Here is a 70,344-nt window from a genome sequence, read left to right as displayed (position 1 = left end):
TGAAAGTGTGCCATGACCAAACTGGACACATGGATGTAGCAAGAACGAAGGACCAAATACAGAAAAAGTTTTGGTGTCCTCAAATGTCGTCTGAGATCGCAGAATATGTCCGCAGTTGTGACAACTGCAGACGGATAAACCACAGGACAACTACGAGCGAAGGTCTCCTTATTCCAAGAAAAATTCCAGAGGCTCCCAATGCAGTCATCTCTCTCGATCATTTCGGACCCCTGCCTGAGAGAAATGGCAACTCTCACGTTCTGGTGTGTATCGACCATGCCACCAGATATGTAGACGCATCAGCCGTGCCTTCAACTTCATCGAAGTTTTACATAGACTTTCTGTGCAACCGTTGGATACCTAGGTTCGGCGTTCCTCACGTCGTCATCACCGATCAGGCTCGAGGATTTGTCAACAAGCATACAGCAGCCGTGCACCGGAGGCTAGGTGTCACCCACGTAACCACACCGCCCTATTGGCCCCAAGCCAACGGTCTGATCGAACGCACAGTCCAAACCATGAAGACCGTCGTCAGAAAGCTCATAGACTCGCACCGAAACTGGGATAAGACACTGCACGAGGCAACGCTCGCAATCAATGCTTCAAAGCAAAAGGCGACAAAGAAGTGTCCCTTCTTTCTGATGCATGGGTATGAACCGACACTTCCGAACCAACTTAACATTGGAGTCGTCTCAGAGCAGCTCGACGAAGCACAGAGACTCCACGAGCTGGCAAAAAGACGAGTGGAAGCTAAAGAATACCTCGAGAAAGGTCAGACGTATCAGAAGCAAAGGTACGACTCAGCAAGAAAAGAACCCCACTTCAAGACAGGCGATTCAGTGTACTGCACAATTGGTGCCCGATCGTCCTCTCTCGACCCGTTCTACGAGGGTCCATTCTACATAAAATCTTTCAAGAGCTCGAACACAGTGGGTCCCGAGAGTGTGCAGCCCATAAGAGGCAAAACAAAATTTAGAATTGCTAATATAGAACAACTTCGACGCCATTCCACGCAAGGACGACGTCCCGGAGTTTTGCGACAGCATTATTGGGCGTCTTCTGTCTTCAGAACCCTCCAGAGTTGGCATTACCGAGGGGACCGTATCGTTGGACGTTGATGACACTCATGTGTTTCAAGAGCCTCCCGCCAACAACTTCCTCCCAGATGACGACGAACCCATACCAAGTCCCTCGGCAAGCGGCCGACCAGTACGACAGCGTCGTCCACCTCAGCACCTTCAGGACTACGACGTGGAAATGATTTGAGGGCAAATCAAATTTACCCACCCGGCCGTGTCAGCGCCAGCGCAACAGACATCAAAAAGCGGCACAGCCAGCCGCAGTGTCAGAGACATCAAGAACTTCCGGCCCGATCAAAAACAACGGGTGTACGCGCTCCGGCATGAGTCTGTTTTGTCATCGTTTGTAATCTCAGTTCAATAAACCCATCTGTAAAAATGTAACGCTGGTCACCCCAGGGAAACCGCTAACAAGAGTATGGACGAAGGTTGAAATGATGCACTTTTACAATTCTGTGTTGTATGAGGTTTAACCCACTCGAGGTATACGAAACTTTTGCAAGGTGCTAAAGAATGTCCATTGTCAAAACAGTGCTATAAGGGGACCGAGACACCTGAATATATTTGCAACACTGAAGTTCGTTCATGTCGGTCTATTCAGGGGAACGTGACAGTTCGTCGCATGTTCTACAGACTAGATAATACTACGTAGACTTAAAGGAGGCTATTGCTACACAGGATATTGGAAGCTGTAATCCTCGTAGAACTTCTGAAGCCTAATATTGCATAGGTGTTCATTGAGGCAATCTAGGTTATACATTGCCTCCACACCACCGTGGGAGTGATCGTGCACTCAGATGGTTTAGCTATCTCCCAATGTCTTCAATTGCACTCCTTGATCAAACTGTCGCACGCGGTACTCCACACTTGTGTATTACTTAGATTGTACTCTCTTTTAAGTGGCATGTGGTTGGCTGTTCACTGCGTTTGTTTCTGTTGTTGTTGTCTTTTCTGGAGCTGCGTTAGGCATGGTTCACACTACAACCTTTCATTCAGACATGTACAAGATATCTAAAAAGTATTTAAAGTTAGATAGTTACTACTCTAACTTAATCACTTTAGTTTTGAAGTTGTTGATCTATTATGTCGCGCGTGCTTGCACGCAAGTGTCTGCACGCAATTAACACCAGCAGAATGACCCATGCTTCGGGGACACGAAAACATTATTACCGTCCCTATATCCCCGTTCTTTGTAATAATATTTCCGTAACTTTTTGCTGCTGCATACTGAGCACCGATGACGCACAGCGCGAGAGCCAGTATCTTCAGGTACATTGTTGTTCTTCGGGGTACGTCGAAACACAGTCTGACGCACGACATAATTTATACCCCGATTCCAAGTACCACGTGCACAGGAAAAAAGTTCGCGTTGTTTCAGTAAATGTACTTGACCTGCCTTTCTGCGCCATGGGGGTGCAATTGAACGTCAATGTGAACGCTGAGAGAACAATTCATAGAGATTTTATTACAAAAAACTGGTACGGTGAACAGCTTTATTGCTCCACAGCACTACATTGTTCCTCACCAAAGAGAAAATGATGGTATTGGCGTGTTTATACGGTGCACAACGTGTTCGATTGTGAAACGTGAAGCTGGAAACAAAAGAATGTCAAGACAGGCCTGTGTCAGGACAGGATCGGGCTGACTACCCTAGCGCTCTTACATTAGACAGCAATCATAAGAAAATCAGAATAAAAAGCAGAAATTGAAGGAGTCACGACAGGTCTTCCCAGGTTATCGCAGATCAACGTGTAAGACTGTTTCTTGCATCGCTGTAAACCGGCATTGAAAATTTCACAGCAAAGAGGGTAATAGAAGCGGATAGAATGAAACCACATGAAATGACCAATGAAACGGAACCAGAAACAAATTGCGTGTCGTTCCTAGTGGTGTTGAAACTACGACTTGGGCCCTGTGAGCGGGGTCTGGCCTTCTACACATCTAATCGTAAAAAAAAATAATTGATTTTGATATATTTGAACGGGGTCCGGAAGAATGTCCCTGGGATACAACAGAACTTCACCGCATAGCCCACTGTGCACCAACCATTATTACCGCGAATAAAATAGGGAGATCGCTTCTGATTGGAAGACAGAGAGGGGCGTATGACTTTTTTGTGGTACTTATCATATATCCAAATAATAATAACAATAGTAATAACAACAACGACAACAATAATAATAATTATTATATTGCATTTGCCTTCTTGTGTTTGTCAAGTGTGCGAACTATTCTCTTGCGTTGAGTGTGATGCAAGCATACTAACTAAGATTTTTTAACGTTTCGATACCTTCCTTAATTGAATTGTTTAATTATTTGTACTTACAATAGAATGAGATTTGCGTTTACAATAACAAAAGAGCGCAGAAATGAATTGTATTATTTTCCCCTGGATTGGCACTTCGTTATCGAATATTAACACAGCATAGGACAACGCCGTTATGTTGTCTCTTTCCGTTCCACACCTATAGTTGGATGGACGGAGGTCATTACGCAGACATGTTCAATACACCTAAAAATTATTTTAAATGAGGTAGCAAATAGCGACTCAAAACTGTAATTCAGATGGTGTATAAATTCTTCGAAATTAAAGTAATTAATTTAGAGTAGCAAATAGTTCCAAAAGTATTTAGGATACGCTTAAGAAACTTCGGTAGACTTAGCAAAAAACAAAAAAGAAACGAAACAAAACACATTAACATGAGTGTGACCCACGTCTGAGTTCGAAGCACGTGAATTTTATCTCTTGTCGGTCGAGAGCATCAAAAAGTTGAGACGTCTTGTTGTGTCTGTCCCTTCGTGTTCCCTAGTCTTTGGGTTTCTACATTAGCAGAAAAAAGGTATTTTCAGACAGAAGTGGAACAACGCTGCAGTACTAACGCACGAATGATATCAGGACAACAACAATATTTTCTGACACTCAGGTGATTAAGTAGCTTTGTAATGCCATCCATAGAAAGTAGTGTAGTAAGTTGTGGCATTGCCGTGTGATCTTAACCATGAGAACCGACACTCATTTCTCTAAGCAGTGAGACCAGAAGAAAAATTCATCGTCGGCAATGCTTTTATATAGCCAAGATTTAATTCCGACTTCTATGTCAGGTTGGGTAACTTTACAACGAAGTCATTCACTATGGTTCTAATGTTTGGGTAATTTAGTGTAATCAATATAATTTCTTTTCTCATAGGAAACGACTTCATAATAGACAGTGAATTTTTTTCACATGTATTATTGCCGCTTGTCAAAGGTAATTCCGCGTTGGACCTGGCAAATGAGCTAGTTAAAGGCCGGTAGATGCTATCACAGGTACCTAAAGCGTTCAGTTTGAGAGCCTGAACTGCAAGTGTATTATTTTCTCTCAACTAAAGTTTGTTGAAGAGGCGTCCCAAAGTCCTAAAGTGGAGTCGTATATTGCCTTTGTTTATTACAGAGTTAAAGGCAGCTACGGTTGCTGCATTACAGGATTTCTTCGAAGCAGCGGCGGTCTTCAGCATTCGGGTAAGGCCGAAGTCTCGATTTCCTTCGGTGGCTCCTTGCAGTTGATAACGTAAGGTGTGTCCTCTATGGTGGTGTTTGGATTGCACATTGCAAAATACGTCTTTTCGCAGACCGCCATGACATTGAGCTGGTAGGCTGTGTTGTTCGTAGCCCACATTTCGCATTCTTGAAAGAGAGAAAGCATCGTAAGAATTCAAACTTCCCACGTCAAGGTTTTTAGTTCAGTAACGTACAGGGTCGGAAACACATAAAGAGTATCGCGGGAGCGCATGACCTGCAAGCGCGGCAGCGCAGCGCAACGGCTGTTCCTGAGTTTGAGACATCGCGCCTAGTGAACGTTCGCCACCTCTCGGTTGGGTTCCTCATTGCTCTCATGGCGCGGGCGGGTGGGGAAACCCATCTGCTGTTGCTATTCAATCTCTGCTGGCGATGTTTTGATCAGTGCGTGGCGCGACGTAATATTTGTCCTATCGGAATCGAGAATAAAAGTGAAACAGGCGCATGTCGCGGCATACGTTGTGTCGCTACTACGGCGTTAAAACGGTGTTGTTAAATCTTCCGATTTTGTCATGTAGTACCTGTTTATTGTTATCTGTTTATTTTCTTGTTATGACGTTTGCAAAGGATGCATCGTATGTCATTACATGCGCCTGTTTTACTTTCCTTCTCGATCCCGATAAAACGCTGATGTCGTAAAAGATTACGCCGCGCCACGCACCGATCAAAACATCGCCAGCAGAAACTGAATAGCAACAGCAGGTGGGTTTCCCCACCCGCCCGCGCCACGAGTGCAATGACGAACCCAACCGAGAGGTGGCGAACGTTCGCTAGGCACGAGGTCTTAAACTCAGGAGCATCCGTTACGCGGCGCTGGCGTACTTGCAGGTCATGCGCTCCCGCGATACTCTTATGTGTCCGACCCTCTATTATACTCATCTTGTCGAAGGTAAGACTATTCGCTGACGATTGCTCGGTATATAAACAAGTTTACTTTCATGACGACATAGTTGCCTTACAGGAGTATATTAATACGGTGCACCAATGGTCAGTGAGATGAAAGAAATGTTAGTTCTTGTGTGGTTTACTCGTTCCAAGAGACAAATGACAGAGACACAGAGGACAAATGAGACTACACAACAGGCCTCTGCAAAAGTTAGATGAATAGAAATATCTAGCGGCGATCTTTTCTAGTGGCATGAAATGGAACAGTCATATTAGGTTTACAGTTGGCAAAGCCAATCGATCACGCCGGTTGTTAGCTAGACACTTAAAGGACGCTCCCCCAAACGTAAACGAAACACTGTATTTCACACTTGTGTGCCCAGCGCTCGAATATGCCTGCGTACTGTGCGACACCACTTCACTAGTCCTCACACGTAAAACCGAAAAAGTTCAAAACGATGCTGCAAGATTTGTCTGCTGCTGATACAGACATACAGACTCCATGCCACATAAAAGTGTCACGGAGATGAAGGTATGCTGGGTTAAGATGGGCTCTTTGATCCCCGTAGAAATTTCCGATTATTATTTTCTTTATATATCTACCACAACCAGGCTGTCTTAAATCCTTCACGGTATATTTCTCCACCCACGTATGTGTCTTCCAGAGTGGATCGTACTAACAAGGTCGGCGAGTATATCTGCCGAACAGGCGTCCTTAAATACTCATTCTTTCCACGGTCTATATACCACACGGTGGAAAAGCCTTCCTGGAAATGTAGTCTGTGAGCCCAACGTTAATCTGCCATACTAGCATACAGCTCTATTTTTATGATGTGTTAGCGCCGCGAAGCAACTGTGGCTATGAGCGACGTACAGACGTAGACAGATGAAGAGAGGTGCGGGGGACAGGAGGTTATAGTGCGCACCCTAGCACGACGTCAAGGGGAACTGTGCCGGCATTTGTCTAAAAGGTATGCCAGCAGACAGCACAGCCGGTGGTAGGATTCGAATCCACTACCTCCCTGTTTCCATCAGGAACCTTGGCGGACGCCTCAACCCACTCGGCCATGCCGCTGGGATAGCTGTATTAGTGTACAATGATTATTATTATTACTGTGTCTATCATGTACTAGTATTGTGTATTAGTATAGTATCAAGTGGATGTTATGTTCTTGCAGCATATTATCCGTATATGCTTTTTAGTCACCTCTCCCCCTGCTGTAAGCCTTTTGGCGCTGTAGTTATGTCAATAAATACATCAATAAATAAAAATGTCGTAAACAGTTGCGCCAGCCGTATCCCAACGGACAATCCAAGCCCAGTGCACGACACATGATTGTACATTTGTTTGAAAGTAAACCTGGAAAAGAACTGAAGGTAGACCTCATTTCTTTCCTTCCATTCGAAGATGAAGCACGAAACGGTAGTCTTCGCAACACTTACGTCCAACCCATCTTTGCGGGACTTTCTCTTGAGTGATCTTTGTTATCTTCAAGATGCTGCAACCTTCTCCGTCGTCAAATATTGCTTTGTATTCAAATCCTACGTGTTAAGAAAACGTATATAAGACGTTAGTTTCAGAGCGCGTAACAAGAACAGCAATAACTTTCTTTTTAAGATGATTAGTGGAGACTTTCATCGCCAGGGGTGATGCTCTACCCCATTCCTGATGGTAAGGTGTGAAGCGTAACAAGAAGATAATGTTGCCAACAATGAAAAACGCCATTGCATCAGCGATTACTTCATGACGTGCTCAACGTTGAACCCGAAGCTAACAATAGGTGCATCAAAGTTAAACGATGCAAATTTTGACGTTCATACTGATGTCGTGTGTAATTCTCGGCAAACTTACGGGATGGGTGGATACAGAAAAAAAAAGAATATGTGTATATATATGTATACATACAGAAGTCGTGCTCCATGATGCTTGGTAGGCATTAGCACTGGAAACGGAACTCTGGCTTCATGGGCACTCGCATGGGCACACAACGCAGGCTGTCGGTGCTTTTCGCACCAGCTCCCCAGTACCTTCTCGACGCCCGTATAGGCCAGATGCTCTAGTTTAGGGAGGGCGTTCTACAATGTGTGCCGACTGGAGCCGAAGCATCGTCAATTGACCAGTACGCGTTCCGGGGCATTGACTCGTGAGGCGATGAGTTGCGGACTCTAACGGACGTGGCAGATCGTTCGAAGAACGAATGTTGCATGCCATCACACAGCCAGATGGTCTTAGATTGTAGATTTCGTAATGAAGTGAGCAAATATTTTCAGCGTTCGCGTCAGATTTTCTGTGCAGGTCTTTTATGGTTTGCATTTCGAGAAGTCAGTAATAGTCATAATAATCAATAATTGTTATCATAACGCATTCGGTATCACTCGTATACACACATTTTTCAATTACGTCGTATCAGGTGTACTTGCCTGGTCCGTTGTATCTTTCAGTTGAAAGCAGCATGTGATTTCTCTTCCCACCCTTGCCTTTCCTTGTAGTGACATAGATTTTGTGCTTGTTACTGAAATGGTTGTTATGGTTTGGTTACACGCTGCAACAAACAACAATATACTGAGAGTCGAATTGTTAACACTGCTTACTAATCGGTTGTCCCTGTGTTATAATTTCCTGAGAGTGTCAAAAGGGTCTTGTTCCCTTTATCCTTTTCAAGCACCCTTATATAGGAGCATTCGCTGCGATCGGCCGACCAGCGATACGTCCGTCTCACCAAGAAAAAGACATCAGACCTTTTCATTATCTGAAACGACAGAGGTTGATATCGGAAGCCAACAGCATCAGAAATCGTTTATTGTTGCTAGGGCGTTCATGGTAACGTCTCTCAAACCACGTTTTGGAAACTATGGTAGTGTGCAGAGCGTGAACACCCCATTCGCGGGAACTATAACCTTACACCTTGTGTAAGACTATTTGTTCATCGTCACAAGCGTGATGCTAGTGATTGCGCTGGTATTGGTCGAGGGAGAATCGTTCGACCTGTTCCCGCTCCGCGCGAAACTGTGCAGAGATTCGCGTCAGAACGCTTGAGGGAACCCAGGGTGAAAACTCAGACAACCCGGCCGCTAACACATGCGCAAAAAGGACAGCCAATGGGCAGTGAGCTGCGGCTTACAGATTTTCCTATTGTCAGACCAGGAATATAGGCGATGCAAATATTTCTTACCTCCCAGACATCCTTATTTTTTGTGTGATCTCGCTTCTTACACAAGACAAACTGCGCAGCGATGACACAAAACGTCAGGGTGACGAGCTTCAGATGCATGGCTTTCTCTAAGGGCGCATTGAACTGCTAAGCGTACTGACGCAACGCATCGATTATACCCTGCTTCGAAATACCACTGACTAACACGCTAGTTAGGACATTGACATTTCAGTAGTCATTCCTGACTGAACAGTCGTGCACTGTTCCGCTTCATGCTTGCGTCATTAAACGTCATTCGCGGTACAATAGCACAATTAACTTTATATCAACAATGTTCAATATAGTTCATAAATTGTGGATGGCCATGGAAACACGGAGACCGTACAATAACGCAATCAAGTGAAAAGTTCAAGTTAATCCGGCCATCTGTTCGTATTACAAAATCATGTCACGACTCGTGAGGCCTAGAGCTGCTACTCAGAGGTGCTGTTAACTTGGAATTACAGGTCAACCATTCGGAAAGTAATTTAGTTAAAGGAAAAGTTACCAAAACCAAAATGTATAGTTCATTTACAGTTACTCACGAAATGTGACTGAGTTACTCTCGAGTTTGTGTCCGTTGAAAATGACCACGTAAACGTCTCCGAGAACATATTTTAAAATTGTAATAAGAATATCTGGCACGTGCAGTTCATTATTTTCACAGCAAACCAGATAACACAAACGTTAATGTCAAGAACCGAAATGCGTGAGCAGCAAAAAAGAACGCCTGCACAAAATAAGAGGGCACGTCTAACACTGACGTTAAATTGTTCACTCTGTGCCACTAGACGTGGTACATCACGAGAAAACACATATGAAAAATGAGAACAGATGTTAAAAATCACCGTGGTTTGTTTTCTAGGGGCGAATATACGAGAATTTATTTCGGCAGAAAAAGCTAGCCAGACAAGACGGCCTGCGAAACCTCACGAAACCAAACCAAACGAAAAACCTCACCGGCATTAGAAAAGCCTCGGCCCTCCTGTAGTATTGCAGTGGATCCCCGGACATGTCGGTATCAGTGGCAACGAAGAAGCAGACAGAGCCGCATTGAGCGCCCATCAGCACGCAGCTTTTTTCCTCGATAATGATGTCGTCGGGCGACCGAAGACACCTCCTCTCGACACTCACCGGTCCCAAGATGCAGGCTCAGTGGGAACACGACATAGCTCACTCCCTTCTCTCTGATGTAGACCCCATGCTTTCTCTCGTCCTTCCTCCGCGACTACCGCGCCCCTTAACTGCTCTCTTCCACCGCATGAGGCTCAACGTTGCCTTTACACCTGCCTTTCAACACCGTCTCGGCTCCACCTCGTCTTCCCTCTGCCCCACTTGTGGAGTACACGGTGACCTCAGCCACGTCATACTGGCTTGTGGGCAATACCACCACGAGCGTGCCCTAATGGAAGTCTCTATGCAAGTCTCTATGCTAGCGAAGATCCTCGGTCCGTGGTCGATCGCTGCCCACAAGACGCAGGGCCTTCGTCTTCTGGCGGAGTACTTGTGCTCCACCGGTCTGGCGACGGCTCTTTGAAAGCCCCCCCATCATCATTCCTTCATCCTCTCCCAACGCGAAATAGGGCAGTGTACCGCCTCAGCGGCGGTAAATCGCCCAGCCCATCACTATCCAATGTATGTGTGTGTGTGTCGGGCCTCCTGACCTGGCTAACCTTTCCCTTTTGCCTGCCTCTTTTTTGTTTTCATCCTGTTTCTTTCGTAATGAACATATCCCCCCCCTCGGCCCTCAGAAAGAAGCAGTAGTCCAGGAGCAATATTACAACAGAGCCCTTTAAAGGTACTGTAAAGCAGTAGACAAGCATGACATGCCGGTGATGTGACTAGAGACTTTCTTGCTTCTAAATACCCTATGCAGAACCATACGGCCGACAACGCGCTATAAATATTTTTAATTTGCCATGAAAGATGTGGCGTGGTGGAGCGGTGCGACGCCTGGTGTCAAACAACCCCCTGTACAGCGGGCAACACTGAAAATTGGTATTACACACTATGACATCGGAACTTCGTTATTTTAGTAACCATATTATTAGTTTTCCTGTTTACCTATGCATTCTGAAACCCCTGTTAACAGTTTAACCTGTTAACTTCTGTTTTTGCGAAGTAACCCAGTGCTGGCCGCTGTTCGATGGGGGTCTTCCTACTTCTCTGCTGCGCCTGCGCGCTCGCGGCCTCTTTCGAACGAACAAACTCTCTTTGTGAACGTCTGTGAACAAACAAGTCCCGACGCTGTCTGGCTTCTTGAACGTCTGACACATTTTTTTTCAACGGCTCAGCATTTCATTTCAGTTCGCTTATCCGTTTATCCTCAGATGTGGATCGTTGTGTGGATTGCAGGGACGGATTTTATGGTAGATTGTGGTGGATTGTTATGTCGGGCCCAGTGTTATACGCATGCAATGTGGTTGCCGCTGTATGCGTCAGAAGTACGGATTCATTTCGAATACCTAGTACAGTGTTGCCCGTAATCTTTAATTGTAATTTTCTAATTAACTGCACCGTCGATTGGAATGAAACTTGCACAGTTTTTGTCCTGGTGGCTTGAACTATCGAATAGCCACAGTAAATGACATTTGATCGGTGCTGCTTTACAGTACCTTAAAGCCAAAGCAAAATGTATGCCTTTATAGTAGGGGAACGTGAGGCACAGTGAGGCATAGGGCAGAGCGTCACACTGCCGATATCTGCCTCATTCGGGGACCTTAGCAAAGCGAAACTGTAGCAGTCTCCGTCAAACAGTGCGGCATTGTCATCAGTTCACTCAAACCGTCAAGCAATCAGCAATCGCAGGAAAATGGTATTGGCGGGCGAATTTGATGACGAAAAAAATATATTTTGATGACATTCCTTTGTGGTATACAACAATAGTGACTTCAATCCTGCGCGTTATAACTGTAGTAGATGTAAAGCCGAATCACTTATAATTAGAATCGAAAGATGGCAAGCTGTTTACTCGCGCTCAGCCACGTACGCGCTTTGCAATGGCTGTGTTACGGGGCACGTTGATACGGGAGCACATAGGGCACGCTCTACTCCAGGATGGTGAAAAGTACGGCTTCTAGATAAATGCGGGTTTCTGACAGGAGAGAACGTAGCGGAGGAATGTTAAGGTTGGACTAAGCTGTACAATGAGCGCCGGCGACTTCAATACGGCCGGACGGGTGTCATTCGATTACAGCTCGGCTACAACTGTGGAGACCGCTTAAGCGTGAGCATTATGCTGAAGTGTTTTTCCTTGTGCACCATTTAGAAATATTACTTCCACAAGAACCTTTTCTTTTTGATCCGCGTCACACCCGGTTTATGCTAACTTTTACTACCAACTTCTTTCACAACGGCACACGTTCATTCTCGTGTTTTAGATCCTTCACGCCACGGATGTTCTCGAACCAGCTAAGCGCGCCAGAGTAGTACTCATTGCCCACGAAAGCCGGCGAATCTCTTAGTTGAAATGCACAGCTACCGCACAACAGAAACGGGGGGGAGGAGGAGGAGGAGTGTCGTTGGGAGGAACCCGAGAGGTCTGCCTGCCTGATTAGACGGTATGTTTCTCGGGAAGGGAAAGGTGGTGGAGAGGAGGAGAGGAAAGGGTGAAGTGGAAGACCGAGCGGAATCCGCTCGGGGGGAGGATAGCTGCGTTCATGGGCCGACTTCAGGGGAACTGTGCCGGCATACGCCTATTACACATCTGAGGGAAACCCAGGAAAAACCCCAGACGGCACAGACGGCTCGAACCGCGGACCTCCCAGTCTCCAAGCGCACGCGTTACCGCTGCACCACCGGAGCTGGTACAACAGACATGTTGAGAGATTCGCATGCTTTTCGGGGCCACGACTGCTCAGATTGAGTGACTGTCCAGGTACACACTACCAGTGGCGTAGCTACGGGAAGACTATGAGGGGCCCGAGGCCCCCCCACCCCGTATCTGCCACGGACCGACCCACGCAAATCACGTAAACCCGGGGAGAAAATAATATATGGGGCGGGGAGGGGACGACCAGTGTCACAATCGCAAAAGTTCTTGCAGTTCATGACGTCTATCTAAGCAGCACTCTTGAATGGTTTTCAAAGTATGAGCTTTTCACAATACTTCCAATCTCGTGACATCTCCTCATTGGTCATGACAGGTGTTGTGAATTTCAAAGTATTTTTTTTCATCCCTATTTGGCGGTGTGCACAAGTATGTGTGTTGTCGCACCCAGAATCAGAGGGGGATAAGACAAGTGGGGCGAGTTTTCGTATCGAGCCCCCGAGGCTCGTATCGAGGTCTGGGGGCTTAATGACTTCATCGTCGTTACGGTCGTTACAAGCTAACGAGTGGCGGGAAATTCAAAAAGGCAGGCGGGTAATTTAAAATGGTGGGCACGTGATAAAGCATGTGCACGGCACTCTTCACATGATACGTGAAGACTGTGGTACACGTCACGTGCAATGTGTCACGTGCCCACCTTTTTGAATTTCCCGCCACTCGTTAGCTTGTAACGAATGCAACGACGATGAAGCGATTTAGCCCCCTGGTTACGCCACTGTATGTTACAGCAGGGGCGGATTTAAGGGCCTGTCATGGGGGGGGTGGTCTTAAGGAAATTTCGTGCTTTGCGGCGCAGCACCGTCCAGGAGATAGGGTTTTTACATAGGGAACACGACCGTATGGGGGCGATCGCCCCCCCCCCGCCCCCCTTACATCTGCCCCTGCGTTACAGTTACATGTTCCAATGGCATGTGTTAAATAAAATTAAAATCCAGGCGGGTTGGTGTTGCATATTAAAAGCGATAGAAACCCCTGGTGCGAGGGGACAATAAAAAGGATAAAGGACAGACAAATGCAGCCCTGTTCTGCCACCCAAAAGACTTTTACTGGTGAAACATCCCCCCTTTTATAATACAACGACCCTCTCCCCTTACCTCTCCTGTCGAACATTCCACCTAGGACACAAGAAAGTTTATCACCTCATCGGAAAAGAGCACAGAGGGGTTACTGATACAACTGGAACTTGCTTTTCTTGCATAATGTAAAACCCCGAGAGTAGGGATCACCAAGGGACAGACACGACACGAAGTGAGACTTCGTGTTGTGTCTGTTCCTTCATGTTTCCTACTCTCGGGGTTTTACATTATGCGTCATCTTCACCAGTTCTTGCTTCCTAGCCATCTTTTCACTGCTTTTCTTATCTCTACGGCCTTCCTGTACAACAAACAACCTGATTTACTGCTCTTAAAAATAATCTTTGCATCGGTAAATAATGCTTCCCACCCAACACATGTGGCCAAATGTTCCCCCAAGGTACTATACTTGTTAGATACGGTCGAATAACGTTCTTTTAATCTTGTATTTACACAAAGGGAAGTCTCACCTATGTACACCTTCCCACACTTTAATGGAATACTATACACGCACCAAATTTGACAGTCCACAAATCTGTTCCCATCATTAGTCTGACACCCTTTTCTAATATACTTATTGACTTGACTGATCAAAGGATCCAAGCGATAACCTTGTTGAAAAACTACCTGAATACCAAAGGGGCACCAGTTACATACCAGTTGAGCTGATACCAGCTAAACTCTGAAAATGGACCACTCCCGTAGAAGGCCCTGAAACTGGTCCAATCTCAACAATGAAGTTTGCAACCAGTCCAGGTCGAGACTGGGACCGGTTAGGTACCAGTTGGGCCAACTGGTACCAGTTGATGAAACTGGTCCCTGTTCAAAAACACACTTCGCCTAGTCTCAGTTGAGACTGGAGCAGTTGAACTGGGACTGGGTGAACTGCGTTATCGAACAGGAACTAGTTCACTCAAGTGGTACCGGTTGGCCCAACTGCTTTCTGGCCGGTCTCAGTCTCAACTGGTACCAGTTGGCCCAACTGGTTTCTAACCAGTCCCAGGCTCAACTGGGACTGGTTGCAATTAGGACTGGGTAAACTGTGTTATCGAACCGGGACGGGTTGTCCCAACCAGTGCTAGTTGAGCTGGGACTGGTTGAAGTGGTTCCACTTGAACTAGGCCCTGTTGGATAACACAGTTCAACTGGTACCAGTTCAAAAAAATTTTCGCTGGGATGCATCCAAGAAAATCATAGCGAGGCACCATGCTTTGTGGCAAAGATTTATTTTTTCGTACAGATGACGGTGGCTGGATGGATGTAGTCCTTCTGCGAACCTCTCAGTGACAGGGCGCGTCAGCAAGAGAATAAAAGGATTACTGGATCTTTGCAGCCCTTTGTGTACGGCTTATACCCATTACGGGCCTTGCGAGATTTCTTCGTGGTTGCCTTTTTATTACTGCACTTATTCTTGTACACCTTTACACAGGACGAGTGTTTGTTGATGGTGGGCGCCGCTTCCTTCGTGGCCCACAATTCACATTCTGAAAAGAAATTAAACGTTTAGTTAATTTTTATAAATATTCATCTCGTGTACATGGTTTGTCATATACGGCAGCAACAACAACTAATGCATGTATTGACGATGGATAACGATCTTATCATAGCTTTGCAACCCTCATCACAAGTTGAAAAACAGTAATTTCGCTATGAGCTGCTTTTGCCCATCAACTATTATATTTCAATTCCATCATTTTTTATCTGTGCTAGTTCATTCTACGCCTACTGAAGTCCATAACTGCTCACTGCCACACCATCGCTTTTCAATGGATTCCGGGTCATTGCGGAATCTCTGGCAACCACGTTGCCTACGCTGCGGCAGCGGCCACTCACCACCAGGGAAAGTGTGTCCCGATTGTTCTCCCAAGGGGGGACAGACGGTCCCTTCTTCGTGACTGGGATGCCTCCTCATCCGTTGAACAATGGCGTCGAGATGCCCAGTCAGTACCATACTGAGAATTGTGGACCCAACATTCTCATGTCGCTTACAGACATCTTTACCGCGCGTCATTAAGTCCCTCCTACATCGCTTACGGCTGAATATTGCCTTTATGGCGTACTACCGTTACCAGATAGGGTGTGCCAGTAGTCCCTTGTGCACGGAGTGTGGTGTGCCAGCGACCGCGGACCATGTGATCATCGCATGTGCTACTTACAGGAGGAAGCGTCACATGTTGGCAAACGACTTTGCGCGGATTGACAGCCGACCCCTTGACCTCAGTCTCATTTTGGGACCATGGGACACACGAAAGCAGATGTCCGTCTTGCGACCCTTCATCAAATTCCTGCAAACTACCGGCCTGATCGACTCTCTCTAAAACCCTGTCAGCGTCGTCAGCATCATCCTCATCACCATCGTCTCATTTTTCCCCAATAGCAATGGGGTAGCATTCTGCTCAATGAGCGGAAGTCATCCCCATATCATCGTCATCATGTATTCCTCTCTCTCTCTCTCTGTTCTAGTTTTTCCCCCAGCGATATATCTGGCTAATAAAATAATAAGACACGCTAACTAGTCAGTCTGATAACGGATATACTGCATGTACAATGACCAAGTAGCGTAACCTTGTGGATTGTGAGGAAAAAATGAGCTGTGCATCTCAACTGCAACATACTATCACATTTTACCTTGAGCTCGACTTCAGAAAATCCATTGGTACAGAACGTCTGCCCACCAGTGGAAGCAAACTAAAATAATCCCAGTTTGTGGTTTCGAGTTTCCAAAAAGTAGTACCCACCACTTCACAGCTAGCAAAAGCAGGACACAGGCTGGCAAGCGACCATCTACTTACGTAGGCCGCAGGCAGACAAACGCAATATTTGTAGACCATTCAAAAGTTTTTGACGGGCATCTCGTGATATATGGACCTTTTTCACATACGTGTCATATCCTAGCAGCTATGCGGCGAACCACCCTTGGCGCGAGCCAAAACAAATTCATGTGCATAGCACAAAGGACCAAAACCGGTCTTGCGGTAGGACCGACGAGTTCGCGCAGATCGCGCGGTGTCCCCGCTGGCCCTGCTTTCAGCGCCATCTATTGAACACAGAGATAACCTTGTCCGGCGCATCCAAGGTTATCGGCGCCACAGTGCTTGCGCATAACCAGTTGTGAAGAAGGCCCATATTAATCCTCACACGGGAGACCTTACTCAAATAATAAAGTTGCGTGGTTTTGAGATTATCTTTCTGGTAGATAGCAGCTAATACAGAGAGTAGGGCAGGTCGCAGTTTGCCCTGTCGATCCTGGTGTACGTCAAGGGTGAATTTCTCAGAGCACTGCTCCTTTTAATTTATACAGATTATATTACAAGGGGCATCCCGGTGCAAATTCATCTTTTTGCTGATGATTGTACCAGTTTTACCTAAGTGAAAACTATGTCTGATCGAGTGGCTTTGAATAACTGTCGCATTGTAATAAACTGGAAAGTATACAAAATAGCCAAAGCTAATTGTACATCTAAATAACAATAATTAATGGCAAGAGATTGAGGTTACCTGACTTCAAAGGTTATCTGGCTTAAAACACTGCGTTGCAATAAGAACAAAAAAAGATGAAGAGGTGGCAGAGGAGCGTGCTTTATACACCCATCGTCAGTAGATAACGCTGCACCCCACAAGAATTCTTGTTGTGGGGAATATAGTGTCCAGGTGTCCAGCTGAATGTTTTATCGAATCTATCCGTAACGAAGACAGGAAGCTGCAACGAGTTTCTTTCTACCGTGACATAAAAACGATGTTCCCAGGTTCAATGCATTTATAAAATCTCCTGGTAAGAAACGTAGTCCTCAATCCCGGTCCTCTATAGTCCTCTATGATGCGGACCTGTGTGAATATTACAGTTCTTCACCTGTGACTTACCTCCATCCAGCTTTTTATCGACGTCTCGATTATCCTTTGTTACTTCCAGGAGACTGCAGCCGTTTCCATCATTAAATAAGAGCCTGTATATAATGCCTACATATTGGAAGATATAAATATTCGTGAACTTTGGCAGAACAGTGCACTAAACTGTTCTACTGTACCTCTGTTTCACACGACGACAAGGATTTATGTAACTATGGGGGCCAGGCCAACAAAATCATTCGACCACAAAAATCATGCAAAGGAAATTACTCAACTAATTATGCACTTATCTTTATATCTTATGTAAACTAATACTGTCTCGTTGTGAAACTACAATGCTTGGTCGTCCGCGTATGACTGCATAGATAGTTCATGTACGAACATTATCTTATTACCCGCTGCGTACCTACGCTTTGATACCACTCCCCACTCCCTCCCCCCCCCCCCCCCCCCCAGTGGTTTTGTCACGTGTGTACTTACTTGGCTTGACGTGGTATCCGAAGAATGAAACTCCCATGTGATTCCTCTCATTATTTTTTCCTAATCTCGTAGTGACATATACTTCGGCTTTGGTGCTGTGATTCGGATAAGTTAGTCAGAGCAGTACAACATATAAATCAGAAGTGGAGAGCGAAGCCCTTACTTACTATTTTCCCTCCGTTTTATTATAACTCCCCATGAGCTGTAAGAGGCTGTGATTGCCTTCGTTTCTCTCAAGTACACTCGCGTACCGGCAACTACCTGATCCTGGAACTTGATATGTGCGTCTCAGTAAGAAGTATACGTTAGACTTCCGATACGTCTGGAATGAGACAGCGTCAACTATACAGTAAAGTAATCTTTCTTATCTAACTTCCAACTATCTCAATGAAGCTGGACTTCACATCGTGCACCCTGAAGGGCTGCATGTTACAAGGCGCGCAGGACACAAAAAAATTCATCTCAGTATTTATTTGCCCATAGCGAAAGTCGATGCTGAACAGGCAATATATCGGAGTACCGGACGCCCTACTAGTGCATGAGGCTGAAGCAAATCGAGCCAACGAACAAGTTCAAAAACACCACATTCCTCTGTATTTTTCAATATTTTATATAAAAAATGAAACTTAACGAAAAAAGGAAAGTCGCTTATCAACGACAACAACAACTTTATTTTGACTTTGGATAGTGGGGAGGTTCATCGCCAGAGGCGATACTCTACCCCATTGCTGGTGGGGATGTGGGGAATAAAATAAGGAGCCCCTTCACAATAACGAATGACGTCCGATGATGTCCAGTAATAAAATCCATTCTTGCAATCAATCAATCTTATCAATTCCATTGAGAATGTGGCAAAACTGAAGCAACACATGACAAGTATGGTGCACCCTGGCCAAGCACATCAACATGAAAACGGGACAGCGGCGTCCACAACCCGCTCCTGTAATATCCGTACCCTTTTCCGCAAATCAACTGCGCATAAAACGAGTGCCAACTTTTTTCTGGTTCATTTCTTGACTGTGAAGTTGCTCAAGCCAGTTGGTAGCGTATTTTGTAAACTTTCGTCGGCCTAATGAGTAGAAGAGAATGATGTCTTTTTTTTTTTTTTTTTTTCAAACGTTTTCAGGCAAGACATTTGCACTATGCAAACTGAATACGAGTCAGTCACGATAAGCGAGCATGAACCCTTTTGATGTAACTTCACGCAACTGTTCACGCAACTTCCCTTCACTAGATGAACATCGAACGGTATTACGATTGCCCCACGAGCGAGCCGTGTCGGCCCACTTACTGCCTCCGATATCATGCAGTTGTCTGCATCTGGCGAACGAAAAAGTAACATTGGGAATACAGAGGTTGCTTACCTCCCATACATCCTTGCTACTTGTTTCCAATTCTGCTGCAGGTATGGCATCTTTTGCATGACCAGCGATGACGCAAAATGCTAGGACCAATAACTTGAAGTACATTGCTGTCGTTGCGACCGCGTTACTATCCCGGCCGGTGAGCGGCTTCATTTATATCGCACCTCGAGATGGCACGTGCCAAACATAACAGTGCAGTACCACGGTGTTTCGCTGGAAACGGTCAATCAATTTCCAGTGATCGTTTCAACTCCGTAAGTATACAATCTGGTGTTGATCATGAGTGATGTCTATATTACGAAACAGTTCAATTGAATAGAAGTATTGATTGGAATCTGGCTGATGCACGCAAGCAAGGTATCTTCGCCCTCTGCGTTATTTCAAACCAATTTTCGCTTACAAATTGAAAGTTGGGACATAGCACTACCATTTGTGTTTCTGAAATGAAAGGATGTCAAGAAAAGGGCAACAGCCCGAGGCTCCGTTCGATTATTCAACACACATTGCAACTGGGATTACTGGGACAAAGGAAAACTACAGCTGTTTGGTATTTTGGCATGACCCTAAATGTATTTCATGATCACGCTTCGCACGCGCAGGAGTTGGTGTCCTGAGTAAGCGAAATACTGATAGCGCCTTCCAATACAGATTCACTACTCTGCGGTTGTAGGTGTCGTAGGTCGGAGATGGTTCGTCTTCGGAGATGGTTGAGCTTTTGAGCCATTTAACAAGAGGTCTCGTAACGGCCTGCGACATGCACGGGGAAAGGCTTCGGCGATCATTTAATGACTCGGTAGGAACCATCGTAAGGATCTTGCTAGTCTTACCAAAGTTGAACGTGCTTCTATTCGGGCAGCTGCCTGATAATATAGAGTTTCTCAGCATCTTCGAACAAGGTAGGTCGAGAAAGGTGGATGCGTAGGTCCTGCATTGATTGCACGTAGGCGTTCGGCGTAAGAGGAGCAGTAAGGCGGTTTACTGGCAAAGACAGTGATGAAGAACTCGAGGGAGTCGAAGCGTGGTTCCACAAACCATTCCAGCTCGCGTACAACCGATCCGATGTCCTTCTGAACAGTAGCGCGCAAGGAGAGCAGCACAAGAGGCAGCACTTCAGTCCACGGGGAGCTGGAGTGAGCCTTGAGTGCGGATATTCATAACGAAACCGAGACTAGGGAAGAAATACACAAACACGAGTCGCAGATATCACTAGCTGGTCTGCTTTTTAGCTGCTCTTTAAAGGGACAGTCTGGACCCCAGATGTGAAGTAAGTAGGCATTATCAGATGATTCCTTATATCTTTAGGAGCCACCATGCAAAATATTTCGTCTGTATTCGGCTCCGAGAATTTGCAATGCAATTTTCAAATTGCATCTTTTGCTTCCGACTGAAAGCCGCGCTTCGAGAAGTCGCGGCGCCAGGAGCGTTCTCTTCCGGCCCTTGTGGCATCTGCTCCACTCCTCTCGGCAGGCTGTGTGCAGTGCATCACCGTTCCTGGTTCCCATACTTTAAATACGCATGACATTCCTGCTTTTTATTCACAGTGACAGGTTAGTGCATATGTGACGATGTTGTTGAGCGATGGTGCATGGTAGTGGATCGTGAGAACAAGAAGGAAAACACAACGCCCGTGTCGATTTTCGGGCTTGCGGAGACCGAACCCCTAAAACATTTACGGATAGCCACTATTCACCATCCTGGATAAACGCTCAGTGCAGTACCAATGCCTTCTGAAGAGACAAGTAAGTGTTATTAAGTGTCGACCTCGTTCTCATGACAGATTTGACCTACGCAGCATAAAGATTTGCTAGGCGCGTCTCTCTGAGTTACAGCACTAACACCTACATAACAAATATCACACGCTACATATTTCGGAATCACATAAGTTATTAAACAAATCGCCCATACCAACTGGGTCAGGTCTCACCTTAAAATCTCCCTTTGTGCCTCAACCAAGTGGCGATTGTTGTCTAGCACTATTGTGACGTCACGGAGAAACTGAAACCGGATACGGGTTAAGCCTAGAACTTAATTCATTTTCTCTAAAACGAGGAAGCTCTCGCCCTTTCTACTTTATGTGGATGATATACTGTACGTGTGGAGCACAATCGACTGCAGTCACAATCCTAATACCCTCCCGAGGTCCGGACTGTCGCTTTAAATAGAGTGCAGTTTTGAGACTCTGTAACTGCTCGAACGAGTAAGCTGCCTGTGGATGATATGCGGCTGTGCAACTGCGGCGAGACTGAAGCATTAGCCGTGCGTCACTCTGACCAAATTGTTAAAACTACGAACGATTGCGTTTGTATTCGCAGCTGAGAGGTTTACAATACGAGAAGCTTCGGAATGGGAGCCATAATTAGTTTTCACTAATCACCTCCACTAAGTAATGAAAATAGACACGTGCTGTGATATCAATTCTCTGAGACAGGCACATTCACGTTAACAGTCACATTTTTGCTCACTTTTGTTTTTGTTTTTTGAGTTCCTCTTATGCACGCTGTCACTTTGATGCTCTTGATGATCTAGAGCACATTCTTCTACATTGTTCACACTACCAACCTTCCCGAACTGCACTCTATGGGTATCTTAATGAGCTGGACTCTCGCCCCCTCTCTTACTCTCAAAATTGCTTGGTCCCTATAGTCAAATCCAGTCCACCAACGCTCTGCCCTCAAAGCTCATTTGACCGTTTTTGACACTCTAGGACTTCGATCTTTATTGTGAAGGGGCTCATTAGTATCTGATCATGTCGCCTCTTAATCTGTAATCATTCTGCCTCCAACGCATTTGTTAATCTGAGATTAACTGGTCTTGCATCGCTTCCGCGATTTTTATCACTTCTGAGTTTGGTCCCTTTATTGTTGTATACCGCTGATCTTACCTTCGTAACTCAAATCTTGATGACGATCACCCTCTCTTGGTTGTCCAATATAAGTGTGGTGTCGACAAGCTGGATGCTCCCAGCCTTTGAAACTTCATTTTGACTACCTCTTTCATGAGTCTCACGGCGTACTATACAGGGTGTCTTTTTTTTTTTTTTCGATATAGATTTCTTATAAAGAAAACTATAAGGGCTTTAGACATCCTGTTTTCACTACAATCATCTCTGGGCCGGCGGACGTTCTTGGCCGTCTGTTGCTCAACCGTCGAATGACTAGTTACCTAAAAATCTTTGAATAACTTTTATTAAAGCTACGAAGTTTTCACAATGAGAATATCTGTTCCTTTCGGTCACCTGATATCGTATCTGTTCACAGAACAAAAATACGTTCGGTAGCTCGTCCGCAAAAAATTCGTGAAGGAGCACTTTTTTTCTCTCTTCATTTTCTTCATTGCGCATCTTCGGAGACGCGTCTCTCCTTCACCCCCAATGTGAGAGGGTGAAGGACCACGGTGCGGCCTCATGCGTCGAAGATGAGCTTTAACTTGCGGAGAACAAAACAAAAACACATGTATCGGGTGACGCTATCGGAACTGCCCTTATCTTGGGTTGCGTTTTCTGGTTTCTTTTGATCTTTTTCCAGGACGCAAGAGGCGACAGTGTGCTCTCTCACCCTCTCACATTGGGGGTGAAGGAAAGACGGGTCTCCGAAGATGCGCAATGAACAAGATAAAGAAAAAAAATGTGTTCCTGTATTCCTTCACGAATTTTTTGCGGACGATCTACCGAACGGATTTTTGTTCTGAAAAACGCGGGCGAGTAGATGTACCGCCGTCCAGATACTTCTATTCATTGGTACGCCATCTGAAGAACTGTGGCATCTAATCAGACGCCAACACGGAGGTACACATAACGTTCTGCTTTGCAGTCTTAAGAATGAGGTGGTGGTGATGATGGTGAAAATGCTCGTCTTGTTGGCCTCACAGATGTGGGCAACGTCACGACTGACGCCCTGGTGGAATGTGCGTCCCGGGCCAAGTCATAAGGGAACTGTGCCGACATATGTCTGAAAGCGTCTGAGGAAAACCCAGGGAAAACCCCAGACAACACAGCCGGCAGCGAGATTCGAACCCGGGTACCTCCCAGACATGACGTGACATGGCAGGCCTCTGCAATGTCAGCATGGTCTCTTAAAAATGAACTTCACCACATGGCACGCTCCTAGCCAACCATCATCCCGTATGACAACGTTCTGGTCTTTGATTTGTTGAAAATAGGAGGCGGACCCCATTTTACAGCCGAACATTGTAGACACATAATAGGCTGCGCCTCCCGTTATCAACAAATCGTGGGCGAGAACGTTATCGTTCGGGATGATGGTTGACTGGGAGCGCACTATGTGGTGAAGATACGAACCTATCAGGTTCATCTATACAAGAGGTGTCGCAGACAACAAGTTAAAATCGCCGTTTGTACAGTTCATAGCTCCTGTAAGCGTACCGAACAACACTGTCAACAACACACTCACACAGACTCAGAAACTATGGACATGTACAACGTGGTTGCGGTAACATAATGTTTATTGACATTTTTTTTTTATTTCAGAGGCAACAGCCAACTACGGTTGCCGCTTTGTAGACGTGCTTCGAAGCGTTCGTCAGCAACAGTCTTCAGTTCATGCCTCAGATTCCGCATCTTTCGGTGGGTCCTTGCAGGTGGTAACGTACGGCGTGTCCTCAGCACGGATGTTTGGATTGCACTTTTCAAAATACGCCACTTCGCAGGACGACATCACATTGATGGAAGCGGCTGCTTCCTTGGTAGCCCACAGTTCACATTCTTGAAAAAGAGGAATCATCGTAAAACTTTACACTTCCCTCTTCAACATTTTAAGCTCGGTATAGTCACTGATAACAGTATTAACTGCAACAGTCTTAACCTCGAGGCGGTCTTAACCGCGGTTACGCTTAACCGCCGTTACCCGACCAAGCCGCGGTTATCGTGAAACACGGTTTGTTGTTCTTGCTCGACAGTTTGTGACATGTTAGCAGTGAGCAAAGGAAAGGGCGTAATGGCGCAATAGCGGGAAAGCGTAAAAAGTTTAATAAGAAGTAAATACGCGGTAGACACATGATTATTTGCGGGAAATATCATTGCACTTGTATTGACGTCGGGAAATCAGAAGCGCGAAATCATGGTTACCTTGCGAAACCGAAGTTGCAAAGCTCGGTTTACCATAACGGCGAACAGCGGCGTAACCACCGTTCGGTCGGCCGTGGGACAGCGGCGAACTTGCCTTAACCGCGGTTAACGCTGCCCGTGTGGCACGGGCATCGAAGGGATAGACGCATTCGTCCTGGTCGACTCCGAAACTATGTACGTGTATGAGTACAATATTCAGAGTACTGTGTTAGTCCTCGTTCGCCACTGGCTACAGCCGCGAACACCCGTTGGTAAAGAGTGGAGCAGTTTCTGCGCAATTCGATGTAAGCAATTGCACGAGCCGGAGACAGATGTTGAAAGTATTCTGGAATTCCCTCTCTGGAAATCGAAGAAAACGTCAACGGTACAAGGCCAATCAGAAAGCGCTCCTTGGAGGCGCAGGCATGTCCAGCGGGACTATGGCGACCAGAATTGCGCGCCGAACCATATTGTGTGCGACAGTGCGTTCTGGGCATAAGTGTCACGAAGTGGGTAGTAAGACATGCAGAACGTACTGCAAACGAACTGATCTGGTGTTCTTGAGCTGTGCTGGTACTGGGCCTCCTGAGGAAACACTCGTTCGTAGTACAAAACCATTATGTGATTCCGTAACAAGCAGTCGCGCAGAAACGTCATTCGAGCTCACAATTAAATGGATCGTTAATAAATCGTGGGACATGTTACGAATACTTATACTAAATATGTAGCCCACGGGTCTATTTTAATGTTGACGTTTCGGGGCTTTGTAAAAATTTTCCTCGCGCAGTACAGACTGTTGTAATCAAGGAAAAAAAAAGGTATGCGAGGAAGAGTGGCACATTTTGCCATGATTGTCCGTGAGAGTAGGCAAGGCTTTCCTCACGAAACGATAGGATGTGATATATTTATTGTTCGTTTTTACTTTGTTTTGACGTGAATGCGTGTACCTATATGCGTTCAATATGATGGCGACGACCAAGAATTTCGCGACATGATTTCGCAAGCTTGAAACGGGTCGTGCTTGAAGTCTCAGCTAGAGGTCCGCGAGAAAGGTGCCGTCCAATCGACCGAATAACGTTAACTGTGTTCAAAGAACTGCACCTGGTGTTCCCTCGGTGCGGTGAGGGGAAGTGATTGGAACGAAACGGCTACTCCTGTCGCTCTGGATAGAGGACGCCGCTAGTGCGTGTGCAGATTTCAGACAAGGTCACATCAAAGGTCAAACGGCGCTTCGCTCAATTTAAAATCCATGCATCTTGTGAGGGAGCTTGACGAAATCCACGCGCAAATCCGCTGAAAAAGGGGCGATTGAATTCAAACCAAATAATTCGTGGAAACTGCGATTCAATCCAAATCCAAATCATACCTGGAATATGCGATTGAATCCAAATCCAAATCATAGTGGAAAATGCGATTCAATCCAAATTCAAATCCTGCCCATATTTTTTTGCGCAAATCAAATCGCAAATCAAATCCGCCAGCCCTCCGGTGGATTTAAATCTGGATTTAAATCAAATTCGTGGATTCAAATCCGCAACACTGGTCTGGATGTAGTCCTTCTGCGTATCTTTCAAAACGGTGCCCGTCAGCAAGAGAATCGAAAGATCACTCATGAGCCGGTGAATCATTGCAGCTGTTTGTGTGCGGCTTATCCTATATATGGGTCCTGCGTGGTTTCTTCATGGTTTTCCATGGGTTCCCATTTTATTACTGCACTTACTCTTGTACTCCCTTATACGGAACGACTCTTTCTTGATTGGGCTTCGTGGCCCACAATTCACATTCGTAAAGGACATACAACGTTGAGGAACTTTTCATCAATACCTTCTCGCGTGTGCGTGGTTTGTAATATACGGCAGCAACAACAACTAATACAAGTATTGACAACTAATGCATGGATGACGCTCTCACTGTAGGTCGCTCAGCTCTCATCACAAGTTGCTAAATAGTCATTTCACAGTAAGGTGCTTTTGACATCAACCGTTATATTTCACTTACCATTCCTTATTTGTACTAATGTTTCGCTCCGTCAATTATCTCCAGCAAAAAAAGAAAAAAGGAAAAAACAAAAGATAATAAGACGTGTGAACTAATCAGTATGATAACGGATAAGTTGCATGTACAACTAACACCTTCTACATAGTAGAAGGCCTACGCAGTGCCCAACTCACGGAGGCCTGCGTGAGCTTTGCGAGCTGCTTCGAGGTTTTCTCGTGTTCGCTCTTTCATTGACGTCATAACAGCCTCCGCAGCAGGCCTTCGTGTGTGACGCTGTGTCACGTGGGGCGCAGGCCTGATGCTATCTAGGAGGTGTTGGTACAACGCCCAAGTTGCTGTAACCTTGTGGATTGTGAGGAAAAACTATACGCGTCTCAACTGCAGCGTACTAGCAAATTTTATCTTGACCTGAACTTCAAGAAATCGATTGGTATATAGCGTCTGCCCAGCAGTAGAAGCAACCTAAAATAATCCCTTTTTTTTTTCGATTTTCAACTTTCGAAAAGTAGTATCCACCACACACAGCTAGCAGAAACAGGACACAGGCTTTCAACCACCACTTAATTGCGTAGGCAGTAAGCAGACTGCATGGCGCTATATTTCTAGACCTTTCAAAAGCTTTTGACAGGTATCTTATGGTAAATGGGCCTTTTTCACACACGTGTCGTATACTAGCAGCTCCGCAGTGAACCACCCCTGTCGTTATGAAGAATTCCTACAACGTCAATGGAATTCCCGTTGTGGAGAATACGATCCTCCATATCATCGAGGACTGTGACCGGTACACGTGTGAACGCCGGGTGCTTCGACGCAAACTTGAACTCCTTGACCATAGACCATTCAGCTTGTCCAAAGTATTCGGCCCACGGAGCTCCCCTGCGCATCAGTGACGGGCTTTTACTTTCATGCAAGCCACTGGACTCCTCGAAGAGCTCTAAACAGAACTCCGACCTGTTGTTGCTTCACTTTCACCATAATTCATCCTCTCATATTAATCAATGTGAAGTGGGGTAGGGTCCTGTGGCTACCACGAGGAAACGTCCCATGTCATCATCACTTCTTCATTTATTGTTGTTGTTGTTGTCTAGGTGGCCAGCTGAATTTTTAATGGAAATAATTCGTAATGAAGGCAGGAAGCAGCAAAGAGTTTCTTTCAACGGTGACACGTAAAAACGATGCTCTCAGGTTCAACGTGCTGATAAAATATCGTGGTAAGAAACGTAGCCCTGAATCCCGTAACCAACACACGCAGATTTTACCCTTGTTGCACATTTTGCGCTTTAACCAAAAGTTGCCCTCTATGGCGCAGAACACTCTGAATATTACAGTTCTTCACTGTGACTTACCTCCATACAGGTTTTTCTCGACGCCTCGATTATCCTTTGTTACTTTCAGAAGACTGCAGCCATTTCCATCATGAAATGCGAGCCTGTATATGATGCCTACATATTGGAAGATATAAAGCTTCGTGAACCTTGGAAGAACAGCATCTACTGTGCCTCTGTTTACAAGAAGGACATGCAGGGTTTTATGTGACTACGAGGATCAAGCCAAGAAAGTTTGATTATACTTGTTTGATTATACATTTATGTGCTTCGTGAAACGTAAATAACGTTCGGTTACTAGTACATCCTCGTGCACGAAACAACAATGCTTGGTTATTTGCGTAGACTGCGTAGAAAGGTCAGTTGTCGTGCATCTTCGGCCCTTGCGACAATGTGGCCCAATGCAATGCGGCATTACGTCATGTAGTTTTTCTTTCCTTTTCGTTTCTTTCTCTCTCTTTTTTTCTTTTTGACGCGACTGGCCTATGGGACTCATTGTGACCCCGACAGCGCCCTCGGGCATTCCCATCATCACGATCAGGATCGCCATCGGCGCTCTGATCATCACCGTCACCGCTCATCCTCGTCATCACTCATGTTAGACCTCCTATATCTATGGGATAGCGTTCCACTCATAGAGTGAATAACTTCCCGCTTCATCGTCAGAATATGGTTGTTCATGTGCGAACATCCTGTTTTCTGCTTCGTATCCGCTCTTCGCCCCGACCCCGCAGTGATTTCAACCCTCAGGTGTGTACTTACTTGGTTTGACGTCGTACCCGAGGAATGAAACTCCCATGTGATTCCTCTCTTTATTATTTCCTAATCTTGTGGTGACATAAACTTTGGCTTTGGTGCTGCGATTCGGACAAGTTAATCAGAGCCGTACAACATGTAAATCAGAAGTGAAGAGCGAAGGCGTTACTTACTATTCTTTCAGCGCTTTGTTATAACTGCCCATGAGCTGTAAGAGGCTCTGATTCCCTTCGTTTCTCTGAAGTACCCTTGCGTACCTGCAACTATCTGATCCTGGATCTTGATATGTGCGTCTCAGTAAGAAGTATACGTCAGACTTCATATACGTCTGGAACGAGACCGCGTCAACTCCAGAGTGAAATAATATCTGTTGTGTAACTTCTAACTAACTCAATGCAGCAAGACTTCACATCCTGCACCCTGAAGAGCTGCATGTTACAAGACGCGCAGGGCACAAATGATCCATCTCAGTATTGATATGGGGATTGCGTAAGTCGATGCCGAACAAATAATGTAATGCAATGGTACTGTGGCGTTACACGTTAGGTTCGATGCAATATAGCGGGGTACCGGACATTCTAGTAGAACATGAGGCTGAAGCAAGTCGAACGAACTAAAGGGTTCCAAAGCAGAATATTTATCTCTATTTTACTATATATTTTATTATAAAAAAACTCGAAGGAAGAAAGGGAAAGTCGGTTATCAATTTCATTCAGAATGTGGCAAAAATGAAGCAACAGATGACAACTTTGGTGCACCCTGGGCAAGCACACCAGAATGAAAACGGGACAGCGGCGTCCACAACCCTCTCCTGTGATATACGTAGCGTTCTTCGACAATCACCTGCGCATAAGGCGAGGGTGAACTTTTTCTGGTGCATTCTTTGTGTGTTAAGTCGGTCCAGTTGATACGGTATTTTCTCAACTTCACTCTTAAGAATGAACTTCGCTCGCATAGCACGCTCCTAGCCAACCATCATCAAGAATGGCATCGTTCTTTCCGCTGATTTGTTGAAAACGGGGGGCGCACGCTTTTCTGTGACACTTATGCAGTTCATAACTGTCACAAAAATGGTGTACGCCTCCCGTTTCCAGCTGATCAGGGGGAGAGAGCGATGTCATTCGAGATGGTGGTTGGCTAGGAGTGTGCTATGCGGTGACGTTGTGTTTTAAGAGTGCTGAGCTGCTCAAATAAGCAGGAGAGAACCCCCTTTTTTTCGCTAAGGCCTTTGGGCGAGACATTTGCACTCTGCAAAGCGAATTCGAGTCAGTCACGATAACCGAGCACGAGCTGTATTCACGCAACTTCTCTTCGCTAGATGGACATCGAACGGTATTCCGAGTGACCCTCGAGCGACCCGTGCCGGGCCACTCACTGCCTCCGATATCATGCAGTTGTTTTCATCTAGCTGAGCGAAAAAGTAACATTAGGAATACAGAGCTTCCTTACCTCCCATACATCCTTACTACTTGTTTGCAGTCCTGCTTCAGCTTCGGCCTTTTCTGCGTGGCCAGCAATGACGCAAAATGCTAGGACCAATAAGTTGAAGTGCATAGCTCTTCTTGACAACGCGTTGCTTGTTGTCATCCAGGCCGGTGAGCAGCGTAATTTATATTTCTCTTCGAGATGGTACGTGCCAAGGACAACAGCGTAGTACAAAGGTGTTTCATTGGAAACGGCTAATTAAGCTGCGGTGATCGATTCAACTGACTAAGTATACAATCGGGTGTTGATCATTAATGATGTGTATATTACGAAACAGTTCAATTGAATAGAAGTGTTGATTGAACACCCGGTTGATACACGCAAGCATGTTATTAAGTTATCATAGCCTTTTGCGTTATTTCAAACCAATTAGCGCTAACAAATTGAAAGCTGGGACATTTGTGTGTCTGAAATGCAAGTATTTCAAGCAAAAGGGTAATCGCCCAAGGCTCCGTTCGATTATTGTACACACATTGAAAGTTTGATTGCTGGGACACAATAGAACAACAACAACTGCTTGGTATGCTACATGACCCCAAATGACCTTTCCCCTTTCTTGAAAAAAGGTACCGATCAGCTTCTACGTCACGCGGGGCTCGTGTCTCTCTCCCGCGACTGCCGTTATCCGGCTGTCTTTTGTAAAGTGTATTGCGCAGTGACATTACGCCGCAGATCGGAAATATTTTGCATGGTGACTCCTTGTGGACAGCTTCACAGATGAAGTAGGGTTTCAAGTCATGTTAAATGTCACTTCCATGCTCCTTTAATGGGAGACTCTGCACCAAACACGTGCTGAGGTAACAGTGCGACATCAATCCGCACAGTATGATATTTCAGTGAATACAATTGCTCATCCCCAAATGGCACCGATAATTAGAAAAGGAATATTTCCCTTTGTGTGATTAGGTGCTCCTCCATGAAAAAAGCAGTCCAACAACACTGGGATTCACCTCACCAGTATCTGTAGGTTTTGCTTTTATTCCTGGTAAATATTTTTCTGTTTCATTTCTTCTTTATTTCCAAAGGAAATGAGGGCCAGGTACAAAAGCGATTAAGATCTCTGACGAGGAACCTGGTCTTCTACAAGAAGTCACAGCGATTTTAGAAACATAACAATAGATTACAGAACAACAAACATTTTGGACAGTTTTAACAGCACTAGTGATTATTAGCAACAACTTTTAACATCAACAGAACAATTGTATTCGTAATAGTTCGGGTGATTCTTTTAAGGAGTTAATCTACAGGGGTCAGTATATCCGCATTCAATAAGGTTTCCATCAGTGTTCTTTTGTATACAGGTAATGTTAGAAAAGACGCAAATGAGTGGCTCATGGTACTGCAAAAATTTGGTAGCAAATAGTTAGTCGACTGCATGCTGTTAGTCGACTGCATGCCGTTGTTTGTACGACTATAAGGGTAGACAGATAAATTAAGATATAATAGTATTAATATTTTAGAACGAAATCGAGGTAGCAGATGACTGATCTATGTGGCATCTATGTGGCACGAAGAAGTTAAAAAGCGTGTGCCCGAAAAACAGCCGGTGGCCCTAGTGGAAGGTAGGAGATGGAACTTTCAGAAGTTTCGGTTTCGTTTTGAGCTTCCCAGCTCTTTCGGCAACGGAGTGTCCACGACTGCCAAACCAACATTATTTCTCACTTCGGAAGAATATATCGAACTTATTTACACAGCCATTATAATAGTTTCAGATTGTCCCGGAGTCTCCCTTTAAACACGTCAAACAAGCGATCACAGACTCCGGAAACTATGGATATTCTGCAACGTGGGTGACATAATGTTTATTTGCATTTGCTTATTTCAGAGGCAAAAGCCAATTACGGTTGCCGCTTTGTTGACGTGCTTGGAAGCGTTCGTCAGAAACGGCCTTCAGCATTCAGGTGAGCTTGCTTCAGACTCCGTATCGGTCGGTGGGTCCTTGCAGTTGGTAACGTACGGCGTGTCCTCTATATCGATGTCTGGATTGCACTTTTGAAAATACGTCACTTCGCAGGATGATTGGACATTGATGGAAAGGGCTACTTCCTTGGTAGCCCACAGTTCACATTCTTGAAAAGAGAACACATCGTACAACTTTACACTTCTCTCTTCAACATTTTTAGTTGAGTAGTCCATTACTCATCACATTCTGAAAAACAGTTATGCGGGACGCCACACAACGTCCACATCCGTCCCGCGGTCGACTCCGAAACCATGTATATAGAATAGAGTGTATAAATGATAGAACGTGAATACTGTAAGTGTTCAGAGTGCTGTTTTAGTCCTCGTTCGTCATTGACTATAACGGCGAATATCCGGCGCATAAAAAGTGGAGCAGTTTCTGCGCAATTTGATGAAAGTTATTGCTCGATCTGAAGACAGGTGTTGGGAGTATTGCGGAGTTCCCTCTCTGGAAATCGGAGAAAACGTGACTCGGACAAGGCCAATCACCGAGCAGGCGGCGGGCGCAGGGTGTCGAACCGAAACGTTTTTCGCTCCGGTTTTCGTTCCGGTTACATCATAAACGATCCGGTACCGGTTCTGCTCCGGAGCAAAAAAATAACGGTTCATACCGGTTTTTAACCAGTTCCGCTTCTGCTGGGAATATTCATCCCCACAAAAAAAAATCGATGTTACAAAATGTAAACTCGTTTATTCCGCATACATGGTATTTAATATTAATAGACAGCTGTGAACTTGGTAGCTCCTGGTTCCTGTAGGTTACTGTCTGTTCAAATGGGCTTTCTCCTTTCTTGAAGCACATGCTACAAATGGACTTGTTTGGCGTGATCTCATAAGTAAAGTACTTTCTTGCTGGGTTGGAGCGATCGCGTCCCATCCGAATGTCTGTTGCTACTGTCTAGCCAGCAAGCACCATCGCACGAGTACGACGCAAATCGAGGAACACCTTCGCTCACAAACGCGCTCGACGGTTCCGTTTTATTTTCTTCGTGTCCTGTCCACAAAAGAGTGCCACTTCGCACGGGCTTGCCATCGCGTATACGTAAATGTATTCAACTTAGCTGTTCTCAAACAAGGGACGCGTTGCGCGACATTACCGATAAAGAGCCGTTATGCAGCTCCCTTGGGTCGCTGTTTAGTTGAGGAGAGTTTGCGGGGACCAAATTAAAACGAACATTACGGCACATTGCTAGAGAGTCACATGTACCTCTAAGTCTGTGTGCGTGCGCGAACGATAAACCATTACAAAGGGAGCCTAAGGGTCATAGTATACCGACATACATTCCACCGTAACCGCAACCCTCGTATAGTATCCATGACATGACTTCAGAGCATACGACGTCTGTTTCATTCGCCTATCCGCAGTCCAGCAAACCGGCGAAGTTTTTTCTTGGACCGAAAACCGTTAAATATATTTTACGGTTTCCCTCCTGAGCGAAAAAAACGTATACGGTTTCGATTCCGTTCCGGTTCGCACCAAAATAGCGGTTTTTTTCGGTTTTCGGTTCCGGTTTTCGGTTCGCTCCGACACCCTGGGCGGGCGTTTCGCGACCGGCGCGCGGGTGGAACGGCATCTGCAGGTAGCGGAAGATCTGCGATCAACTTGTGCAATGTCACTCCTGGGTTAGCGTCAGACAGCGAGGAGCGTAACATCGTGTTCCACTCGACATGGCTGCGTCAGAAGTCGCGGTCCTAAGCTGCGTATTTACGGAGGATTTTTCGCTTAACGTTGGGGTGCGAATGCGAAGCATGCGAGCTCGGAAACAATCGCCCGCGCTACGCTCCGATACGTGTGTCTTGCTTACGTCGCCATAATGTCACTATCGCTGGGGCTTCCTTGGCTACAAAGGGAGTGCGAATCTTTAAAACCCGTTTTTTTTTCAGTATCTAAGCTGTGCCCGGAAGAGAAAGTTGGCCAAGTACAAACTGTGAAGCGGTGCCGAAGATTATCGTATCGATCCCATACACACGTTTCCGGATGCGTTGGTCACTTTAGTCCACTGCACGTTATTGCGTTTATTTGTATTTGTTTTCGAATTGCAATCAGAAAAGTAATTGAAAATCTCATCGCTTTTCTATACCTATTTCGTACAAGGGCACACCAATGGGCACCAAAGGGCACACCACGCAACCTAAGGTTGCGTTTGCACGGGCCTTTCTTTCTGCATCAACTCGAACCACCGCGTTACGACAAGTCTGTGCCTTCACCGCGTTTGCACGTACCAACTCGGTAACTCCACTCACAGACAACCTTACGGCAATCGGTTTGTATGGATTCAAATCCAATTGCTGGCGCCTCTTTTTTTTTTTAACTGCCATTATTCAAACCTAAGTCAGTTTATTTTGCAAGAAGATCACCATCATACCTATTTATATGTTCATGCCCGGCGTTAGTAAAAAAGAAAAAGAAAAAATACTTCTCAGGTACCCCTGTAGGGTTTGAACCCATGCTACACGCTTCATAAGACACAGTTGTCACAGAACAGAGGGGGGGGGGGGGGAGGTAATGGCAGGATAGGCTCGCCGTTGTTGGCCACACAGAAGTGGGCGTCGTCACGACTATAGCAAAAAAAAAAGAAAGAAAAAGAACGCAAAGCAAAACAAAACACAAAGGAAGGACGGACGGATGGAGGATAGAGGAGGTTGAAGGATGGAATGCGGTGAGGTGCACGAGTTCATCGGGGAGAGTAGAGTATTAGATGGGTCGATGAGCAAGGCCTGTCTTCAGCAGGAAGAGAATGAGGTTTCTTGCTTTGGCGGAACGTTCGGCAGAAGAACCAGCGGGGTAGAGGATGTCCGCTAGCGTGCCCGAGGTGGAGCGAGGGAGATGGGCTTCGCGCGCAGAATGGTATGCTCGGCAGTCTCGCAGGATGTGTTCGATTGTTCCGGGTTGTTGACAGTGGCCACAGCTGGCGTCACCCCTAGAGCCGATCTTGAACAGCTGAGAGTTGGTGAACGCACACCCAGCGCGGAGCCTATGGAGCATGGTCTGGATGCTTCGACGAAGATTTTTCATGGGAAGTGCGGGGCGATTATGGTGCATGATGTCCCGTATTCCAGGGTGGCGCAGTTCAACAAGGTGATGAACAGACATCTGCCTGTCGGTGTCGTCCGGAGTTGGCAAAATATTGCTGCAGCCCAGGTGTGCCGTGGACGCCAGCTGGTCCGCCCTTTCGATGCCGCCGACACCGACGTGCGACGGGTCACAGAACAGAACTTCACCACATAACACGCTCTTAGCCAGTCACAATCCCGAATGAAGTTGTCCCCCCCTGATTGCTGAAAAACGGGAGGCGTACGCCTTTTTTGGAACACTTATGCAGTTCCAAAGAAGGCGTAAGTCTCGCACTTGCCAGGGAGTGATAAAGTTATCATGCTGTACAATTGTCGGCCTTTACTGTGCTATGTCGTTAAGTTCTGTTTTTTGAGTGCATGTAGTACGGCAGGATAGGCTGCGTTGTGAACGCAGCCTAACATAACTTCAGTTGTGACGAAAATCAAGAACAAAACGATAGTTTTAACAACACTTACGTCCAATCCATTCCTTTGGAACATCCGGTTGTGTGATCCTTGTTATGTTCAAGACGCTGCAACCTCCTCCATCGTCAAATATCATTTTGTACTCAAATGCTATGTTAGAAAAAGAAATATGTATGAACAAGGCGTTAACGGGAGTGCCTGAAACTAGATTATAATATTTTGACCGCATAAAAACGTCCCTTCTTATGGGATCACTTTACGATGTCTTCAACTCGGAAGCCGAAGCTAACAAGCTGTGCATTAGACGTTGCAAGTGCTGAGGGTCACTGATGCACGCGCATTGCTCAGAAAAACCAAACCTGTTTTGCTACGCTCGTCTATTTGTATATTCCAGCATCAGAACAGGTACTTTTCATTAGCTACGCTCAGCTTTGAGGGTACGTTTGAAAGGGTTCAGGATTGCTAGAATATTCCCCGGGGCCGACCGCTAGGCGTCGTTGACGATTATAGTTGTCTCCAGAGGCACAGCAACGAATTATCCTCTAAAGAATGACTGAAGAATTGCTGAATTATTTGCTACCATTCTCATAAAAAGACTGGTCAGTGACGCATTATTATGATAACTCACCTGGTCCGCCGTACCCTACAACTGAAAGCATCATGTGGTCATTATGTCACCCACGTTGCAGAATATCCATAGTTTCCGGAGTCTGTGATCGCTTGTTTGACGTGTTTAAAGGGAGACTCCGGAACAATCTGAAACTATTATAATGGCTGTGTAAATAAGTTCGATATATTCTCTCACCCTTCTTGCCTTTCCTTGTAGTGACGTAGATTTTATGGTTGTTACTATAATGTCGATATGGTCATCAAATAATGCAGCAAATAGCAAGCAATTCGAAGTCAAAGTTGTTTGTGACTTACTAGTCGGTTGTCCCATTGTTATAATTTCCTCCGAGGGTTAAAAGGGTCTTGTCTTCTTCGTTCCTTTCAAGAATCCTCGTATACGAGCATACGCTGCGGTCTTTCGACCAGCGGTATGTACGTCTCAATAAGAAAAATACATCAGATCTTTGCATCGTCTGGAATGATAGAAACCGAAGTGAGGCGCCAACTGCGTGAAAAAATAAAATATTAATAATAACAATCGTTTATTGACGCTAGGACGCACATGGTAGCGGTGCATAAAACCGCGTTTTGGTAACTATGACAGTGTACGTGCAGAGCGTGAAATGTTGGTTTCCGCTGAGCGTGAGACTATAGTTTAACCACTACAAGCGATAGTGCTGTTATTTTCTGTGGAAAATGCCTCGTCCTCAGCCGATTTACCGAGCACGCTGACCACTTGCTGAGCTGAGCGCGAAACTGTGACAACGTTTGACTAGGTAGCCCTAAGGGCGCACTAAGGTGGCACTAAGGGTGCATGAGGAAAACGTAGGTAGAAAAAGCCAGAAGACAACAGCCGATAACAAAACACTTGGACAAAAGGACAGCCAACAGGAAAGTCGGCTTGCACATTTTCGTATCGTCACTTCATAACACCAAACTCCATCTAGCTACCTTCACACGAGGAAAGAAGTGATATTAAGTGATACAAAGATTTCTTACCTCCCAAACATCCTTATTTTTTGTTGGAACTGCTTTTTCGGGTGATACAAACTGTCCACCGATGACACAAAGCACTAGGGCTACGAATTCCAGGTACATTGCTCTCCTTAAAGGCGTATTGAACTGCTGGTGATAACGTATTATTTGTACCTTGCTTCGACATACCACGTGATTGACACAACTGTTTCTGTCTTGGCTTTCAGTAGTCATTCTTAACTGAACTGCGTTGCAGTTTCCCCTAAATTATTTCACAATAAATTTCATTCATTGTGCAATAGCACCTTTAACTTATGTAGTTTATGATTTATGAATGTCCATTGTCAACATTTCTAGTTTATCGTGCCGTATGATCGCAATAGACAATGATTTCCCGGGGCCAGTGATGCCTCGAAGCGCTGACACTTCAATCCTTCCATTATTCGAAACCACGATTATATCATTGTGATGCGTGTCACACGTGGTGCAACTCTTTATTCGTCGTCTTTCTCTTTGCCATCTCGCGAGCCTATACAGAGCGCTCGTCGTCGTTAACACCATTACATCTCCCCTTTCTCAAGTCAGTCTAAAAGAACCCAGTCAACATTACACAAAAGATATTTTGTCCCAAAACTCAAAACCCAAACTCTTCCTTGACTCTTCTTGAAATGTCCTTGCATGATACGGAGCCACAGATTACTCTTCTAGGGGGTATCTCCGAGGGCTTCGACGTTGTCTGGTGCTTCGACGAACTGGTACTGACTCCGTGGCTGGACCCGACCGTGGTTCGTTCTCGGGAGTGGAAGCAGGTTGCTGCTGCTGACATTGCGATGATCTAAGATGCTCCCGAGTACGACGAAGCTCAGCACCGTCGCTCGTCCTTATGATGTAGGACCTTGGTGCCCCGGCGGACCCCACAACTGTTGTTGGTGCCCAAGTCTTGACTTTGCTGTTGTAGGCTGTCACTGGACTATCCGGCAGCAGTTGAGGCAGCTGTCTAGTTCCTGTGTTGTAGTAGACCTGCTGACGTTGGCGGAGATGCTGAAGCCGTGATACCACATCCTTTGGCTGTACCAGGCTTGGTTGCAGACATGCTGAATGTACCGGAAGAAGTGTCCGGGTGCTCCTTCCCATCAAGCGTTGTACTGGTGATTTTAACACCTTGTCCCGCGGAGTATTTCTCCACTCGAGCAGAGCAGTCTTGAATTCTGTGCTCTCATAGGCGTACTTGCTTAGTAGTTTCTTCGCTTCCCTCACTGCTCGTTCAGCCATGCCGTTAGACCTCGGGTAATGAGGGCTAGAAGTAATGTGCGTGACTCCGAGGAACCTCATGCCTTCTCGGAACTCATGGCTGCCGAAAGGTGGGCCATTATCGCTCAGAAACCTTACTGGAATTCCATGCGTGGTGAACACGTCTGTGCATATGGCTACCACCTCTTTCGCTGTAGAACGCTTTAGTGGTTTGACTTCGTAGTAGAAAGAGTAGTAGTCCACAAGGATCAAGAACTCTCTTCCACCCTGGCTGAAAAGGTCAGCGCCGATAACCTGCCATGGCAACTTAGGGAGTTCATGGCTTATCATAGGAAGTCTCTCGTTTCATGGTCGATGCTTCTCACATAGAGCGCAGTTTCTTGCTAGTTGTTCAATCTCAGACGTGATCCCGGGCCAGAACATGACTTCCCGCGCTCTCTCCTTCATCTTTTCTTCTCCACAGTGTGAAGCATGCAACAGCTTTAGTGTGATTTGCTGCATTCCCTTTGGGATGATTAGTCTGTTGGAACGAAACAGCAGACCATCCTGCGCGTGAATTTCTTCCTTGTAGGTCCAGTACTGACGCACCTCGTTGTCAACTTCGTTTTTATTGTTAGGCCATGCTGTTTCGACGTATTTTCGGATCTTCTGCAGCTGGCTATCACGTTGTGTCGCTCGCGATATTTCCGCTATTTTTTCGTCGGAAACATCGAGGTATTGAAGTACGTTTACATAGAAGTGCTCCTCTTCTCTCAGGCATTCCTGCTTCGGAAAGCGTGATAAAGCATCTGCAATGAACATTTCCTTTCCAGGTTTGTATACAACGTTAATCGGGTATTTTTGAAGTGCGAGCCTCATTCTTTGTAGACGAAGTGGACATCCGTGGAGAGGCTTCTTGAAAATGGCTTCCAACGGCTTGTGGTCGGACTCGACCTTTACGCTGGGTTGTCCGAAGATGTACTCGTGGAACTTCTCGCAGCCGTGTACAATGGCGACCATCTCCTTTTCAATTTGTGCATATCTTTGTTGAGTCTCCGTAAGGGAACGGGAGGAATACGCAACGGGATGCCCTTCTTGTGTTAAGACAGCTCCAACTCCATCCTGGCTAGCGTCGACTGAGAGCGTCACAGGCTTGTGTGCTTGAAAGTACGCTAAAACCGGTGCCTTCGTCAACGCTTCGCGTAGCTCTTTGAAGCTGTCTTTGTGTCTGGTTGACCATTCCCAAATTGTATCTGTTTTGAGCAGTTCACGTAGCGGTGCCGACACTTGTGATGCATTGGGGATGAATCTTGACACGAAGTTGATCATGCCCAGGAAGGTACGAAGTTCCTTGACATTTGTTGGCTCAGTAACGGCGAGAATATCCTCGACTCGCCTTGGATCCACAGCAAGTCCTTCTGACGTGATCATTTGTCCCAAGTACCGTACTTGCTGTTGAAGGAAACAACATTTCCTGATGTTTAGTTTGAGGTTTACATCCCTGCATCGCTCCAGCGGCCTCATAAGGCGTTGATCATGCTCAGCCTTGGTCCCTCCCCAGACAAGGATGTCGTCCATTACGACATCGACACCGTCGAGATCCTGTAGGACCCTGTGCATAGCTCGCTGGAAGATTTCAGGAGCTGTTGAAATCCCAAACGGCATCCTTAGGAAACGGTATCGCCCAAACGGTGTGCTCATAGTACAGATGTATGAGGAGTCCTTGTCGAGCTGAATTTGCCAAAAGCCAGACGATGCGTCAAGTGTCGAAAAGTACTTTGCCTTTCCCAGACGCGGCGCGATATCTTCGAGTGTCGCCATGGGGTAGTGTTCCCGAAGGAGCGCCTTGTTGAGATCTGCGGGATCAAGACAGATCCTGACCTTATCTTTCTTGACCACGACCACCATGTTGCTCGCCCACTCGGTAGGTTCCGTCACCTTGGCGATTACTCCGTCGGCTTCCATGTGGTCGAGTTCGCGCTTGACTTTGTCTTTCAGTGCAACGGCAATCCGCCTTGCTGGTTTTACAACTCCTTTTGCATGGGGTGTTAACTTCATGTGGTACTGTACCCCTTTTAGCTTTCCAAGGCCTTCAAAGACGTCCCGATAAGGTTGTGCTGGTCCGTACAAGTGATGTTCGTCGCTTGTTTTTGTAGCAACTGCCGAATGCACAGTGCGCTGGATCAGACCTAGTTCTTCCGACGCTTTCCCACTCAGGGTAAGCGGTACCTCTTGTGGTACGACGAAGAACAGCACCTTTGTGCTTTGGCCGTTACATGATGCTTGCAGAGGAATCCTGCCTGCGGCCTTTTGCTTGAAGCCAAAGAAGGTGTTCAACGTAACGTTGCATTTTGTAGTCTTCTTGTTAGTGACTTTTCTCAACTGTCCGGCTGAGATTACGGAACAATTGGCACCAGTGTCTACTCTGCAGTTTAGTTTCACGTTCTCGATCGTAACCTCAGCAGACCAGAGATCGCTCGATTCGACGTTATTTACGGACAGCATTTGCAAGAAGTAAGTGTCTTCTTCACGTTCCACTTCAAGGACCTGTTTTGCCTTCGGCTTCCTTCTATATTTCTTTCGTTGTCCTTTGCTTCTGCACACACTGGCGAAGTGGTTAAGTTTACCGCAGCTCTTGCATTCCTTGCCTTGCGCCGGACATGCATCTTTATCGTGCGTATATCCACACTTCGAACAAGTTCTCGTTCGCTTCGTGACCGCGTGAACTTCCTTCACTTCATCTTTTTCCTTCTGGATATCGTCAAACTGCTGCTTGCTGAGCTCTCTCATCCGACATGTTTCTATAACCTTCTCACATGACGGATTTTCCGAGATCAGCCTTTGCTGAAGTTTCTTGTCGCGAACTCCAAGGATTATGCGGCTACGCAGCATGCGTTTTTCCAAGGTCCCGAACTCGCAGCTAGCAGCGAGTATCCGAAGCTCTGTCAGCCACTCGTCAAATCGCTCCCCTTCTTTCTGGTTTCGCGATCCGAACAGAAATTCGTGGTACGTTAAATTGAGCGTCGGTTTGCAGTGCTTTTCCAGTTTCTGGATAAGCTTGTCGACATCGTCACGGTCCGCTTCCGTTTCAAACTGTAGCGTATTGCATATCTTCCTGCCTTCTTCACCCAGTATAACCAAGAAGGTCGCGGCCTGAACTTCCTTTGGCTGCGCCTTTAGATTTGTCGCTGTAGAGAAGAGTCTAAACTCGCCTTTCCACAACTTCCAAGCTTTCCAAAGATCGCCGGTAACATCGAGTGGCTTGGGTGGAGGCAGGATACTTGTCATCGTTGCTGCTACCAACGTTGAAGTCATCGGCGTAGTAGTCGTTTCCATTGCGACCTTCTGCCAGCTAGGGCTAATCCTTTCGCTTCGAACGCTGGCCACGTCATCGACGTAACACCGCTGCCACCATGTCACACGTGGTGCAACTCTTTATTCGTCGTCTTTCTCTTTGCCATCTCGCGAGCCTATACAGAGCGCTCGTCGTCGTTAACACCATTACAATGCGCACTACTTGGCCTTCGCGTTTACGATGAACAATGCAGCTGTTCCGAAGTCCATCAAACACACGTGTCCCTTTCTCCTTCTTGTAAAACTGTGTTTGGATTTTAAAAAATAAGGCCACACCTGTAGGTTATATGAGCAATTGAACGCAACCATAGGCAGATCACCACTGTTTGAACTCATATCAGACTTTCATATTGAGCCACACATGGCTGTTTTCAAAGGCAATCCACAAATGCTGAATAGTCTGAACATTACACCACACCATTCTTAAGAATGTACGCTACTTGAATAGCGTTTCGGCTTTGTTTATTTGTTTTTTGACACACTCCTCAGAAATGTCGAGAAGTGCTGACGAAGGTATTGAAGTCTGGGTGACATACTGAAGAACGGCCAATTATTTCTTTTTGGGGGAACTACAGTACGCGGAAGCATGTTATTAGCCACAAAGGACACATGGCAACCCTGTGAAAGTGCACGAGCAAAACCAGCATCCATTATGTGCTCATAGACTAGAGGTGAACTAGAGGTGGACGTGTGCGCCAACGGAACTTCAGCCGGCGGCGGCGTCATGCTCATTTCACCACCGCCGGCGGCGGCATCAGCGGCACGAACAAACACAAGTCAAAAACAGCACAAGCCTGCAACTAGACGTCATCGTGATCAGTAAATCTGCGAATACGTGTATAAGCGAAATGTATAGGGTGTGTGCAGAAAAACGTAACCAGCATTTAGGCACTTAGCTTGTTGTCTACCTAACTAACAAACTTCCGGTGGCACACGATGGCGCATTTATGCGTGCGAAATCTGCTGAAAAATTGTGAGAGCCATACCCAGCTTAACAACAACAACAACTTTATTTTTGGCTTTGGAGAGTGGGGAGGTCCATTGTACTTACAAATAGGCTTAAAAATAGGCTTAAAAAATAAACAGAGCAACGAAAACTTCGGCCTCCGTGCATCAGAATAGGGCAACATGGCGGACGCAGGTGAGTTGTGTTCAGGTACCGCTAGGGGAGCTATGGGTGCAGAAATCGAAACGATGTCCCACATGGATGCTCATCAGTGCCCCTAGCGGTGCCTGCACATAACTCTCCTGAGACCGCCATGCGCTACCATGCACTGTCATGACCGCCCTATTCTAATGCATGGAAGCCGATGTTTTCGCGCTCTGTTTATTTTTTTGCGCTGAGTATGGCTTCCAGGATTTTTTTTTTGTAGCTTTCTCACGCATAAATACGCCATCGTACGCCACCGGAAGTTCCTTGGGTAAGTAGACAACGAGTTACCTGTAAAAATGCGGGTTACGTTTTTCCGCACACACCCTGTATTTGCGTCGCTCCTTTAAATTTGAATAGTTTCCGTGTCCTAACAAGCAGACAAAAGCAAATCCGACTGCGCGAGAAGGCTGCAATGCGCGTTTTGGCGTTCCAAAACACGTGCGAAGCGGCTCTGGGCGCGACGGTTTGGAACCGGCGTCGGCGTACCGAAAATAACCGCCCGCGGCGGCGTGGCCTTTTTACCTTTCCTCTGGCATTTTGGAAAACTACGCGGAGAAAACATAAATCCGCCAGCATGGTGTGATTATTTTTTTATTATTGCTGTGGCAATAATATACCGAATGCTCATTCTGTTTAGCAATCTGTAGCTTCGAATCTAGTACGTATAGTGTGCGGCAATGGTGTGATCAGTGATGAAGTCGCAGACGTTACGCACAAAAGTGGAATATCGGCGACCACAAAGCGCTTTCACGAACACGGAGGAAAATGTGGGGAGACAAAATATGTCCGTGTGACATCTCCTGTGCGTACTCCCATTGTTGTCAAGAAAACATTTTCTGGGAAGTTTCAGGAAATGAATAAAGTAGCGGTACCTTCAAAGAGTTATGTTTCCAAAAAGGCAGCTTGGCGAGTTTTTATTGAGTGTTACGAGTACAAAGGCGGCGTTTTCGAAAAATGAAGTATTTTGATTGAACAATGAAAAATATTTCTGGTGTGAAACCTAGCTAACCTTGTTGCTCGTTAACCCTTAATGATGTCTGTATTAATGAGCTCTGTAGTCACTGAAATGTGAAGCTATTTAATTACAATTATCGAGGGCCACCGGCCTCCTTCACGAACTGTAGGGAGTTCCTTCCCTCGTCATCCTTTCATGTGAACCTTTTTGGAATCGGGTAGGGTCCTGCACTCAACGCAGGGAAACATCCCACATTATCATCATCATCCATTCATCTATGTTGTTGTTGTTGTCGAAATGACTGAAAGACTGGCACTTGTCTGTGACATCAGCGGACAGTCTCGGTTTCGCTGTGCCGATTCGTTTACACTCCAAGATGGAGCTGATCATTGATGGCGTTTGTCGTAGCTTGCCACTGCAGCCGTAAAGAAGAATCCCTTCTCCAAAGCCTACGACTCAATGTTGCCCGTACACCCTCGCTTCTATTCGAAATGGACCGGTTAAGTTCCCCAGACTAGACTGTCTGGCGTGGAAGTTGACATCCCACACTCTTAAAAATGAACTTCACCGCATAGCACGCTCCTAGCCAACTATAATCTCAAATGATATCGTTATGTGACCTGATTTGTTGAAAACGGGAGGCGTACGCCTTTTTGTGACACTTATGCTGTTCATAATTGTCACAAAAAAGGCGTACTCCTCTCTTTTTCAACATATCAGGGCAGATAACGATATCATTCGAGATGATGGTTGGCTAGGAGCGTGCTATGCGGTGAAGTTCATTTTTAAGAGTGCACACCAACTCCTGTATTGTCAACGGCACCTTCACCATCGGAACACTCTCCGTTGCCATCTACTCCGGATTGGGTGCAATCACTTTTCCTTGGCCACTCCCCTTTACCCCTGGCGGCCTCGTGCGCTTTCTTCAAGCAACGGGCCTAGCGGAGAGACCACTCTAGTGCACCTCTCACCTACAGTGTGCTTCCGTCCCATCAGTACCGGTCATCCTGCCTCTACATCACTTTGAAGTCCTCAACTCCCCTTTCTCCCACTTTCTTTTCCTTTTTTTTGGCTATAGTCGTGACGATGCCCACTTGAGTGCGGCCAACAACGGCAAGCTACCTCGACCCCCCCCCCTTTACCCCGGTCCTGCATCCCAACCGAGTGTGCTGTCACTGACGCTCTCCTCCGTTTTCTCAGAGCCTCGGGACTCATGAACTGGACTCAATAACAACGCTTAAATAAAGTTGTTGTTGTTGTCACATTGTTATAGTATCCCTTTTCCTTTCTTTATTTTTTCTTCTCTGCCGTTTCTTCCTCTTTTTCTTTGGAATAGCAAGTCGGCTCTTTGCCTGGCTAATCTTTCCCTTTCTTTTTTTAGTATAAATATCCTCCGCTCCAAAATGGCAGTGTTCCCATTGAAAATACCCTCACGTTTGAGCATATCCCTAACTAATGCTTCAGTGATTTTGACAAAATCCCTTTAAAAATGAAGAATGCAGGACGAGAAATCGGGCGGTTAGGCGTAACTTATGTGCCTTGGCTAAGAATAATGTCTTCACGGGAAAAATACTGCGGCTTCCTATGACAAAAAGTGAGGAAAACTCGCCATAAATGACCTACCGTTACGTAAAGGAAAGAAAGTTCCATAATATGACAAAACCCTGTCACACGAGCAGAAGGCTAATGAATGACCAACTTTACACCCCGACAGCACTTCCACCGGGATTCTCGCGATCACGCTGGGACACCGAAAAAGAAAACAATGAAAGAAAAAGAAACGCAGGAATCGTCCTACGTCCCTACGAGTCCCTAAAAAGAAAAATATTTGTTGAATCCTAACACTTAATTTTTTCAACGTGCAATGTTAGGCCACCTCTGGTATTGCCGAGTTGCATGCCCTATTGGTGCCAAGTACCCTGCCGTTGAAAGACTGCTGCCATTAAAAACGTGAAAGATTATCCTATCTGAAAATGGTTGCTTGGTGAACGGACACCGTTCAGCTAAGGTTATTTAGCAAGAGTGAGCTATTTCCCGTCACAGGTATAATAATAGTATTCAACAGAGAAATTTTTGGTAGTGATTGACGAACCTGTCTTGGAATGAGGCAAGAGTTGTCTACCACCAGACACTTATTGTGAGGATGTACCTTGTTTCGACACTTGTGGGAGCGAAAAAAAAACAGAGCTCAAATTGGTACGAATGGGCCTGTGCATTCTTATTTGGTTATGTAACTAAAGAAATAAACAGAGAAACACGGTAGGTACACTTGGACAATGCGCGGGTAAACCATAGAAGAAAAAGCTCGCAAAAACAGACACATACACCAGCTCTCTCTCCCCGACAAGGAGCACTGCACTCAACGACCCGGCAGTTGCGCCCCACAACGGAGGTGCGGGACAAAGAAAGTGCCACATTTTGGCGGATTTGGCATGCGATGTGTTCGGGTAAATCTTTCAGAGGTGGGTGTTATATGACTTCGCGAGACAACAAGAACAAATGAGTGATGACGATGTTGTGTGATGTTTCGGGCAAGGTTGACAGGAAAGTACACGCTCTTGAGCATTAAAGACATGAGGATTCTCCTTCCGTTTGCAATGGCATACATATTCATTCATTCATTTTTATTTTAATATAGCCAAGATAGGTTTTAACAGGGAATGATGGAGAGGGAGGAGCCAGAGGGTAGCGCCCGGTTGAAGGCTTCTCTTTGAAACGTGCGCTAGTTACAACAGGAGCACAAATCACAAAGCATAATACATGAAAATAATACAGTCCAGGAAAAAGAAAAAGAAGACATGACATAACAGGAAACATAAATATCCGGAATTGTTAATTAACAAAACTTTTTTACCTGCCTTCTAAAAGATGAATAAGAACATATATATTTTTTTTATATCGGACGGCAAAAGGTTCCAATCACATACGCCACGGAACGAAAACGATAGCCTGTCGTAGTTTTTACTGATCTTTGGTGGATTCAACATTCCACTTGCTTCTGCCCTAGTACACTGGCTTGAATTAAAATTGCAAAAATTCATCTTAGGCAAAGTTAGATCAAGTTTTAAAATGCGATAAGTCAAACCAAGAACACCATATGTTATTATGTCTTGGACAATGAGAATATGAGTACCACGATATGAAACATGAGATAAATAGGGCAGACCAAAGATAATCCTGATGGCACGGTTTCGTAAGACTTCCAGGACACATAAGTGGGTCTTGTAAGTGATACCCCACACAAAAGAGTAATATGACAAATGGGAATGTATGAAAGCATAATATAAATTAAGTAATATGGATGTTGGTAAATACTGACGGGATTTCGCAAGGACACTAATGCCATATGAAACCCTTCGAGCAATATGTTTTATGTGCGACACGAAACCTAGGTTTTCGTCAATTACAGTACCTAAAACTTTGGTTTCTTGACAAAACCGCAATGGAGAACCTAATAGCGATAGTGATGTGGGTGTGAGTATATTTTGATTGGGAGAGTGAAAGATCATAGTCACAGTTTTACTGACATTTAACTGTAATTTACTGCAACGGCACCAATACACATATATGTTTTCCTAAGTGATCTGGTGTAGCCGGCTCTCGTAATGAATGCCTATTTCTCCATTTTTTTTCCTTTTCTTATCAACTCAACTCAACTCAGACATATATGTTTATGTCAACTTGCATTTTTACTGATAGGTCAGAAATATCCTTGCCAGTTAATTGTAGGGTCGTTGCGCGTAAAGGTGGTTGATGAAAAGTAAAAGTAATAGCGGACCCAAAAGAGACCCCTTGGGGCACCCCATATTACAAGCTGCCGTTACGAGAAGACATCCTGATATCTAACAACTTGAGATCGGTCCGTAAGGTGTATGCGATCGGTCCGTATGCGGTTCAAATAACCCCAGTGCAAAATACAACCAGCGTGGTCTAACGGAACCATCCCTCTTCTAAAGGGCGGGGGGGGGGGGGGGTATGTTTATTACGAAAAAAAAAAGAGGCAGGTAAAAAGGAAAGGTCAGCCAGGCAGAAGTCAACTTCCCTCCCCTCCTTCCCTCCTCCTCCTTTTCCTCTTCTATTCGAGTGCTGGCCTCAGCACTTTTTACTCGGTTATTTGAGTTCCATTGATTCTTGGGCGCTGAAGGCTTATGTGTTTTTGTCGTCCATGTTTATAGCCTTGCTCGGATAATTCTCGTTCCATACATACTTGTACGAACTTAGCTTGCTGCGATGGCGTCGATGAAAACAAAGTGCAGGTAGCGGCTCATCATCGAGCCGCGACTGAGAGTTGCTGTGTCCAACCTCCGCCCTCGTCATTCCCAAGGATTAGGGACAAAACGTAAAGCGTGCTTCACCTAATACACTCGTGTGTGAAACCTACCCCTACACGGCCCTAGGCGCCATACATTTTGGACGCTTTTTCTTGAGTATTTAATTTTACTTACATAAATTGCAATGCTCTCTGGGGTGTCTGGAATACGTTATAAAACGAATATATTCACGCAGTTTGAACAGTCTACGAATAATTTCCTTGGTTCCACGGACGTAGACGTAAAATGCAAGGGCTCAATGGGAAAGTGGGTGGAAACGCGCGAGCACATTGAACTGACAATTTTCTGTATAGAAAAGGGTACTTTGGTAGAATGATGCAACCATACCTCTAGTATTGTATTTATATCCCGGAGAGTATTTTGATAAACGGAAGCGACTACGAGTTAGGAGGCATGAAAGTTGCTGGCCTTGCCCACGGGAGTAAAAATTTGGCCAAGCGCACCGGTACGAGGAACCGACAGCTTTCTACCTAGAAACGAACACTTCGATAGAATGATGCAAATATGCCTCTAGTATTTAACACCTGAAGAGCATTTTGATGAGCGGGAGCGTTCATGAGTTAAAAGGCATGAAAGTTGGTCTCCTCGTCTACCGCGCAAGCGCAGGGAACCGACAGTTTTCTACCTAGAAACAATACTTTGGTAGAATGATCCAATTATGCCTCTAGTATTTAAATCCTGGAGAGCATTTTGAGAAGTGGAAGTGTTAACCAGTTAAGAAGTATCTAAATTGGTAGCCTCGCCCACGGCATGTAGAAATTGTGATAACCATGCCTTACCATTCATGTGAACCATGGCAGTGCGAATGTGAACCAGACAGAGAAAAATATGGCGGTTTTGGTGGGGTGTTTGCTATAGGAAATGCATGAGGTGAGAATCTGCTTGGCTTCTGCCGTTTTTTCAACAAAATGATACCATATAAAGAATATATCGATAAAATTTCAGGCAAATGACTATCAGCATGCCAAGTTTGAAGCCCAAGAAACGTCATCTTCTACGTGTATTTTTCGACGCGATCGAAATGTCGCTCAGTCAAACTTGCAAATTCTCTGACATGGTAGCAAAGCACTAGATTGCAGTAGCAGAGAGTAGAGTGTAATATTGATAGATACGAATAAGAATTTTACGGATTTCGGAAGTATATAACGATACCTCACAATGATGCCACATAGTTTTGCCACTTTGCCGCTGGTGATATCCACGTGAGTATCCCAAAATAAATTGGCTGAGAACAACACCTAAGGCATTAACGAAATTGCCACGCTCAAAATGCTGATTTTGTAGTACGACAACCACAGGACAGGGTACGGATTTATTTTTTGCTCTGTGCAGTACTGCGTTTGACTTTTCAGTACTGCATATGACTGTCTCCAGTAAAAAGATCCAGCATTGAGCAACTACGTAACCCTTGTGGGATCGCACACAACATTGGAAAACCCATATGATGATAACAGTTGGTTGAAATTCTCTAGATGATCTACTTTTACTCAAAAGATTGGAATTGAAATCGCCACCTATGTACATTGCATATTTAGGAAATGACACAAACGCGAGGAACGTTTGAAAGAGTTGGAGAACAGTAACGAAATCTCCAGTTGGCGGGTACCGGTCGTAAGGAATATACCGGTTGACAGATTTTATCCTCCGCAGGTGCGGACAATTTGGTTGGCTCAAGCGTGGGAAAGGAAAGTCATTGAAGAAACCAAAATAACAAGAAAATGAGCGTTTTTGGTCAGCCCACCTGGAAAGGCGCTCTCGGTGCGTTATCGCTATCTCTGAATTACTCGCCACGTCCGCCGCCCGCCCTCCTGGAAAGAAAACATTCTCGTGACGTGATCTAGCGACTGAAAGTATTTCTGCGGAGGCGTCATTCGTCCCTTATAAATACTACTGGACTGTGCATCGGATGTATCATGCGGACTTGTTGTATTCATTAGTATAGTTAGGCATGGAAAATGTAACGTGCTCCAAGATTAAATTGCGTAGCGACCAGCGAGTTTATATATAAGCCTGATGGAAAACAAACAAAATGCGGTTTGGCAATGCGACCCCTTCGTTGAATTGCAGCATACTTTTCAATTGATCTCTAATTTTTATTGTAGATTTCCAAAGGTTTTAGACACCCCTAAGTACGTGCATATGTTTCTGCAGCGACGCGCGCTCGGTAGAGGAAATGCGGGCACACGTCTAGCCATGCTCTGCAACACCTTCTTCTTCCTCGCACGGTGAACCACATATGGATATAGGCCGCTATGTAAGGGTGATGTGTCGCTATGAAATAGCATATATGTTCCCTGTACCATATGTTATATGGGTTTTTCCTGGGTTTCCTCAGACGCTTTCAGACATATTTTAAACGCGATAAAAATCCCTGTGCCGGGAAACAAAAAGACGGTTCAACACATAGCACAGACTGACGAACAAGATTTTATTGACCAGACCTGCTTCTCAAATAACCGGAGCCAGCAACGCCTGCTGCTGCGAGGTTACCCTTTTTCACCCTCAAGCCTGCCTAGTGCCTTTATCTTGTCGAAAGCACAGGACTTATCAAGAGACCCTCCTGTTACCAACTTTGATAAATTCCTCGACTGGATCAGTTAGCAGCACAATCTTGTTCGTCAGTCTCTACTGTGTGTTGTGTCGTCTTTTTGTTTCCCGGCACGGGGGGTATCGCTTTTAAAGCATGAACTCCCGAACATCGCAATTTTTAACCATTTTCAGAGATATGTCGGCAGAATTCCCTTAGGGTACATTTATGCTGCAGCATCGCTGCTCGCTGCAGCTTCAAGCACATCGCTGCTCGCATAACCGCTAGGGTGCGTTTACCCTGCAGATTGCTCAAGATGCTGCTCGCTTTCGCTATATCAGTCGCCTAGCAGCGTTCACTGTGGAAGGATGGAAACGAGGAAAAGTGGGAAGGAGGAAACCGACTTCATCACAACCAATCGCAGGTCGGATTTCAAGACGCCAGTCATCAATGATACCAGGAAGACAAACATGTTTACATTCCTAGGTGCAGCGAGCAGAGCGGCAAGCAGCGGCGAGGATAAGCGAGCAGCCAGGCTGCAGGGTAAATGCACCAACAGAAAGCTCTGTGTTTGACCTGTCATCGCCAGAAGTCAGGTGGTCCCCGGGCATGTTCAAACATGTTTGGCAGCATTGTTGTGGCGATGATCATGGCGTGCATCTTTGGCAAGCAGCGATGCTGCAGCATGAACGCGCCCACAGAGATACATGTGTTTGTTTCGTCATCGCCAAACAGCGATGTGCCATGTGCCAGCAGCGATGCTGCAGCATAAATGTACCCTTAGAAGTCAGTCAAGGACGCACATTCCTCCAGAGCGTGAGTCCCCAAGCAGCACAATGTACTGAAAGTCGAGTGCAATAGGGGTGGATGGTATGTGTCTTATCAATCTTCTTTAGTTTCACGAGTGTGTTCAAGGCCTTTCACCTACCCGTCCACCCCTACTGCACTCGACTTTCAGTACATTGTGCTGCCTGGGTCGCGACGTTGCCCACCTCTGTGAGTCCGATAATGACGAGCCCTTTCACCATCACCAACACCACCATTCCATTTTGTATTCCTGAACTTCATGGTTGCTACACGTGATTGATGTCCTTTGCTAACAGCAGAGGCAGCTGTAGTACGGCGTACATTGGGTCACCTCTATGTATTAGTCATGTTTCCTCCCCTATACGCATACATTGCATTCACGACAGCAATCGTGTGATTATTGCTACACTCAGAATCGCCAATCACCTACTTTACAGTCTAAGAACTGTTACTCTGCGGTGTTCCTAACATGGGTTGGTGTGAATTAGTATCGATATTGTTAGAAGTCTACAATAAAGACAAGACAGAAACACTTAGATTGGGAGACATTCAAGGTAACGGCTCCGAATGTATGATAAGCCAATTGCAGTGTCTCTTCGAACAGGTTCCGTGTTACGCATGCGAAACAACTGTGGCTATAAGCGGCGTACAGACGTGGACAGATGGAGAGAGGATAGCAGGAAGAAGTAGGGGACAGGGGGTAGTATGCGCGGCCTTGGCCGACTTCAGGGCGAATTGTGCAGACATTCGTCCGGAAAGTCTTCGGACAACCCAGTAAAAACGTCAGACACCACAGCCCGTGGTAGGATTCGAACCCATCACCTCCCAGTCTTCAGCACGACCTTGGCTACCAGGAACGAGTGGGACGCCTTTAACCCGCTCGGCCATGCCGCTGTTTACACCACATTGCTAAGCTAGGGTTTCATAAATTTCGGTGCACAACAAGTCGCTAAAGTCGAATGTTACGCTGCATTTGAGTGAGTGGATCTCATTATCGGGGCACACTTTCTTCGTTTTCTTTCAAAAGAAGCTTATTTAACTTTGCGTATTTTTATGTAATTTCTTTTTCGAGCGCCTTATATTTTCTACGCCATGACTGAATTCAACAACGTCCGAACGAGGCAACCGGTGCACATTGCAACCATAGTTCTAAGGGACGAGTGTCGACTTTGTAGAGATACTTCTAACCGCTAGATCAGGTCACGAAAATGTTTTCTTTGCAGACGACAGACGCTGCCGTGTGATTCAGAGATAGCGATAACGCACGAAGAGCGCCTTGCAAAGCCTGCTGGTCCAGAAAGCTCATTTTCTTGTTTTTTCCGTTTCGTCACTGATTTTACTTTCCCACTCTTCAGCCAACCAAATTTTTCGTACCTCCGGAAGATGAAAGCTGTCCTGGGGCTTTAAATTCGTATAACGAGTAATTGAGTAATTAGTATAACGCTACGACCACTTAAGGATGTGGGTTATAACGTCGTAATGAACGACACAGACAGAGGCCACGCATGAGCACTTGTCTGTGTGTATCGTTCGTGTCTGCGTTCGTTCATTACGTCCAGATACAAAAATGTATTTGCTCAAAGAGTAAACTGGATAGATACATACTTGTTAGCACAAATCGGACAATGAAATATAAAGTATCAGCTCAACACAGCTTTTCTAGTCATTGTCGTAGTATTCTGAAAAATTATCTGAAAGCACAGAGACTGAGAATTTGTCGTCCGTCCATCTTGTTCCGTGTCTCTCGGTCCCTTACCAGCTATACCAGTCTATCAGCTTACCAGCTATTACCAGTCTATACCAGCTTGGTTGCGCCCTCTCCCTTCTATCTGAAAGCTACTACGTAATTCAGTTACAAATACAAGTACCTAAAAAAACACATGTAATCTTTCACTAAGTAAAAATGTAGATACAAAATTATCTAAATCCAGTTACTTTTACTTAGTGTCTTAACAACGCTGCATGGGAAGCTTTGTACGCTGAGTTCAGGAGACCGCATCCCTTCAAATAGCTGCATGAAAATCGGGCAACTTGATCCGATAGAGGTCACCTCTGGTGAAGGATAAAAAATACTACTGTCAGCAAGGCTTTATCAGACCATAATATCGGAAAGGGTGTGTACGACGACCTGGACGAATGTACAGAGGGGAGAGGGACGGGGGAGAGTTCATCCTCGATACGTCACGTGGTGGCTTCCAGCTCAACTAATCTGGTTTGTCCCGGAATCTTGCTCATGGCTAAAAATGAAATTTCGTCATGGTACAACGAAATAAATTAACAGAATATAAAACATTAGTTCAACCTCGTTTAGAGTATGCATCTGCAGTCTGGGAACACTACACATGCACGTTATCCGAAAGAATAGTCTGCTGGCCTGCTTACCTTGTCTTGGGGTGCGTTTTTTTATTCTGCCCGGGTAACCCCCGGGTTACGCATCACGTGACCCGAGTGAGATGTCACGTGACCTGTGGGTAGGTACCCCCGTTTAGAAATTTTCGCCCATTACGAGTTACGCCCGTCTCAGCGAACATGGCGGCAGAGGCAGACGACGTTTTTGACGAGGACATGATTCTAGAAGTTGCGGCACTTGTGCTGCTTGACGCATTTGACGAAGGGGAAGATGATGACGAAGGAAGAAAAATGCATGCATCCAACGAAACAACAGTCGTGCTAAAGCCACCGAAATATGCTCGGAATCCGAAAGTTAAAAGACGCGGGACTCTCATTTGACGTCGTGTGACGTCATAACCCTCTGCTACCCACCTGCTGAGTCGGGTCAGTGAGAGTAGGTACCCAGAGTAACCCTCGAGCGACGAGAGTTGAATTTTTGGCCGGTAGGTTATGACGTCACTTCCGTCACCCTCGATTTTTCGCCCAGTAAGGGTTACCCCCGAGTTACCAGGGTAGAATAAAAAAAACGCACCCTCGGTTTCGAAGGACTTCTTCGGTTACATGTATGTTGCAAGCACTAAAGTTAGACTCACTTGCACATGGGCCCAAGGTAAATAAACAAAACTGTTCTTTCTCATCAGTTGATTACAAACATTAATAATACAATGTTAAAATTTGTCCACGTTCGACGCGAATAAATCATCGAAAAATTTCATTTATTTATTTTATTTATTTATTTGTCAAAAATGTTTAGTATTTGGCATCAATCATTATTTGACAAAGGCTTGGGGGATTAAGGATGAAAGACATGTATGACATGTTTAGTCACTATGTGTCGGAGCGGAAAAACCTGTCAAGTTGTCAAACGAGCTAGTGTGAACAACCCAGGCAATTGGACCGCTTTTTCGATGCGAAAAAGTGGGTTAGCATGAGGAACGTGTTTACGGACATGCGGATTACACAGCTAGTTAAATGTTCCTTTGGATAACGGCATTTAGAACTGCAGCTTTCTTTTGTTGTTTTCTTTCTCTTTTTTTTTTTTTCTTTTTCATCTTCAACGCTCCAGGTAAACCAATAAATGAAATCGATCAATCGACGCTGCCGTTTGGATCAAACTGCGTTCGACCAAATGTCCCGGAACCAAAAGCAATGCGTCGAATGCATATCTGACTAAATTTGAGCATTTTATTAGGAACCACACAGTAAAATGAAGCCGCGTTCGTTAGGGGAACACACGAAAGAAAACTTGCGCTACAGATATAAATCATGCAGCTGCAAGCTTTGCTTTCGGCACTGCGCCACAGGCTAAAATTTAATACCGCCCGCCTTCATAACGGCAAAGGAAGTGGCGAACGCAAAGTGGGGCCTATATTCACTCTCAGAAAAAAGTATATATATATATATATATAATAAATATAATATAATATAATATAATATAATATATATAATAAACGAGACGTGTACAACAGAAGTAGGAGTATTAAGCGAAACGAAGGGGGTCTTTATTATGAATTAAACTATTTACTTAAAAAGCGCTAAGGGAAATTTACATGTAAATTTCTCTCAGCGCTTTTATGAATTTTTTTAAAGAAAAAGAATTTGCTGCTGTTATACGTATGACACGGTTTCAATGTAAGATTTAACGCGCTGGAAGAACAACCCATCATTTGAGGCTGAAACACAATTGGTGAACCAGTATTGAAATTTATATTACTCAAAACACCTCCATGCCCTTGAACAAGTCACAAAGTAGCGAGTGATTTGCTGTTTTGGACTTGCATTGTGCCAAAGATAAAAGGTCACCGTCAAGAATACGAGGGACTTGCGCCGCCGCTGCTCCACATGGATCACGTGACCAGTGATGAGTCCTCAGATAATGGCTCGAAGTAAAGTGAAGAGGCGGCGTCTCATCTCTTCTGACGAGATCGAACGTTGGAAATCCTAAATATGAAATCCCCAGGTAGATATCCCACAATCAGGAACAACAACAAGAACCGCTACTATACATGATTGACGATGAGATGAGGTGTCTCACAGTCGCACAATTTCAACCGCACAACCGAGGAGGGAGGCGTCCGTTATCCACCGTCTGCGGTTAAGCGTGGCTCGAACGCCAGCACGGCTCTTCCAACTCAGCACGCTTGACACCCCTACATGTGCAGCCTGCTCTACCGAGGGCAACACTTCCCACCTACTCCTACTCCTCCACTGTCGCCTGTTCGCCGCTCCCCGTACCACTCTGATGGAGCGGCTAGCTGCTCTAGGGCTCAGGGAGGTCACGCTGGCAACGCTACTGGGCCCTCTGCAACGCCCCATTCAGTGGCGCGTCGGAAGGGAACTCGTACGCTTCCTTACTGACACAGGGCTCGCGCTGAGCCTGTCACTGCGCCTCTTCTTTCGGTCTTTTCGTTTTGTCTTTCCTTTGCTTCTTTTTATTTTTCATTTTTTGTAAGCGGGAATAGCAAGTCGGCTGCTGGAGCCAGGCTAACCTTTCCCCTCTTTCGTGTTTTTTTTTTGTTTTGTTTCGCAATAAACCTATATCCCCCCCCGCACAACCGCAAGAATCAGGTGTTTCACAATCAGGAATATATGTTTGTACAACATGGCACCGCCATTTCGTCATCTGCTTCAGCTGAAGGAGTGGTACTTATTATAAAGGTTTCTTGCGAAGTAATACAAAATTAAGGGCGTTACTTATCTGAACTAATGGCACTAGTAACGCATTACCTACCACACAAAAGTAATGAGTAAAGTTATGCGTTACCTCTTGAAAAGTAATGGGTAAGGGTATATTGCATTACAAAATAAAAGTAATTTCCCCACATCTTACCGGAAACTCGGTGCCGATTTTAGGGACGTATTCACGTCAAACTATAGGTTATGTTATAAGAAATTGGAGGGGCGCTTTTGCCTTCTGCAGCGGCCATTCTTGCACAAAAGTTGCACACTCACATTATGGTGGGCTAGAAATACGGGTGTGCCAATCGGCCTATCCAATGCACGGGGAAGGGGGGGCCCCTCAAATGAAGGATAGATCGAGTCGTCGCTCGCAGCGAACCATGCGGATTCGCCACGAACTACAAAGGAAAACTAAGTCTCCGCCTGTGTCTCCGTGTAAGCAATAAAACATTTTTGATGTCGAAGCTTTCTTCAGCGGCAACTGTTCCTTCTGCTTGCATTTATGGTTGTCAATTAGGGGACAGTACGTCGAAGTCGTCACGTGACAACGGCAGACGGGTGTGCCTAATGGCACACACCTGAACGTCTCGATGTGATAACACATGCCATGCTGTGGATGTTCGTTCGTCACCTTATCAGTAAAGCGCGTGGACGTGTACATGTTTTGATGCCCAAGTTCGGTGAACAAGAAAATAAATAAGAAAAAAAAAACGCTATGTCGTCTACTTCTTGCTTTGACAGACGTAAAATGAAGGGGTTCTCGTGGAATAATATTCCACTGGTGAAAATATTTCTAACATTGCTCCTTCTGCTTTCTTCGAGAGCTTATGCGCCATCGGTTTTATCCATGCCTGGATAGTTGATTGAGCAATAAAAAAAAAAGGTATACAAGAGGACATCACGTAGATGTTTCTTGTCAAACTGCAATATTGCTCGTAAAGACAGTAACCAGCTTTCGTTATTTCGTGTCCCCCGGCACACACAATTATTTGCAGCATTGTTTTTCGAATGGTTTCCTATTTCGAATTTCTATAGTTCCCTGCTCCCTGTGGTCGAAAATAAGTATGCTCAGCACTTGGCTGGTTCATGGGGGAATTTCATTATTGTGAAGAACGACGATATAGTTTCATGTTTCTGTCGCACGACAGATGTGTGGACAGTTTGTCGGACATTTATTGTCATTAGAGTGAGATCAGTAGACAGCAGAATGGTTCCTGTTGTGGTTTCGCAGTGTACTAAGGGCCACAACGGATTTTGTTCGTCAGTTTGTGATACTATACGAGCGACTCGAAAGTATCGTCGATCCGCCTATTTTCACCTGCTGAGAATCTTTGTCACAGTTTTGCGGCGTTTCGTATGAAACGTGTCCGTCGTGCCGTAAGTCATAAGTCGCAAGACATGCCACTGTCGTCATATGGTACTGCGTTAACGCTTGATAGAATAGATTGCTGTATAAAGTTTCTTGTTTCGTCGAGCTGCCTCAGTTCAAACGCAAACAAATAAAAAAGCAGTGAAGAACAGCCGCGGTGATACCTGCAACAAAACAACTGATAACGAGTGACTCCTGTCCTTGTTTGTCCGTATCGCATCCCAAGCACTGACATTCGCACACCAGCGCTCTTCAGCAAACTGTAGTGGAACATCACGTGACTCAGGAAAATCCGCAGAGCGCGGCCCTGTCGCGGACTTCAGCGTCCCTGGAGCATCCTTCATTTTTGGGTACCTGAAAAACTTGCCGATTGGCAAAACCGTATTTCTAGCCCGCCATACTCACATACACATCGCACCGCTTTCGCCCACAATTTGAAATACACAGGTTAGCGATTGTTCTTTCTAGATTTTGTTTCTCCAGTCTAAATCCCTATTCCGCCAGACATTATATGCCTCCGAATCGGGGAGAGGTCAGCCTGAATACCGACCCACTCAGGTAGATATGCGGCAGGTGGAAAGAAGTAATTTCGCATGGGAGAATCAGGCAGCGTGAAGTTAGCCAAGTAAACGACTTCTCCACCAGCTAAATAGCCGGCCCAGAAGCCGAACGTCCCTAACGTCATGATGGTGTGGTTGCATTGGACGAGCAGAGCTAGATCGTTGCCAGGGGAGTTTTCGTCCCCGTCTCCAGGAAAGTAGACGTCTCCCAACGAAGCATCGATGTTTTCTTCACACCACGCCATATCGTTGCTAACCACAACGAATATCAATTCCTTGTAACGCGATCTAAAATAACCCATGGCTTTCTCGAAGTAAGTCTTGTCTGCCACGACGCCCTGGAGTTCATCACGCATGATGTTGACGTAGTCACCGCGTCTCACGTGAATACCGACGAAGGTGGGCTCCGTTCTATTTCCTCTTAGCTTGTGCAGTGTCTTCCAGGCCTTGTATTTGAGGTGTTCGTGGAATGTGAACTCCTTCACGATTTCCTCACGAATGCTGTGGTAGAAGGTCCAGGAACAAGGGAAGCCTCGGAACCAGACGTAAAGATCTTGAATATGAGCATACTGCTCTTTCATTCTGTCTTCCAGTGTGTAGGACCTCCAGCGCTGGGTCGTAAGTGCTCTCCTACCAATGACGGGAAGTGTGACGCGGAAGTACGGGGCCAGATTTGTGTACATTTGAGGATGAACGTACGCCCGCCGTCGGTTCAGCTTAGCCAATGCGTAGAGGGTAGCATATCCACCCATCTGGTTTCCCAATCGTCCTGAGTTGTCTGTTGTCCAAGCACCTGTAGAGGATACAGCGTTTTATGATTACGTGAGGGCAAATAGGGAGTTTTAGAATAGCGGGCTCAAGAGGTTTGCATGCGCGAGAAGTAGCTTCATCGCCACCGCGCGTGCCAAGAACGTGAACTCACGCTTTTGCGTCTTGCGCGCGCTCGCTGTTTATTGCAAACTGCGAGGCCACCCGAAGCTGTCCTTGTAGGTCGGAGTGGCTCTCTCGGCGGACGAGAAACAACGTGAGTATTTTGAACGTGGCAGGAAGTACAACGTAATTTAGAAGAAAACCGTGATGTCTTGCGAGAGCATGCATTTTGATTGGGAACAACAAAACATGCTTAGAAAAAGTAGTTCCTCCGTGATTTTTGTTTTCTGTTTCTTTTTCTTTTTCGTCTTCGCTTCTAGCCGTAACTTTGCTGCTGGCGACGGACGCAAACCAGCTGCTTTACGTCTCGGAAATGTTATTAGAGAGTTTTAGTACATCGTACCCTATCGACTTTGCGTACGCAAAAGATAGTGTCGATGGCTCTGCGCACGCCCATAACAGAAGAGAGCTTCGCACAGTGCGCGGAAACACCAACGCTATTTGTTACGTAAGCATCGCCTTTCCGTTCGATGTACTAAAACCCTCTATTGTATAAGCGTTCTCCAGGCAGGCGCGTGCGTACAGCAGGAGAGAACCTCCTGGAGGCAACATTTTCATTTATTATTGTTATTTCGACACTTTTTTTTTTTTCGAAAGATGCGACGTAAACTTGAAACATCAGCTGCGTAACTTTCCTTCGATCGTGGTCTTTCATAGACATAGGGTCCGTATACGCCTCACCTTACTGTTCCATAAACGTAGTCATTCATGACGAGGAGCGTAGCGAGGATTGTGCTTTTGGAGCTACAGGCCCCGCCCCTGTCCTTGGAGTTCCTAGCCCCATGTGAAAACATCCTAAGTACGCAACTGTCCTTTTCACTTGCAGCCTTTCCCATTCAGTCATGGACTCACCCCCACCCACCATGGACTAGAAAGGCACTCGAGATGTCTCACCCTATACAGTAAATCAATGCAATCTGCTTCGTGACGTCAGTTACGACGTCGGTCTACCATTGAAGTGTGGTACAGTGTTATCCTGTAGCAAAGCTACAGACACATATCAGCCTGAAGAGTGCTACAGTAGGCACTTTGGAAACGCCTTTCCTTGACACCATGAATCGAACACAGGGATATCCACTTTTCAATTTAATTCCGTACCTTTGGCTACTGTGGCATGATATTCATTACGCAGTCCTGGTGGCCGTGTGATGTTCTTGGGAGGATCAACAGTATTCGGGGGGCATATTGTGACAGTCAGGTTGTAAGCCCAGTAAATGACAATTCCGAAGAGTAGCAGACATAGGAGACAAAGTCTGCTAGAGGGTATCTGAAAGAGATATATTTGAGGAAATATTTGAGGGAAAGGGTTTCATTGTAAACTCCGCGCTGTAACGTCTGCTTCGGGGTTTGCAAGCTCAGAGCTAGAGCATCGAAAGCTGGCTCGCACGGGGTCATCTACCGCACGTACATCTTTAATGTCTGACCGAGCCTGTACATCGATGCCCTACGTGCCTGCACAGAGAAAGCGACTGGCCCGAACGCCCACCAGCCGGTACAACTACACGGAAAGTTCTGAACGGACGAAGAGAAACTATGCCAGTGTCAACCCTATGCATTGTTGTTTTCAGTATACGCGGTTACTACTTGCAGAACTACGGCAGCTTACGTTATCTCTATAACATCGCGATTGTTTACCACTGGGTGTCACAACGGAAGCACGGAAAAATACATCAGAGACGCTTATGGTTAGCAGCAGATCTTTTTTGTTTGTTTGTTTGTTTGAACCATCATTCCGGAGACACGACCGGAGTTTTACGTTCGGCTACTAAACTATTTTGCGCGAGAGAATAGACCTCTCCCTGTTTGTAAACAAGTGACGTCAGAGTGTTCGACAGCGCAACAAATTTGGTAGAATTGAACTACGCTCGAAGCTAGGGGGGGCGAACAAGGTCGCGCACGAAAGCCACGGTTTTGGGGGAATTATGATAGTTGTGTGGGGGGACCGCTATAAGAACATCTTTTTTCTAATCCATTTCTAGAAATCTCTAATCCAACACCAGCCAGTTCTAATCCAACACAAGCCAGTTCTAATCCCTCTGGTTGGTGGCCCCACTCTGATTGACAGGCCCCTTTTTGGCTCGCGCTTTCGTGCTGATTGCTTTGAGATGAACCAACTTCGGTTAACAGGCCTCTTTTTCCGCTCCACCCCTTCACGCTGATTGGTTCAAGATGACCCCACTTTGATTGACAGGCCCTCTTTTGGCTCGGCCCACTTCACGCATATTGGCTTCCCCCAAACCTACTGATTGCTGATTGATCCGTCCACTTCGTGCTTATTAGCTCCTTCGAGGACAGCTGATCGACCAACCCAGCGACCCCGCTAGGGCTCTATCTTAGACAGACAAGAGGAATACATTGCAATGTTTATTGAGTATATCATGGCTGTCTTGGAGACTGATAAAAGAGAGAGGACGCCGACAAGCTGGTGCATACTTGGTGAATCTGTAGAGATAGCCACACGAGGCAATTGTGTTAGTCAAACCTCTCTCATTCCTCTTCCTCCCCTTCGGAGGTTTTTGAATATATAGTGGGTTGTTGTCAATAAAATCTTAGCTGTGTTTGAGAATTGTTGTGTCCGTCCCAATCTCCTCCGTGTCTCTGGTTCCTCCTTCTTCAAGTCTTGGAGAGTTTGATTCCTTTGATGCTAGGCATGGTTCCTCGGAAGTGACGAATCATGTAGGCATCTCTGGGACAGCACCTAAGAAAAATTTCTTCCTCCGTGAGTTGACACATTCCACGTGCACTGGACACTCACGTCCAGTGGTTCAAGGCACGTGCGTAGCGATCCCGTAGCGTTCACTGGATGGCATAGGTACCACATGCCAATTTGTGATAGCCAAGATATCGCCAGGGCGTTTATGCCCGTAGGTGTGCTTATCGTTCTCCAGCTTCAGGCATCTTCAGTTGCAGGCATCCAGCGCCAGTGTGCACGAGACGAGCGAGAACAGAACCAGGTACCATATCCTTCCACTGGTCCAAATGACACTACTCCTTCTCATCCTCTGCATTATCTGAGGGGAGAAAGAATGCCCGATTAAATCCCACTATCTCCGTCATCCGCTTGTGGCGGCCCGTGGAAGACGACGACGACGCGCCTCTGCTGCCACGCGCTACGGCGCTGGCACGGCAGTTCTACTGGCACCGTCCTAGCGTGAGGCCACGCACATCTGCCCGCTGGGACATTCCATCACCGCCGGTCAGGACTCATGTAGAGGAACACCACCTCCTCTACATTTGGTGACCCGAACAACGAACACCATGTTCGGCGTAATTCGGCCACTCAACATCCTAAATTTTTCGTCGGCAAACCAGCAGCGAACCACCCTCTAGCAGGCAAGGCGCACCGGGACCACTGTTCCACCGGGGACCCGCAGGGAGACCACAGTAAGCTGTCTTTCCGGCCTCCATCTGCTTCGCGATGGTCCTCCCCGGCACTTCTCTGGCGGCAACCGGCCTTCACGCTGTCGTACCGGTCGCGGTACTGTCGCCCACTCAGCAACTCAACACAATCAGCAACAAACAGCTCTCAACAACGATCACTCAGCACACTCCCTCAGCAACAAGCAACGCAGCAACTCAACGCCACACAACGCACTCAAGCACCCAACCACTCAGCACTCACAACTCATCTCTGGAACCCGCCCGGACCGCAGCGCCCTTGTTCCCGCCATCCCGCTGCTGCATCAACAGCCACAATCGCAAGCCGTATCCCCAATCGTCCACCATCCACGAGTCGTCCTCATTCTCCTCTTCATGGTATCGACGCGGACCTCAACCGCATGCACCGCTCCGCGTCTGAGGGGGGGAGTGATGTGGCGGCCCGTGGAAGACGACGACGACGCGCCTCTGCTGCCACGCGCTACGGCGCTGGCACGGCAGTTCTACTGGCACTGTCCTAGCGTGAGGCCACGCACATCTGCCCGCTGGAACATTCCATCACCGCCGGTCAGGACTCATGTAGAGGAACACCACCTCCTCTACACGCTCAAGCTTACCATATTCGCAGCTTCCCTACGGGTAGGAGTCGACGTCATTGTATAGGTATCGCTTGTCATCGTACGCCATCAGACTTCTTTTCACATTTCTGATGGTGTACATGCACTGTGTTTTTCTCACTACTGACACCTGTTCGTGTGATACACTCGTGTGATTGAACAAGGTATCGTGATACATATCATGGAGGAGGTGTTTGCGCACAATGTTCTTTTTGACACCTTTAGCTCTTGCAATTTGTTTTCCACCAGCTAATTTGATGGATTACATTTTGGCTTTCAAGCATATCACTTCCTCTATGGGTATGTTACCGGTTTCACTTTTGAATGCACCAAGCCTACGACGATTCCTCTCGCTGTACAGTGGATCATCCCGATCGAAGAAGACAAGTCTAAATGGTCGATGGCGATCGAACGTAACTGATCTTCGTAGTCCTTGCAGAATAGGCCGAGGATCAGAGAATCCGTGTCAAAGTAGCAGGTAATCACTGGACAAGTGAGCTTGCTCAGCAGAGTTTCGTAGTAGAACGAGTACATGGTTAATTTACTCAGTTCTAAAATCCTCAAGCCAATCTGCAAGGGGAAATCACCTCGCACTTTTCTTTTGCGCATTTCGTACATGACACGATCGGGAGACAAAATTTCCATTCTCACGCGTTCTGCCCGGCTCCCGAGGCGACTCGTCGTCTCCTCATCGAAGGCTACTCGAATATCCGTTATGTTAAGTTTATTTAAAAGCGTTCTTCCAAAGACTGCATTATTTGAGATTTTATAGAAATTTTTTTCGAATGTTGTGCCCGAGGCAACGTGCCTGGCAACGTTGTCCTCAATGTAGGGACGCAGGAATGGTGCCTGACGAAATTTTAGGATTCGGTGAATTTTTGTCGCCCTCATACCCAATCTACAATAGAGTGCGAGCAGTGCGTAATGAACGACGTACTCGACCTTGTCGTTGCACGTCAGCAACAGCTTTTTGCTGTTAGCTGGCTGATACATTAATTCTTCGAGAAGCCCTCGCTAGAATGGCGAAAGCCATTCCTCCGGGACTACCGCCTTCTCGGGAGCCAGTGGGAAGTACCGCGTTAGAGCGTAGATCGATTTTGGATACTCCAAGTCGAGTTTGGATTCTCCAGGGGGTTGTTACAAGAGGGTTATTGTTACACAGAGGGTTGTTCGATACAAACCCACTACCCTCGCGCTGGTAGTTTTCAATGCGCCCGGTGGACTCCTGAATCACATCCATCAAAGTATTTGCGATTGCTCCGTCGCTGTGGACTTCGCGAGCAAGCGCCATAAAATGAGCTATGTGTGCCGTTACATCCCCTTGATTTTCTTTCATCATTGGAACATCAGAACAAATGCAAAACCTAAAGGGTATTCTTTGCGCTCGCAAAATACCAATTATATTGTGGAAGTGGTTCATTAAATATTGTCACAAGTCCTCGACTCCCTGATCGTGAACAGATGCCAATAGCATGCGCTATAGAATAATAATAGCTAGCATAGCACAATGCGCTATCAGTTTGAAAGAATGGCAGGAAGGAAATGTCCACATAGGGATGTGATCGCTCGACGTGAGCATGCAATCTGGCAGGTGAAATGTCTCAAGAAGATGGTGAATTCTCTTCGAATGACTCATCATCCTTGATACCATGAGGATCAAAAAAGCAGAGCACGCATCTAGGCACTGAAAAAAAGAAGAAACACTAAGAAAACGTGCACCCCCACAGAGCGTAGATGAAAAATACTTACTCTTGAAGCGAGCTCCGCAAACTTCCGAAGCTATGCGAAGACTGCTGCCTCTTTACACACTTCTGCATATACAACCTCATTGTCCCCACTAAAGAACGCACAGGACAAGGGCACACAAGTTCCTTTAGCGATGAGGGAAAAGGCTTAAGACCTCAGGAATAAGTGCAGAGTCACCACACGTCGCACGCGGCTAACACAATATAACAACAACATACTAGTGGCGGGTAAAATTGTAACACTGCTAAACAAGGCCAAACATGCCATGATGACGTCACAAATCAGAAAAAAAGCACGCGCACACAGCAGCTCAGGAATGCACAAGGAGACGTGCCTTATTGGAACCTCTACTCCTGGCTCAGACACCAACATTTCTGCTCAAATACCCATAACTGCAAGATTCAGCACTCTTACTTTATCAATGTACCGAACACTCAACAAAATCTAACAAACAAACACACAAAGCCACTTTCCGTGATAGAAAGCTATTCAGCTTTACCAAGTGAATTTCCTCTGCTTCAGCAGTGAAAGAAGAAAAGAGCCATGAAAAATTACACGTACTTTTACTTGAGTAGCTATAACTGCAAAAAAGAAAACAAAAACAAAAAACGAAGCACATGCTAATAAACGGCGAAAAAGGCACTCATTTCTGCTATCAGATAATTATTGCATAATGCTACACACACTCGCGTTTTTTTTTTCTTTTTCTTTTTTGTCGTTTCCAGCAGCTCATTACTTTGTGCGAGTCATCAAAAATAAAAAATTCTGATCTGCTGCTGTTAAAGTGATAAAACAATGTGCCCGCACGGGGAAACGATAACGGAGCGCGCGTCATTGCGTCAAGCGTGTCCTAACTGCGTGAACGGGACCGATGCGGCTCACGTGGGGTGCGCGTTTCGAGGGCACTGTTTTATCACTTTAACAGCAGCAGATCAGAAATTTTTAACTTTTGATGACTCGTACAAAGTAATGAGCTGCTGGAAACGACAAAAATACCCAGTTGCCTAGTCTTCGTTGCTGTTGGTGTTTAACATGGCGAGATTGAGTCTATTTGGTGTTTCCTATAAGAAAAATACAACGCGCAGCAGTTGCTTATTCTTGCGTGAAGTTTGCAATCAATGATGGTGGAATGATATTTTATCTTATTTGAATCATTAGTGACTGCCCTATTTAGTGAATGGTAGTGTGGCTATGAACATATAAAAACTGGTTTGTTTAAAAATGATAAGAGCTACAGGGTGTAGCGAATACTGTTCTCCTTTTACATTCTGTAATATTTCTATATTTATATGCAAGCAAACAAAAGTACAAAGAAATGAATCCCATTCTGTGTTATAATTGCTGCACGCTGTTCTTGGATGTATAAGCAACATGCATTCCTGAGATGCTGTGTTTCTTTTTTGCTTTGGGACGGTCGACTGGCGGTATCGTATTTCATCCGGCGGGAAGGCCTATTGTTTCGCTTCGCGTATGCGTGTTCCCCGTTTTGACGATGGTTGGATAATTATTGACGTGAGGAATAATATGAATTTCTGTGGCTGTGAATAGACTTTGGGTTTTTGCTCGTTGTGAGGCACTAAAAATGTGTGAGTGTGCGTGCGCGTTTGTGCAGCTGGGAACCAATTGACAAGTAAGTGTTTGATTTCAGTGATATTGCCGATATTGCCGTATATTATGCCGACTGTGATTTTTTTTGTTTGAAAAATAAGGTTAATCGCATTTTCAATAGAGTAGACTGAGCTACACATGATATATGCCTTCTCCAAGCAGCGTGCTTTATTCTTATCGAATCGCTCACGCCTGTACAACAAATTCAGAAAGCAGATGTGAATGGGTGTGTTCCTCAAGTTGTGTGTTTGCCACACACGCTTAATTTTTGCGAATATTGTATTATTCTGTTTAATAATTTTCTGCTGGTAGAAAATGTGTTTTGTCATGCTTGACACTTTACTATTCGAGCAGAAGTGCGTGTAATTTCTTATTTTTCACTGTCACTCACTGTGTCTGGGTTGTGTGTGTGTGTGTGTGCAACTGTGACCCCACTTAACCAGTAAGTACATTGTGTATGCCTTTTCGTGTGACTCGAGTGATAACTTTATGTGGTATTGCATGAAACGTTGGTTTAAAAATAAGGGTTGTTGCACTTGCATAGCAGTGGCTTCTTATTGCAATTTTCGCCCGAAAAAAAAACAGCGTATATCGTATTATGCTGCGCGAGTAGAAGTGATTTTCCGAATTCGATTTGTGTTACCCTTGTCTTGTGCTTTCTTTACACAGGGACAACGCGACTGTGTATGTAGCATTATGCAATAATTATCTGATAGCAGAAATGAGTGCCTTTTCCTCCGTTTATTGGCATGTGCTTCGTTTCCTTTTCTTTTTTTGCAGTTATAGCTATTCAAGCAAAAGTACGTGTAATTTTTCATGGCTCTTTTCTTCTTTCACTGCTAAAGCAGAAGAAATTCACTTGGTAAAGCTGAATAGTGTTCTATCACGGAAAGTGGGTTTGTGTGTTTTCGTTTGTTTGTTTGTTAGATTTTGTTGAGTGTTCGATATATTGATAAAGTAAGCAGTGCTTAATCTTGCAGTTATGGGTATTTGAGCAGAAATGTTGGTGTCTGAGCCAGGAGTAGAGATACCAATAAAGCACGTCTCCTTGTGCATTCCTGAGCTGCTGTGTGCGCGTGCTTTTTTTCCTGATTTGTGACGTCATCATGGCATGTTTGGGCTTGTTTAGCAGTGTTACAATTTTACCCGCCGCTAGTATGTTGTTGTTATATTGTGTTAGGCGCGTAGCGACGTGTGGTGACTCTGCGCTTGTTCCTGAGGTCTTAAGCCTTTTCCCTCATCGCTAAAGGAACTTGTGTGCCCTTGTCCTGTGCGTTCTTTACGCGGGGACAATGCGGTTGTGTATGCAGAATTATGCACGAATTATCCGATAGCAGTTGATGGTAGTTTGTTAGCATGTGTTTAATTTTTGAAGTCATAGCTATTTTGCTATTCGAGCAGAAATGCTGGTATCTGAGGGTTGAACGCTGGGGGTAGAAATTCCTGTCTGAGATGAATCTGCATTTCACTGCAATTTGTTTCTTTTAAGTAATATTATTGAAATCCCACAGCCACTGTGAACAAAAAGGGATGGTTGTGTGCCTGCTCATGGAAGCAACTTGCATATCGGAATGACATGTAATGAGAGCGAACACACCATTTGCGCTCAGGTGCGGCAATGGTGTAGGCGGACGGAGCATTACGTGAAGCCAAGGGCAAGCTGCGACCTTGAATATGCAGAGCAAGTTATTTTTAGGCTATGACGACTCTCTGCACCCGTGCATATTGGGGCATGCAGCGAGGTCGCCGCTATATAAGTGGAGAGGATGCGTAAAGAGGCAGCAGTCTTCGCATCGCTTCGGAAGTGTGCGGAGCTCGCTTCAAGAGTCAGTATTTTTCATTTACGCTCTGTGGTGCACGTTTTTTTAGTGTTTCTTCTTCTTTTTTTTTTCAGTGCCTAGATGCATGTTCTGCTTTTTTGATCCTCATGATATCGGGGATGATGAGCCATTGGAAGAGAATTCACCATCTTCTTCAGACATTTCACCTGCCACATTGCATGCTCACGTCGAGCGATCACATCCCTATGTGGACATTTCCTTCCTGCCTTTCTTTCAAACTGACAGCGCATTTCGAGGTATCGTCAAAGCGTTTGTGCTATTAGTAGTATATGATCAGCTCAACTGGCCCACAACTCACACAGTGGCCTGGACGCCATTAATGAGCAATTAGAACTAATTGGGACCCCCCACATTCATCAGGATAATTCAGGGAGTCATTACACTAATTGGGGAGCATCTAGGACGTGTCCAGACTACTGTGTGAGTTGTGGGCTAGTTGAGCTGATAAAAATAAAAAAAATAGATAGAGATAGAGTGGAGAGAAGGAGTATCGTTGAAGATCAACGACGCCATCTTGCAGAAAGCGGTCCGGAACGGCCGCTGACTGTCGCTGGGCGACGGAGCACGGAGGCAGGTTGCAAAGCATCGCAGCTATGACCACCAGTTCCGGACATTCTGTGACGTCAGCTGTGACGTCATCATGGCATGTCTGGGCAAGTTAGGACAGCTCTGGGCATGCAAGGAGAAAAACACTCGTAATACAGAGGCTGATAAAGCAAGAGTATGCAAACCATCAATAGCTAACAAGAAAATAGAATTAGTTACACAACAAATGATCCCACCACAACAGGAGTGCAGAACGATGCGACTGCTCTATCCGACAGCCAGGCAGAAAACTGACTCGTAATGGTTTTTTTCTCCTGTATAAAGCCCGGCAGCTGCACCCCCTAGCGGTTACTTTCTCAACTAATCTCACAACAAAATTATTAAGAATCACACCAGCGCTACTCCCATTCCCAAGGCAGAAGAAGATAGAAAATGGCGGGGATGCCTGGACAACAGCAACCAGCACCCGACGTGCACTGACACGAAAATCGCAAACAAAGCGGGAAGAAAGTTGGCGAAAGCATTAGTGACCCAACAAATCACCTCACCACAGCAGGAGCGCAGACCGATGCGACTGCTCTCCGTGACAGCCAGCCAGAAACTGAGCGAGCGCGGGGAGCGCACGTCTACTTTCCGCGACAGCCGGAGAGAAACTGACTGGGACGGCGCTCCGCGGCCGCTACGCATACGCGCTCCTAGCGTCCTCTGGGGTGACCACTTCCGAGAGGCTAAGAGTGAAGAGCATTCCTGCGCCCCCTGCTGGCCGTTCTCATTGGTCGTGAGGCTAAGAGAGAAGAGCATTCCTGCGCCCCCTGCTGGCCGTTCTCATTGGTCGTGACGTCATCCTATTGTCTCAGGGCTACCCTGTTTTTTTTTCCACTAATTCTCCTTTGGTCAATCTGCAATGAAGCCACAGTATGACGTCATCATGCACCTGCGTGGCTCAAAGACGCGTACGCTCTAGACAGGGGACCTATTATTTATTGAATCACTATCCCATGATTATTTCCTTTATTCTTCTATAACGATTGAATAGCAAACTATTGCAGAAGAGCACCATAGACAAGAGGCGATTGTAGCATTTCATTCCCAAAGTCTTACTGTACAGGGAAAAAATGGTTCAGCAAGACATGTCCATCCCAGCCGAGAGCCATGCAGCTAAGTGAATAATGACGCTTTGTTCCTCCAGAATAAAGTCACATACCTGTCCCCCTCGCGGTTACTCTCTGAACTAAATGAATCGCAAAATTATTAAGAATAGCTCTACTCCCATTCAAGGCAGCACTATCGTCAAGAATATTTCTTGTACAAAAAGAAAAAAGCTACATGTAGAAGGAAAGCATGCCAGAACAGGCCCAGGCATGTCA

General features: G+C 45.8%; 6 protein-coding genes and 1 long non-coding RNA gene across 9 annotated transcripts; all 7 read right to left on the bottom strand.

Moving 5' to 3' along the window:
• Nucleotides 1-4,479: 4,479 nt before the first annotated feature.
• LOC135393387 (uncharacterized) lies at nt 4,480-8,873 on the bottom strand. The gene is made up of 5 exons (XM_064623841.1): nt 8,694-8,873; nt 8,113-8,270; nt 7,942-8,033; nt 6,964-7,062; nt 4,480-4,743 (listed from the first exon to the last, which is right to left on the bottom strand). Exons 1-5 carry the CDS (start codon nt 8,790-8,792, stop codon nt 4,568-4,570), a joined length of 624 nt encoding a protein of 207 aa, XP_064479911.1. The 5' UTR covers nt 8,793-8,873; the 3' UTR covers nt 4,480-4,567.
• A 5,947-nt stretch (nt 8,874-14,820) lies between these two features.
• Nucleotides 14,821-30,069, bottom strand: LOC135391780 (uncharacterized). Of its 3 annotated transcripts, none has more exons than XM_064622226.1 (5): nt 29,894-30,069; nt 18,107-18,261; nt 17,940-18,034; nt 17,475-17,570; nt 14,821-15,097 (listed from the first exon to the last, which is right to left on the bottom strand). In XM_064622226.1, exons 1-5 carry the CDS (start codon nt 30,029-30,031, stop codon nt 14,910-14,912), a joined length of 672 nt encoding a protein of 223 aa, XP_064478296.1. In that variant the 5' UTR covers nt 30,032-30,069; the 3' UTR covers nt 14,821-14,909. The 3 variants fall into 3 exon arrangements, with proteins under 3 accessions (XP_064478296.1, XP_064478295.1, XP_064478297.1); XM_064622225.1 differs by lacking the exon at nt 29,894-30,069 and adding an exon at nt 19,304-19,539; XM_064622227.1 differs by lacking the exons at nt 14,821-15,097; nt 17,475-17,570; nt 17,940-18,034; nt 18,107-18,261 and adding exons at nt 23,747-24,023; nt 27,710-27,805; nt 28,451-28,545; nt 28,618-28,772 and having other exon boundaries at nt 29,894-30,040.
• LOC135391781 (uncharacterized) lies at nt 26,944-27,703 on the bottom strand. Its single transcript, XR_010422101.1, has 2 exons — nt 27,315-27,703; nt 26,944-27,239 (listed from the first exon to the last, which is right to left on the bottom strand). It is a non-coding gene; the product is annotated as an uncharacterized LOC135391781 (long non-coding RNA).
• A 1,638-nt stretch (nt 30,070-31,707) lies between the features above and the next one.
• Nucleotides 31,708-37,078, bottom strand: LOC135392538 (uncharacterized). The gene is made up of 6 exons (XM_064623246.1): nt 36,980-37,078; nt 36,296-36,453; nt 36,168-36,220; nt 36,000-36,038; nt 35,423-35,521; nt 31,708-31,998 (listed from the first exon to the last, which is right to left on the bottom strand). The coding sequence occupies exons 1-6, from the start codon at nt 37,076-37,078 to the stop codon at nt 31,820-31,822; spliced, it is 627 nt and encodes a 208-aa protein (XP_064479316.1). The 3' UTR covers nt 31,708-31,819.
• A 573-nt stretch (nt 37,079-37,651) lies between these two features.
• Nucleotides 37,652-38,536, bottom strand: LOC135392537 (uncharacterized protein K02A2.6-like). Its single transcript, XM_064623245.1, has one exon. It carries the CDS (start codon nt 38,534-38,536, stop codon nt 37,652-37,654), a length of 885 nt encoding a protein of 294 aa, XP_064479315.1.
• A 15-nt stretch (nt 38,537-38,551) lies between these two features.
• LOC135392536 (uncharacterized protein K02A2.6-like) lies at nt 38,552-41,473 on the bottom strand. Its single transcript, XM_064623244.1, has one exon. The coding sequence runs from the start codon at nt 41,471-41,473 to the stop codon at nt 38,552-38,554; it is 2,922 nt and encodes a 973-aa protein (XP_064479314.1).
• A 15,140-nt stretch (nt 41,474-56,613) lies between these two features.
• Nucleotides 56,614-60,432, bottom strand: LOC135393386 (galactoside alpha-(1,2)-fucosyltransferase 2-like). The gene is made up of 2 exons (XM_064623840.1): nt 60,340-60,432; nt 56,614-59,104 (listed from the first exon to the last, which is right to left on the bottom strand). The coding sequence occupies exon 2, from the start codon at nt 59,061-59,063 to the stop codon at nt 58,236-58,238; it is 828 nt and encodes a 275-aa protein (XP_064479910.1). The 5' UTR covers nt 59,064-59,104; nt 60,340-60,432; the 3' UTR covers nt 56,614-58,235.
• Between the last annotated feature and the right edge of the window lie 9,912 nt (nt 60,433-70,344).

This window comes from Ornithodoros turicata, chromosome 4 (genome assembly GCF_037126465.1).
Source record: "Ornithodoros turicata isolate Travis chromosome 4, ASM3712646v1, whole genome shotgun sequence".
In the NCBI taxonomy this organism is placed as follows: Eukaryota; Metazoa; Arthropoda; class Arachnida; order Ixodida; family Argasidae; genus Ornithodoros; species Ornithodoros turicata.
The sequence above is the reverse complement of the archived record's forward strand: the minus strand, read 5'-3'. Positions and strand labels throughout refer to the sequence as shown.

What these genes read in the sequence shown, in the direction of transcription:
- LOC135392536 (XM_064623244.1), bottom strand. Translation starts at nt 41,473, where the DNA reads ATGACAAGTATCCTGCCTCCACCCAAGCCACTCGATGTTACCGGCGAT.
- LOC135393386 (XM_064623840.1), bottom strand. Translation starts at nt 59,063, where the DNA reads ATGGGTGGATATGCTACCCTCTACGCATTGGCTAAGCTGAACCGACGG.
- LOC135392538 (XM_064623246.1), bottom strand. Translation starts at nt 37,078, where the DNA reads ATGTACCTGGAATTCGTAGCCCTAGTGCTTTGTGTCATCGGTGGACAG. An exon ending in AAAATAAGGATGTTTGGGAG is followed by an intron (nt 36,454 to 36,979) that starts GTAAGAAATCTT and finishes CTATCATTCCAG; the next exon opens with ACGATGCAAAGATCTGATGT. An exon ending in TCCAAAGGAATGGATTGGAC is followed by an intron (nt 31,999 to 35,422) that starts GTAAGTGTTGTT and finishes TCTCTTTTCAAG; the next exon opens with AATGTGAACTGTGGGCTACC.
- LOC135391780 (XM_064622225.1), bottom strand. Translation starts at nt 19,456, where the DNA reads ATGAAGCCGCTCACCGGCCGGGATAGTAACGCGGTCGCAACGACAGCA. An exon ending in GTAGCAAGGATGTATGGGAG is followed by an intron (nt 18,262 to 19,303) that starts GTAAGCAACCTC and finishes GTCTCATTCCAG; the next exon opens with ACGTATCGGAAGTCTAACGT. An exon ending in CGGATACCACGTCAAGCCAA is followed by an intron (nt 17,571 to 17,939) that starts GTAAGTACACAC and finishes TCCAATATGTAG; the next exon opens with GCATTATATACAGGCTCTTA.
- LOC135393387 (XM_064623841.1), bottom strand. Translation starts at nt 8,792, where the DNA reads ATGCATCTGAAGCTCGTCACCCTGACGTTTTGTGTCATCGCTGCGCAG. An exon ending in AACACAGGGACAACCGATTA is followed by an intron (nt 8,034 to 8,112) that starts GTAAGCAGTGTT and finishes CAACCATTTCAG; the next exon opens with TAACAAGCACAAAATCTATG. An exon ending in TGAAAGATACAACGGACCAG is followed by an intron (nt 7,063 to 7,941) that starts GCAAGTACACCT and finishes CTTAACACGTAG; the next exon opens with GATTTGAATACAAAGCAATA.
- LOC135392537 (XM_064623245.1), bottom strand. Translation starts at nt 38,536, where the DNA reads ATGATAAGCCATGAACTCCCTAAGTTGCCATGGCAGGTTATCGGCGCT.